We start from the raw sequence: 72,089 nt of genomic DNA, 5'->3' as shown, positions 1-72,089 counted from the left end.
TAAAATCCAGAACTATTGTCAACCTTACTCAAGATTTGTCTCCTGCTTTGCTTACTGATGAGTGGAATTGGAATCCCAAAGCACACTTAGAGTGAGAGCAGTAGTTTATAATGTTTGCAGCCCTAACCTGACTCCACTAAAGAAGAGCATACTGCGTTGACTCCAAGGGTTTACAATAAAACCCACTGAATCTCTAGGTCCCCTAAGCGCTGCCTTGTCACAAGCACAATAAATTGCCTCACAAAGAGGTAATACTTTGAATTACTGTCAGCACCAATTCTTATCTGCTAGAAACTGATAAAACAATCAATAGGGAGGTTTTTGTGTATTGTTTCAAGGAAATAACGATGTACTCAGGGTTACTGGGAAGGCTTCTTGGTCTCCAGGGAAGAATAAGGACTGCAAGACAAAAGCCTTGAGAACAACCACCACCTGTGCTTGGTGACCTTGGATAAATTCTTTACTTTTTGTCTACAAGCCTCCCATCTATAAAATGGGAGGGAAATAGTTGATTCAATCCCCCCAAATAGGAATAGGTCAAATATAAACTACTAAAGTTATAGAGGACAGGACGGCCCTAATCATTAGACACCATTACTTTGTGCACACCAAACTTCCACTCTATGTTATAGCTATCCACTTAACCTGTCTCACTCCTATTAAAATAGAACTGTCTGAAGATTTGGGACAATGTCTTAATCATCTTTGTTTCCACAGCACCAACACAGTATTTGCATATTCTAGAGACTAATTTCCTCATTTACTAAATGAATGAAAGAAGGAAACAAATGAATGGATTAATAAATAAAGGTTTTAAATCATTTAAAGTTCTACTCCCAAATCAAGAATCCTTTATAAACTATCCACAAGAAGATTCCTACACCTAGAAACCTACGTAGCAAGGAAGTAATCATGATGACTAGGGAGATGTCAACAAGTATAATATTCCATTATTAAAGGAGCAAAAATTGCACACACTTATTACCAGTAGTCATGCCATATTATCATACCAATCATTAAATTAACCAGAGCTCTCAAATATTTTCCACATGCTATGGATTCAAAACAGCTGAACTCTTGGCACTTTGTGAGTCTAGAATCAGAAGTGTCCATAAATCTCTAATAAGTATTCACATGACAATTTGGGCCCATCATTAGCCTTATAATGATGTACAATATGCATACAAAAAATGAAAAAATCAAGTGTCCAGCTTGATGAATTTTCAAAAACAGGACCCATGTAACTAGCCCCCAGATAAAATAATAGAACATTACCAATAGCCTCAGAAGTTCCCCTTTGTGCCCTCTCCCTCACCAACCCCAGCAAGAGTAACCACTGACCTGGACTTGTAATACTGTACATTATTTGAGCAAATCCTCTAGCTTTGCATACACAGAATAATACTGAATGAAGTCTGGTAAGCTTTTTCTTTCCCTTAATATTGCTGGTATATGTACATATACATATGTATACGAAAGTATAGTATTCCATTATGTGAATGCCCTACAATGAATGTATTTAGCCATGCTACTGTTGCTGAACATTTGGGTAGTTTCTCATTTGGGAATATTAGTAATAGTGCTGCTATGAAATCTTGTACATGTCTTTGTGACTGTGTGTTTAGCTTTCTGTTACAATCAGTAAAAGCTTTCTGAATCATGAATCTATTTCAGTCTTGTCAGTTCCACGTTTGAACATTTCTCCATCTGGCCACCTCTGTTTTCCCTGCTCCCAACTTGGTCTAAGCCACCTCACCTCCAGTGTGGAAGACTGTAATGACTCCTAACCAGACTCTGCTTTTTTTTTTTTTTTTTTTTTAATTTTTAAAATTTATTTTCAGCGTAACAGTATTCATTGTTTTTGCACCATACCCAGTGCTCCATGCAATCCGTGCCCTCTCTAATACCCACCACCTGGTTCCCCCAACCTCCCACCCCCCCACCCCTTCAAGCCCCTCAGATTGTTTTTCAGAGTCCATAGTCTCTCATGGTTCACCTCCCCTTCTAATTTCCCTCAGACTCTGCTTTTATAACACATGGTCTACACTGTAGAAGTGGTGTCTCCTTAAAAACATAAATAAGATCATGGACCATCACTGCTTAAAACTCACCAGTGGTTCCCCCTTAAAATAAAATACTGTGTCACATTCTACAAGGCTGTATCAAAACTAGCCTCTGCCTACATCTCTGAATTGATTTTGAATCATTCTCTCCCCCTGCTCATCTCCTCCAGCCACACTGGCCTTCTTGCAGGCTTCAAATACACTAAGCATGTTCCTTCTTTCTAAAATGTACCTCTTCCAGAACCTTCACAGAATAGGACCCTTTTCTTCGTTTAGTTTTCAAATCAATGGCTTCTCAGAGAGGCCTTCCCTGACCCCCTAATCTAAAACTGCACCACCTTTTAAGTCATTTTCCATTTGGTTAAATGGAGCTCATTATACTACCTAATGTTTCTGTTACCTATTTCCTTGCTTACTAAGTATCTTATTGTTTACAACATTTTTATTGAGATATAATTCACATACCATAAAATTCACCCTTTTAAAGTGTACAACCCAGTGGTTTTTAGTATATTCACAAAGTTGTGCAAGCATCATCACCACCTGATTTCAGACCATCCCTCCTCCAAAAGAGTCCCATGAGCAGTCATATCCCATTCCTCCTTCCCACAACCCCTGGCAACCACTAACGTAGTTTCACCCCAATCACAGATTTGTGGATTTAACTATCCATATAATCATATAATATGTGCTTTTTGCATCTGAATTTCCTCACTTAGGACAATGTTTTCAAGTTTCATCATGTTGTAGCATGTATCACTATGTAATTTCTTTTCTTTGCCTAATAGTATTCTATTATATGGCTATATCACATTTTGTTTATCCCTTCATCAGTGGATAGATATGTAGGTGTTTCCTTTTATGGAGGAGTGCTAGTCTACATACATTGCTATGAACACTTGTGTATGGATGTATATTTTCATTTCTCTTGGGTACAGACCTAGGAATGTATGACTCTCTTTTGATATTAGAGTGTCATCTCCTGTCTATGAGAATAGTCACTAACAATATCAGCACCTGGTAGATACCCAACCCACTTGGGAGTTGAATTAATTAACCTAGGATCTCAAAGCAAACTTAACCAAAAACTTACTAACTTTTATGATTTGTCTTAAAAATGTGATGGCATTTAGGCCTCAACTGCCTAACAAAAACCATTCACTAAGAAGTGGGTTTTCCATACTAGTTTTCATATGAAGCAGCACATACTGAAAATCATGTATTGATAGAGATATTTAAACTTAAATACACAGTAACAATTTGGAGGAGAGAGCAGAGTCAAGAATACAATAAGCCTCCAAAAGAAGAAAATTCACCTATGGCTGCTTCTACAGATGAATCAGCTTGCTGAAGCCCCAGTGAAGATTCTCTGAGGACCAAGTGGAGATGATTCTAGGCAGGGCAACTGTGTCCTTTAGCACATGTGGAGACAGTTGAGAAAATAAATGAAGCAAATGACTTTAAATATTTGAGGCTGCTGCTTACATCAAAACTGGAGTCAAATGTTTTTATCTTCATAGCTGTGGGTATTTATCTCAAAATCCTCTTAGAATCCCATTTATCTCTCAGCAAGGTTGTTTAAGACCATCAAAGCACAGGAACTGCCCCAGTGGAGCCAGACCAATGGTCCATCCAGCCCAGGATCTCGCCTCTGAGAATAGCCAGTGTGGAATGGTATGAAAAAAAGGCAAAAGTCCTTACTGAAATGCACTTAATTGTGCAATGTCAGGGCAGGGGGTTTGGAGCAATCTCTTCTGAGCCCAGCTGGTGACCAACTTCTGCCCTAAAGCAGGAGGCCTGACGGCCCTTGTAACTCTTAGCCTGGCAAGTGTAACTGCGGGCTCCATTTCAGAGCATGATTTCCTTCCCCCGGTGTTTTTAGAAACGAAGGTTGGATATTTACCACCCAACAAGCTTGCTGCTATCGCATTATGGCGGGCCATTAGAGTTAATCCATTAGCAAAGGGAAAAGGATCTTCAGGGAACTGGGGAGTTTAAGTTGAAAATCTAGATAATTTGCTGCCATTTTCTCCAAAATAATTATTTGATTCTCAGGCTGACTTTTTTTTTTCTTTTTTTTAAGAGACCCTTTGCTTTCTGCCTTGCTTGGATGTGTTCCCTTAAACAAAGTGATATTCTCAGCTAACTGTCCTTGTGCATCATAAACAGGCTAGCAAGAAGCACAAGCAAAGCAGTTAAAATTTGCCAGCAGAATGGTGCCTCTGTACCTTCCCAACTGATACAGTGCTTATATTTCCAGGGTGTTAATAAAAGAAAAGCAGATTATTCATTCATTTATTCTTTCATTAAAAACTGAGCACTAATTGCCAGGCTAGACCCTGGGGATACAATGGTGAATAAGACAGATCCTATACTTGCAGTCATAGAGCTTCTATACCAGTGTGAACAGGAGAAAGAAAGAAAGAAAGAAAGGAAGAAAGAAAGAAAGAAAAAAAGAAAAAAAGAAAGAAATACATGTACATTTACAAAGTAGGGTACAATCTGCCTAATGGAAAAAAGGAAGATGTTGAAAGAGAATGATGTGACAGAGGCAAATGAGGGGTTTAATGTACTTTAGAGACTTTTTTAGAGACCGAAGATGTGATAGAGAGATAGAAGGGAGAGGTACAAAGGCTCTGGGGCAGCAATGGAGTTGGTGTGCTCCAGAACTGCACAGTGACTCACCCTACCAGAGGACAGTCTGTGAAAAAAGAGGATGACATGAGATTAGCAAGCACCATCTTGCAGAGCCTTTTACATTATAAGACATAGTTCAAATTATATTTTCATTCAACAAAAATGTGTAACTTTTGAGGCCATTATCTGAGCAGCAGTCATTGACCAAGTCTACAACATAAGAAGGTTTCTCTGGAACCAGCTGACATGGCTGGGTGGAACCCAACAGCAAACCATGCATCTGATCCCGTTGGGACTCTCCAGGGATTAGATGAAAGATGGTCCTTCCATCTGGAACCCTGACCTATGACACGATGTGATACACATTTCTCTTCAGTTTGACCTGACTTCCCAATGTGACCAGTGTCTTTGTTGGATTTTGTGTTTCATTCCCTTGACCTGATGTTTTAACAAGGGCATGTCTTCCCTGAGGCTTTCCCTCTGATTATTAGCCACTTGTCTCAGAGCATCTAATTATGGTGGTAAGTCCTTCTGACTCCTGAAATCTGGCTCTCTCTCTAGGGGTAAACAGTTACCATGTGGAATTGGCAGGGAAGGCAAAGCATTGCATTGAAATGGAACACAGGGTAGAGTGGAGATGATCATAAAGAAAGGGGAAAACCTCAGGGGCTGGGAGTTTGGCTAGCACACAGCCTGGTAAAATCATAACAATACTAACTGGGTGCTTACTACATGCCAGACCCTGTGCCACATATTTTAATGTGCATCCACTCATTGATCTTCCCTGAAATTCTACAAGAATATTTTCAATCAATGCTTTACAGAAAAGGGAACTGAGGCACAGAGAAGATATGTAATATGTTTGAGGTAGGAGGAGCCATCTGACACTAGAGCCAGTGTTTTTACCGCCAGCCTTAGGGAGAGAACATGGAAAGGGAAGTTGGGAGATCTCATTTCTAACAGCAGTGCTGCTGCTGACTCACTGTGCGATGGTGGCATCATCGATCTTATACCTCTGAATAAAGAACACCGAAAATTCTATCCATGTCCACTTCCCAATGGCCCAAGGGCATCTATTCACAGCTCCTAATGAGCACCTATGAGAAACCATGGGCTATCTCTACATGTTTGGAAGGGAAGACAAAATCATATGGAAACATCCACCAAATGAGTGTCTGCAGAGTGCAGAACACTTTGTTAGGGACAGATTGAGAGACAGAGAGAGAGAGGGCGAGCCCAGTGATTTATAAGACATTCTATGTGCTCCAGATGACTTGAAAAGTAGTTGGCATAACAAATGATATATATAGTGGGATGAGGGATAAAAACCATGTGAACTATAGAAAACCAAAGGAGAGAGATATTAATGTTATCTGTAACAGACAGCAGGCTTGTGAAGTTGCCCTTCACCTCATCAGAGGTGCATCAAAATCACCAGGAGATTTTTTCCAAGATACACCTTCCTGTGCTCCTTCACAGCCCTGACAAGATGGAGCCTGCATGTGACATAGGTTTCTAGATGATTCCTGTGGCTACGGCTCTGTGGAAGTACTGCTATATGCAATAACAGTGGAAAAGGTATCATAAATACGCTGAAGAAATACAGGATAAGAAATCAGAAGTTGTACTCACAGGAATGTCTCTTAAAAAAGCAATGGTTGGCAACTAATAATGAAGGACTGGATTTCCAAAGTTAACTGAGGAAGAGAATGACAGAGGCTACAGAAAAATCATATTCTCCCTATCATTCTGTCCTTCAATATACCACACAAAGATCACTTAATAGCATACTCCAAGCATTTAATTGTGCAAGTCATTGTGATTTTCATTGTTTTGTTTTGTTTTAATAGAGAGCTAACCCTGGGTTCAATCCCAGAAAAGATATTCTAGGAAGTATGAAAGGAAAAGCGCATTTCCTGCATTAAAGAAACTTATAAATGAGAGAGAAAATTTGAATATATGAGATATTTGAATAACAATATAGTTGGTTTTGTGACAAAATGAATGGCTATAAGTAAAATTTGCTCTAGATCAAAGGTCACAAAATGGAAGCCCAAAGAGCTCACCCACAAGTATGCTTTGTTTGGCCTTCATGGTGTTAAAAATGAAAAATGAGCTACTAGTTAAACATTGGGAGACCTCATATAAGGATCAAGATTTTTTACTTCTCTTGAAAACAATGGAAGCTCTGGCCTCACACTGGCATCTGCTATTTTGCATCATTACAGTGGGGCTGACTGGTGATGGCAATTTATCAGCCAAGCCTGGAGTATCCTATTGTCCAAGTCCCCACTTCTCCCTCCTACTGTCTAATCCCACCTTCCTTCTTCATTCCTGTTTTTCACCTGGTTTCTATAGATATTCCTGTCTGTATGCTTGAGAGGAAAGAGAGGACATTTTGTGTTAGAATGCAGAATTCCCAGAAGAGAGGGACATGAGACATGAAAGGGGATAGGTATTGTGTATCAGCATTTTTGATCAATGTAAAGAAATAGACTTTAAAATTCCCATCCCCAAATGAGAAAATATATTCCTTTCACCTATCCTTATTTTCTACCGATACCATGTCAGCAGGATTCATTTATAGTCATTAAAGAATGCAACCGTCTCTTTTCAGAGTCTGTAACTTTCAGAATCCAGGAAAGAAGGAGAAATGCTTGGGGAAATATGTTCTGGGCTTTGCCATTCTCTAAGCACTTGCATAATAGTGAGGGACTCGGGCACATTTAAAAAGGAAATGGCATTCACCCATCCAGAGAGTAAGCAGTTACATAGAAAATGCTAATTCTGAGACCTGGTGCTCTGGAGATGTTTAAATTCACAGTGGGAAAAGTGGCCAGCGGGTGCAGGATCCTCTGTTGAGCCCCTAGAAGGGAACTGGGAAACAGGAAGCCCTCATAGGTTTTGAACTCTAGGACATAATTACTCTATTTGCTTTTGACAAAATGCAATCTAATTGTAATCTGATGACCTCAAAGGGGACTCTTCCATGATTAAATTCAGGAGTCAAGAACCATGTACCTACTTTTTCCTTTTCATTTCCAAACCATAAAACTTAATGAGGGAAATTCAAGGCCTTATGGAGGATTAGAGTACAAAAAGAAAAAAAAAAAAAAAAGCCTTAAAAATAAAGACGAAAAGCCCAGATGGTCTGATCTGGACTTTTTAAAGTTGGCTGCGGCCAGCATTGCCGAGGCCCCAGCCATTATTTTTTAATCTCTCATTGACAAGGCAACGCTTCCCTGCAGACTGGGATTTGGGACTTGTTATCTCCATTTTACTGGCCTCTTTGCCAAGAATAGCAGATCCGATAAATCGCAGACTTCAGTCAGCAGGTGGGGAGGGATGGACACTGAGGCCCTGGGGAAGGCAGAGAGGAGCTGCTCATACTCCCCTTGGAGTCAGAAGAGGTTGCTCTGTGGGAGCTGGCAGTAAAAAATAATAAAAGGAAGGAAGTGTTAGTGAGATGGGGGAGAAGGAAAGAAACCAGAGGGGGGTGGATAGGGAAGGAAGGGGACAGGAAGGGAAAGGAAGTAGAAGGGAAGGAAGGAATGGAGGGAGGGAAGAACAGAGGGAAGGGGAAGGGAAAGGCCAAGAAGAGAGAGAAGGATAGTTTTATAAATGGGTCAAAATTCTATTTGTTTTTTGAGCTGCCCTTCTTAAAAAGCAAGAGTATCGGGCTCCTGGGTGGCTCAGTGGGTTAAAGCCTCTGCCTTCGGCTCAGGTGGTGATCCCAGGGTCCTAGGATCAAGCCCTGCCTGCTTCCCCCTCTCTCTCTGCCTGCCTCTCTGCCTACTTGTGATCTTTGTATGTCGAATAAATAAATAAAAATCTTAAAAAAAAAAAAAAGGCAAGAGTATCAAACAACTCCTAAGATAATTATTTCTCACATCTCCCTGTGATGTTTATAGAAGAAATTAGAGGGGCTTCCTGTCAACCTTATAATGAAGTACAAAATCTTTGTAAGTTTTAAGAAGTCTTATAAAATTTGTCCCTAGTTAACCTCCTCAGACTAGTGCTGAACCTTTGTCATATACTTTCCACGTGAAACTCAACCTTCTGATTTTTTTTTTGTTTTTCACATGAAATATGCCCATTCTCATCTCTTTGTTTTATTCAGAATGTTCCTTCTACCCAGACCACACTCCCCTCCTTCTCTGATGTGACTAACTCAATTCAACCTTAATGTGTGTGTTGATTCTGAATGAGTGAAGAAAAAGATGAGGGCAGGATAATCAGATCCTCTTCTTAAAAATGTCTACAGATTCGATCTCTATCCTTTGATGTGGACAGCATGATTTGGGCACCAGATAATTAAAGGAAATGTCACTAAGTGGTGGTGGGAGAAGGGCTTTGGGCAGGGTATTTCTGGAACAATCTGTGAAACCCTATGCTAATAAATGCAGGGCCAGAAGCAGAGAACATTATGACTGTGCACAATCCTAATTGTCTCTACTCCTACACACTTCCCATATCCCCCCACTGATCAGAAATGCACCTGTGTGATAATCATTTGTATAACGGTGGAGGAAGGTAGCCATAAAAATTGATTTTCTGTTCTTGGACAGACTTTCTGCAAGACTATCCCTATTGCCGTGGACTATTTATCAGGTGCTCTTTGCATTTTCCCAAGACAGCGAGTCTGGGATAGTCTCCAAATCAGAGGACTCCTATCAATCATCCTTTGGAGATTGCACAGTGCATTGTAACTGGGCTTCTTGGAGGCTGTAAGAGTTGTCTTCCAAAATCCCAACTCCTGGCAGTGTCTGTAGAAGACAGTAGAAAAACAGGGTCATGGGACCTTAGCAAAAGTGTTTTACTATCCAACTACAACAGAATTCTGCATTGTAAGAAGTATTCCCTTGGCAGTAAAACCTCAATCATTAAGATTCATATGTCTGAAATACATAATATTTGTGATAAGGTATAGGGCTGAAGTTTATTTTTATATTAAAAACACTGCTGTTTAAAAAAAATTGCTGTTTTAGGGATAATATTGTCTTTTGTTCTCAAGTAATCCAAAAACAAGGGATGAGTAGGTCTAAAAATGAAAAATTTTGTCCATGTGTTGAAAATTGTTGAAGCTGAATGATGGGGACATGGTGTTCATTCCCGTTTTTATATTTTTGTATATGTTTGAAATTTTTGTAATAACAAGACTTATATATATATCATATTTTGTGTAAATGATCAAGTAGAATTACATAAATGCACTTCTGTATTTAAAATAAATAAGTCTTGGGGTGCCTGGGTGTCTCAGTGGGTTAAAGCCTCTGCCTTCAGCTCAGGTCACGATCCCAGGGTCCCGGAATCGAGGGCTGCATTGGGCTCTCTGCTCAGCGGGGAGTCTGCTTCCTCCTCTCTCTCTCTCTCTCTCTGCCTGCCTCTCTGCCTACTTGTGATCTCTATCTGTCAAATAAATAAATAAAATCTTTTAAAAAAATAATAAAATAAAATAAATAAGTCTTATCAAGCAAAAGCATTTATGCCATATTAGATCTTTTTTTACAACTTTTAAAAATGTGTTTAATTAAAAAAAATGTGTTTAATTCAAAATTTAAAAAAAAATGCTTAGTCATTTAGGTAGGTCCAAGGTTACTGTTGCCATTTGACAGATGAATGAACTAAAACCAAAGGAATCAGAACACTATGTAATGAACAGCAAGGACCAGAACATCCTTGACAACAGGGGATGTCAATGATGAAGAAGAAGAAGATGATGATGATGGTAATTAATATTTGCTGAGTATTTATAAGGGGCCAAACACTATTCTATATTTCATATATACATATTAAGTCACTTTAGACTGACAATAACCTTATGATAATAGGTTCTGAGGCTGAGAGAGTACAAGTACTTTCCCTAGATTTTTCAGACATTAAGTATCTGAGCTAGGATCCAAATTCAAACACAAATTAGTGCTCAGTGGCCACTAAGCTAACACATGGTGATAATCCTAACCAACACTGACTGGGCATCTACATACCATGGACTGGGTTAAATCATTTATACAGATGATTTCATTCAATGCACTGAGCAACATGATGAGGTAGCTATTTTTATCCCCATTTTGCAGATGAAAAGTTTGAAGCTCAAAAATCTAAAAGGATTTTGCTAAAGTCACTGGGCTTGTGAGTGGCAGAACTAGCCCTTCTAGCCTCTGTGCACCAGAGCGCCCCTCCCTAGAAAAGTCAACATGACTATAGGGAGAACATTACCTCCACCAAGAGTATAAGGTTTTGTTTAAGAATCTCAGGCTGGGGGCGCCTGGGTGGCTCAGTGGCTTAAGCCTCTGCCTTCTGCTCAGGTTATGATCTCAGGGTCCTGGGATTGAGCCCCGCATCCGGCTCTCTGCTCAGCCGTGAGCCTGCTTCCCCCTCTCTCTGCCTGCCTCTCTGCCTACTTGTAATTTATCTCTCTCTCTCTCTCTCTCTCTGTCAAATAAATAAATAAATAAATAAATAAATAAATAAATAAATAAAAAGAATCTCAGGCTGTTCAGGCATATTCTAAATTCTCATGGTAAATGGACATGGATGCCACACTGTTTAATCTCCTGTGTCAGGAGGCTAATATCAAGTAATGTTTATTCTTCTGATACAGAAAGTTCTTCCCACCTGTTACAAAGTTTTAAAATTTGCATTAAAAAAACAAATTCCAGAAATAAGAAAATAAATCAGGTATCTCATGAGGATCCACTGCAACTGAAGTTTCACTTCACTTATACTTAAATTTGCATTTTAAGTATAAATGCAGCATATATATCAGTCTTTTTGTCCCCTAAAATGGTGACTATAACAGTGACTTTACCAATGGCTTCAAATTTTTTTGTTTGCTTTAGGAGTGGAACTTTTTGCTCATAGTCGTCTATTGAATCTAAAAAGTAAAAAAACAGATTAAAAAGTGATGTATCAGAGACGCCTGGGTGACTCAGTTGGTTAGGCGGCTGCCTTCTGCTCAGGTCATGATCCCAGCGTCCTGGGATTGAGTCCCACATTGGCTCCTTGCTCAGCAGGGAGCCTGCTTCTCCCTCTGCCTCTGCTTGTCATTCTGTCTGCCTATGCTCGCTCACTCGCTCTCTCTCTCTCTGACAAATAAATAAATAAATAATCTTTTTAAAAAAAGTGATGTATCAGTATGATTTTTATTTTATAAATATAAATTTATAACATCTACTTAGGAGTCAGTTAATGAAAACAATGAAAAACTAATTTAATGTCACCCTTCCAGGGCAGTGTCCATTACTTTCTATCTGACTACACCAAACAGTACCTGGAGCCCATGATCCAGTTTGCCTTTTTTTCAACCACAGTGTACAGTCTACAAGATCACCTTACCAAGATCACTTCTAGTGCTTCTAGAAACCAAGGGATGCATACCTTATAATCTCCTCAGGAGAAACACGTTTATTCCCATATACCCCATATCTCACAGTCAGGAGGGCAGAGGTGTGAGGAATGAATTCCACTCGGTAATTACTGCTCCTCATTCTTATAATGCATTATAACATCCACTTGCACAGCCCCTTTGCTCCCGCATTATTGCTCCTACAGTCTTGTGGTCATTGCCCCTCGTTCCTGAATGACCTCAGAAACCAGACAATGTTCTTCCTCTCAATCACAAATCCTACCAGCATTCTCTAAAGTTGCAATACCCTCAGAGAAGACCCATTCAGTTTCTGCCATTAGATCCCTGACTCCTCATCTCCAGTGTCCTTTCTCTTCACTTCTCAGCCACATACTCTCCTGGTCTGCCCCTGGACTCTGTCATTAACAAAAATGGCAACAATCTTTTAACTTACTGAATGGAACTTCCCATCCTCCACCAGCTGTAATCTCTTGTCCAACTAGCTTACTTGCTAACATGTCCCTGAAAAACAACAAATCTGGTTTATTTAGTTGTCTAATCTCTTGGCTTGCTTTCTATTCATTCCCTCCTCCTATTTCTACTTACCTCCTAACTTTCATTGATTTCATGGTTCTTCATCATGCTTACCTCCTTGCAAACATCCCCAATTCTGTTACTCCTTTTCCCTCCTTCACATTTTCCTCCCAGCCCCAACCCTGAAGAACCCAATGGTCTTATTTACTCTCCTGGATCACATAACTTGGAGAACGAGTCACTATGAATTCATGATAGCCAACTTCAAACAGACTTCCAGCCTGACCTGACAACGCATTTCTCCCCAATGCTCATGCTTTCATTCTCATCAAAGTCTACTTTGTACTTCTTTTTCTATGTCTCCTCACCACTTTTAGTGGTTAAGCCAATCTTATCCTTTATTGAGCGAATCAGGAGCTACTAGTCTAGAGCTTCCACATGTGATCATATCTGAAGCCCTCAAATGACCTGTGTAAATATCCTTCTCCCCATTTTTCCTTCTGTCTCAAGTGATTAAGTATCTCTCCTTTCCAGGAGACTCTGCACATGTGCTTTGCTCACAAATACCCTCTCCTTCTCAAAGGCTTTATATTCTTGGTTATCCTCTTCTTTCCAATACCATCAAAACTCTTTCTTTTCACCAAATTGTCCACGTTAGCACATAAACATGATGCCTCCTAAACTTTAAAATAAAATAACAAATAAAGTAAAATAAAAACAGCCTCCTATGACCTGTGGTTTCCCACCAGCTACAATTCAATTTCTTTGCTTTCCTTCTCAGCCAGTCTGTTAACAGAATTATCTGGCATACTCACTCTACTTCCTCAGCTCCTCTTCATGAAACAACCCACTTCAGTCTGGCTGCCCTCCCCTCATCCCATTGGAACCGTTCTGGATTTCAGCAGTAATGAACCCAGCTCCTTCATCTTGTGTTCTTTCCCCTCTTGATCTCCAGGACACCATCCTCCCATGGTTTTCCTCTCTCCTTGGCTGCTCCATTCAATCTTTTTATAGGCTCATATTCCTTTCCCTAAGAAGTGAATGTTGGAGGTCCTTTTGGACTTCACCCTTCCTTCTCTTTTTTCTAGATTCTCTTCCTTTATTCTGATAGCATTAACTGACATTTATATTTTGATACTTCTTCAAATGTATATTCTCAGTATGGATGTCCCTGGTTTCACACTCATATATCCAGCTGCCTCCCTGAAATGTCCAAACCAGAATTCCAATTTTATCTTAAAACCCATTCTTTCCTCAGGCTCCCCCTCTCAGTAAATAGCATCACCATTCCCACATTTTTCTGAAATCAGAAACCTAAGAGTGACAGTTCTCTTTCCTCCTTCCTTTGAATCTGCATCAGATCCAACAGCAAGTGCTATCCCCTCTACCATCAAATTAATCCGAGCTACTCAAACTTGTCCCCATTCCTACAATCAACACCCTAATTCTAGACACTATTACTTCTCCCTTGACTATTTTAAGAACCTCCTCACAGGTCTCCCCAGTTCCTTTCTTGTCCTCCCAATCCACCTTTTCTCCACATAAAAGCCAAAGTCAAAGTGATGTTAAAAATAAACATATATGTGTGTTAAAAATATATATATGTTAAATATATAATATAAATACATATTTATATATTATAATACATATAATATATAAATATAAAATATATACATATATACATTAAAAATATACATAATTATATGGCTATATTCATATCACTTTTCAGCTCAAAAGCTTTCAATAACTCCCCATTGCAAATGTACGCTACCATGGCCCACAGTGGCTTAATTATTGTTCCAATTCCATTTCATGCTACTGTCCTCCTTCTTGCAGAGCTTTGTCCTTTGAGCCTTTCTTCCATTGTTCCAAACATTACATTTTTCCCCATGTAAGGTCTCCACATATGCCATGCCCTCACACAGATATAGCCTTCCATATGGCTGCCTCTTTTCATCCGTCAAGCTGAAACCATCACCTCCTTGGACACCTTCCCCCCAACCATACAAAAATATTAACATATTGTGTCTTGTGACACAGATACCCAGATAAATATTTTAAATGAATTATCTTATTTAATACTTTTAACAAACCTATAAATAATGCATTATATGAGCAAATTAAGCCACAGAGATGTGCAGAACTTACTCAAGGACAACATGGCTTATAAGCAGAGGCTCTAGAATTCAAAAATAAACAGTCTAAATCTAAAATCAAATCTTTAACCACTGTAGTGTATTGATTTGTGTTTCCTCCTCTGATTTCCTACACTTCAAAAAATGTGAAATTAAGTTTTGTTTGCTTCCTTTATTCATATAGCTACATTAAGGGCCTCCTGTGTATTAGGGCCCATGGTAGATAAAAAGGCCAGATCTTCCTCTTTGTGAGGTTTGTGTCTGAGTGGGGATAACTAACAAGAGCCAAGGAAACCAATCTCTGTGTTCCATGAGGACCTTGCCTTCAGACCCTTGTACTGCTATATCTCTGGCACACGGTAAGGGCTTAATGTTGTTTTTGATTGAAATGTGAATTCTGAGGAAGTCCCTATTTAAGTAGCAGGAGTTTTGTATTGGTTTCAAGTGGCTGCTATAACAAAGTACTACAAACTGGATGGCTTAAAACAACAGAAATTTATTCTCAGCATTCTGGAGGCCAAGTTCTGGAGTCTGAAATCAAAGTGTTGGCAGAGGTGACTTCCACTGGAGGCTCTGGGGAAGAAGCCTTTTCTTGGCTCTTCAGGCTTCTGGTAGCTACTGATATTCTTTGCCTTATTATGGCCACATCTCTCTCTGCTCTGTCTTCACATCAGTTTCTTCTCTGTGTGTCTGTGTTACTTCCTTTTGTCTTGCTCTCTAAGGACATGTGTGATGGCTTTTAGGGCCCACCTGGATAATCTAAACACTGCTGTCATCTCAAGATCCTTAACTTCATTATGTGCTTGGCCATATGAGATATTATTCACATGTTACAGGGGTTACGACATGAACATATTTTTTGTGGGGTCACTATTCACCCCACAAGAAGGAGTAGGTCCATCCACCTTATAAAGGATTGGCTCTCAATGAGATAATACATTTCTTTTCTTAAACTGTGCACATCGTTGGAAATATCTGTAGACCCTACTAAGGCCCAGATTCATTTTTTTGAAGCTACTGGAGAAGTAATTCTCAAGCTCCAGTGTATTTAAGTGTCGCCTAGGAGCTTATTTAAAGTCCCAGTTGGTGAATCTTACATCCAAAGATCCAAACTCCATAGTTACCTGTTTAGCATCAGATTTTATAACAACTTCCAAGTGGTCCTAATACAAGTGTCTAAAGACCACTCTTTGAGGATAGGTCCAAGAGAAAAATCCAAGTCAGAATCACAGAGAGATTTCTAGAAATAATGCCCAGTCTATTGTTCTAGAATCAATACTGCCTTAAAATTCTAGCTTACTCTTCAATAAGCAAAGATGGATACTAAGCAGAATCTGAAAAGACTCCCATACTCAGGTACCTACAGCACTTTATTTCTTTGGAGACACTGAAGGCTTGTTCAGTTTCTTCTAGAGAATAACAATTAAGAAGGCCTCAGGATCTTTTAAATAAATACTCACACATAAGATACAGGGGCATAGCTTCCAAAAACTGTAATGACAAATTTCGTGCTATCGGATAAAGAGGACACTACCTGAAACATTAATTTAAATACACATTCTTCTATTTGTTTATGTAAGTGGACACAGCCTGAAATGTCTTTTCAAGTGTCTGTCTGTGAGAAACACACTAGTCCACTTAAGCTGTGGGACATATTGTCCTAATATCTTTTTTCCTGAAAAATATTTCTACTTGTTCTTTCCCTGAAAAATAAAATGAAGGCATAATCTTTTCTAATGCAAGGTACTAAACTAGCATCTTTAAAACATATTGCATGTCTACTTTCAAAAACAAAAAAGGGATACTTGAAAAATTAAAAACAAAATGAGGCTACCATTTGCCTTATGTCCAATTTTTTCTCTCTATTTTTTCTTTTCTTTTCTTTTTAAGAGTTACAGACAAATTAGGGACTAACTAGATTGGAGGAACGACTCTTCAAGTTTGTTAAATCTTCCCCAAAGTGTCAGAATTCAATTCAGCCTAAAGATTCTGTATTCCTAATTGTTACAGTCTATTTTTCTAGCCCTTCCAATGGTTCTGGTGCTTATAGGCCTGCAATTCAAACAATTACAGAGAGTCAGCAATAAATTGGGATAGCTACATATTTCTGTTGCTTCACAGAGCTCAGGTGAAGTTATCCCTACAGAGACCCAGATATGGTTCCCTACATGGTACAGCAAATCAATGCATCACATAGGCTATTTTGGAAGTGTTCCATAACCCAGATTCCTCTATGGCGGCTCAGGTTTGCACTCAGCTGGGTAAGCAATTCTCTAAATGGTATTCAAAGAGATTTGATGGTAATTCCCCCCACACCCCTGGCAAAGACATGGAGTAGCTTCCTCCGTTTCCCTCTCTACCTCCCTCAAAGAGAGTCCTGCCTATACATGATCACATTCTGTAAACTGTTTCTCTCTCAAAATTCTAAATATTCATTTTGACTTGATTCTTCCAGGTACAAATAGAGCAAGGGGCAAACTGAATTTACTTTGGTGTCATGCCCTTCTAAAATTATGTTCATTCATTTATCTAACCAATACTTATTGAACATCTAGCATCTGTCAGGCACACAATTGCATCATGATTTACTTTCAAATAAACTGAAAGCCAAAGAGATTATTTTTTCTTGGCTGCACCTTTATGCATTTATATTTGTATCATGTGGATGGAAGAGATGACTTTCAAACCTAGTGTTAACTATGAAATGTACGAATGAAGTATAGGTTCTCAGTATTATTCAAAGGCCTAAACACCGGCATCTTTAGTTAAGAGTGCCTTGACAATGGACATCAGAAAAAAAAAAAAAAAGTGTGTTTGTATGGCCACTTATGCCTGAATTCATACCCTCATGATTTGTGTTTCACCAGAAAAACCAACTTAGCAAATGCTGCCATGTGTTAACAGCACTATTTCAGCATGACCACAGACGTTAGTTAAATATTTAAATTTCACCACAGAGGTATAGATGGCCATTTTTTCATTCTGTAGATAGTAGCTGTATTTGGTGATTTACTGCAAATCTCCCTCTCTCTTTCCCTCTTCCTGCCCCCCTCTCTCTCCCTCTCTCTCATACACAATTTGCTTATTATTTTCCCACAGATAACCAAAGGACGGATATTTGCCGTCAAGATAGCTCAGGCCTTCAGTAGCTCAGCAAAGCAGTTTGTGTGATGCCTGTGATTCCATTTGTCACAGGAGCCTTTATGAGGGAACAGAAGATATAACTTCGCCTCATTTTTCATTTCCTGTTATCTCTCAGATTTCGTTCTTCAGCTGTTCTGTTTTCCTGTACCTCAACTGGAGCCGACATTATCAGAGCACCACCTGCTACCACCATTGCAGCTGAGGCCCTGTCAGCAGTTCCAGGAGGAAAGAGCTTCCTTCCAGAGCAGCCAGAAAACTCCCTCTGGGGCCAGAGCAAACCAAGTCCACAGTTAGGACTACATATGCAGAACAAAGGCCTTCGATGATTAACTAAGTAATTCCAAGGGAGGAACATTCCAGGAATTGTGAAGCACTGTCAGTTTTACGGATCTTTCCCACCTGTATTTCACTGGATCTTCAGAGCAGCCTGTAAGATGACAGAGCTGGTACAATAACGCCCATTTGCACTCCTATGAAGATCATGCTTTCCACATCCCCTGATGTTAGAAATGGCCAGGCTATGAGGTGCAACTAAGGAAAAGTAACAGGGTCAGTGAGTCAGTGCTGGGGTACTCATACCAAAGGGGTACAAAGAAAGGTGAATGTTTCAATGTGAAGCAGGAAGAATAGTGAACGGTTACAACTTAGCTATAATATGACTCTCAGAATGGAGAAAGGACAGAACAGAAGGAGAAAGTGGTAATAACAGAAAGGAAGACACAAACACATCACTGGGGACTCCTCTGAGCCATGCATTGTAGGGAAGGAGGCAAGTTGTTGGCAGTGTACTTGCTCAGCCTATTCTTTCATGCTGCCTGTTCTTAGAGTTTACTCATCCAGACTGGACCCCAACTAATCTACCATCAGCTTACACATGCTGTTCTCCCTTCCCCTCCTCCTTTAGAAGAATACCTCCCTCTTGGTCATAGTTCTCTTATAGGTTCTCACTACTCCCAAGACCATAGTAACATATCCATGTTAACACAGGAGTGGGAGGGGGTGGTGTGGGGTCATGTCTAATCTCAGTGTTGACACTCTCTTCTCTTCTTTTCCCCATTACTACCCCTCCCCCATAGACACATCCTGCTCTATAACTAGTGATAATTCTAATCTTGTTTGATTTTTGCTATCAAATCTTATATGTCAATTCCAGTCTTGATCATATATCCATTCCTCTGAATCCTTTAAGACCACAGCTTCTCGGGGCGCCTGGGTGGCTCAGTGGGTTGAGGCCTCTGCCTTCGGCTCAGGTCATGATCTCAGGGTCCTGGGATCAAGGCCCACATCGGGCTCTCTGCTCAGCAGGGAGCTTGCTTCCTCCTCTCTTCCTCTCTGTCTACCTCTCTGCCTACTTTTGATCTCTGTCTGTCAAATAAATAAATAAAATCTTTAAAAAAAAAAAAAAAGACCACAGCTTTTGGATATCCCTCATATTCACAGGAGTGGCCATACAAACCTTTTAGTCCAAGGGCTTGGGATCTGGTAACTGCTGAGAAGTACTTTCTCATGTAGTCTCCCTGCCAATCAGCCTATCTACATTTCATCTCTTTGTCCCTTTCCAAAGTTGTGTTTCTCCAAATTTAGGGAGAGATTTTCATTTGCTTTAAATCTCTCCAAAGTGAATGTCATACTTGAATTATAACCTGTTGTCATATTCCTTTGGTATCTAGTTTCCTCCCCAAACTTACAGGAGAGTCCATTCTTATTAGCACTTATTCAACCTAAATGAGACCTGGGGACCCATTTTCAGGTCCCATGTCTTCTAGTCCTCACAGCCTCTTGAAGTCAAGCTTTGTCACATGGTATGGAAAGTAGAAGCCATCACCAGAATGACTGGAAGAAAATTACCATTTCACTTGTACCTTGAGAACCGTGTCCCATAGAACGGGTTAGGCCATGACAGAGAAACAATTAAGACCTGACGAAAGAACCACCTGTGTATACGGAGGCTTAGGAAGCTCACCCTGCAGGGTCAGACGGGTAAGACTGGCACAGAGTCCTGCACGGGCCTCACTGGGAGCAAGCATGTCCACACTGCTTCTGTATGCTTTAAACATTTCCCTTCTTCAAAATACACTGGCTCTGTTATCACACACGCTCTCATCTAGTTGTATATGATAAAACTTACAACTAATTGTGATTTGATACACTACTCATACTGAAAGATATTGGAGTAACTTTTCACAGAAAAGGCCTGAAAAGAATGAGCTTTAAATGGAACATCATGCAAGGCTCTGAAAGCTGAGGGTTGATGATAAAGGAGAGATTATGTGTGTGGTGCTGTACCTCTGATGGGGTGAGTGGTCAGGGAGAAAGAAAACAAAGCACAGAAGGGCTGCACTGATGCGTCCATAGGCATGACTGCAGCCATCAGAAGCTCCAGCCCACAACATCCCTGCCTGGTATGTTCTCTGCAACAGGGGGAACTACTGGTTTCCGAAGTGTCCTATTGATCCTTGCAGATTACTCCATCCCAAATCATTCTTGCACTTTCATTAGAACTTCGGATAAGTTTATAGCAGAACTCCAGTGACTTAGAGCAGTAGTTTCCCAAGTGTGAAAAGCTATAGATAATTTTAGTGGTGCACAAGTTTGGCAAATAAAATTGAAAGGCATAGTGAGAATGTTATTCCCTTTTCAATTCTCTTTTTATCCTTACGATGACACCAAGGATAAATTCTCAGTCTGGAATTGTACATCTTTAACACCTCTCTAATATGTGCTTTTCTCCTTTTTAGCAAAGGAAGTGATCTGAAGCTTGAAGGCTCAGAGCCTTTGACAGGTAAGAGTATATTCCCATAAATTAATAATGTGTGTAGTTATGTTATATTTATTTTCATAATTATTGCCTTCTTTTTTTTTTAAGATTTTATTTATTTATTTGACAGAGAGATCACAAGCAGGCAGAGAGGCAGGCAGAGAGAGAGGAGGAAGCAGGCTCCCCGCTGAGCAGAGAGCCCGACGTGGGGCTCGATCCCAGGACTCTGAGATCATGACCTGAGCCGAAGGCAGCGGCCTAACCCACTGAGCCACCCAGGTGCCCCTACTTATTGCCTTCTTATGGAAAGTAATACCAGTCATGTATCTGGGATAGTGAAGTCAAGTTCTCTTTTAAAAATCAGCTTCTAATTTAAAAAGAATAGATAGGTTTGAAGAAAAATTAAGTAAATGATAATTGGTATGTGGCCATAGGCACAAGAAGAATGTCAACAGTGATACGCAAACGACTAACTGGTAGCAAACACTCGTTAGGTCTGATTCCCAGCATTTCCACTGTGCCACAGTAATCCTCTCTTACCTTTCCTGCCCTTTTTGCATTCCTTTTGCCCAAAATAAGATTTCAATTGAAGTAAACATCGCTTGACTTGACAGTGGGTACACAAACCCTTAGCATTCCTGCATTTCATGGCAGTGCTACAAATCTCACTAAAAGCTCAGATATACACAAGGGAACGAGAGATTTCGCTAGGGGAAAGCCAGCGGCCTTTGCCTTTAGCACCGGGGAAGGCAGAATGGGAGTGGGGGATAAAACATGTCAACACACGATGGGTAATATATAACCCTTCCACCTCTGCCTTGCCCTTAATACCCCCGGTTGTTCAGAGGGCAAGGGGAGGGGAAAGGGAGACCACAGCCCATGTATTTGGGTAACTGCTTTCTCAAAATGAAATGGCATCTTCTTTTTACTTCCCTTACTCTCACCTAATGACACCAGCATATTGTATTCCCCACACTGAAATCTGAGTGTATAAATCTTTTCGGGCACAGTGAGGCCTTGTTGGGTTTGGCTGTTGTTTCTGAAAAGAGTATAAGGGGACATAAAATGTAAGTGAATCAAGCCCTCAGCTAGCATTTAATTGATAAGAACCAAAGCTAATATTAGATAACAAATAAATGGTCTGTTGCACAGGCATTTAATTAAACACCAAATTAATGCAGTAATGACCTACTGGAACTAACAGCCAGGAATGCTTTACTGCGCGCCAGCATCTGGACGCTTTCACCTTCCAATCCCCCCTCCTCCTTCCCCCGCCTCCACGGACAGATACATTATAAAGAAATATATTCACTCAGATCCTACGTTCTCATGTTTTCATGTCCCAACTCATCATGCATAATAATCTACTCTGCCCAAGGAAGCTTGACCATTTAGGTAACTCTCTACCAAGTCTTCCCTATCATAGGTCCCAAACCTCAGCATTTGGGACTGTTTGAAACCCTAGTCTTGTAGCCTTTGGCTGATTACATGCTGCCTTGAAGATTAATTGCAGACAGTGTTTTAGATAATGGTCTCAGGGAAGAGCACGCAAAATCATGAAGGGGCACAGAGGAATCAATAACGTGGCTTTGTCTGGGCCTACCCAGGAGCTCTCAGTCATACAATAAAACACATAATAGGTATAGGAGATGAACTCCACTCAGATTTACTCAGCTCATCCCTGTTAGCTTTCCTGTGGCTCATGTGGGCTGCGCTCACACTGTCTGCATGTTAACTCATGCCCATAAGTTAGAAATAGGCACTAGGGGCACTGGGAACACCTTCCACATGCACAAACCACACATACTCATGTGCATGCCGCATTCTCCTCTTACTCCATGAGATGTGGAATTCCCATGCTGGACACAGGGACAGAGTCTTTTCAGCCTCCAAAGTTCTCTGTTCTCCTAGGCACAAATTCACTTCCATAAAGAAGGAATCTCTAGGAGCCAACAGCCTTACATCAGAGCATCACTCCAATTATGAACCTAAAACTGGATGTAGGTGACTTCGCTGGAATAGTCCCACAGGATTCCTGGGTCCCAAATTATCTAATTTCCCACTCTGAGAGCAGAGAAAGAGAACTTTTAGGATCTGGAGTATGTATGTACTTTCTAATGTGGGGTCTCCACCTATATACAATCCTTGAGTTAAGGATTCCTACATAGGAAGAGGTTTTAATGAGCATAAAGCAATTTGTTCCCCAAACCACCACCTTCCATCTCTCAGACATTTTACACCAAACTGATTTTGACAAGCTGACCTAACCCCCATTGACTCTAGCAAGAACAGTATACAGTGAAAGATGCATCCATCCATCTATCCATCTATCTATCTATCGTCACAGATTTTAATGTAGAATTGACTTTTCCCTGCAGGTCTCTCCTATGTTGTATATAACATACTCTATTCTTTTTATATCACATTATCTGTCCTGATCCTACCCTACCTCTATCTCCCCTTTGGGCTCTTCATTCTCTCATCCTTCCCCAGAATTTTCTATATAGATCTTCACACATTCCAGAGCATCCTGTCTCTTGGAGTTAAGAGTCTGAAAGTCAATAATAACTTTGATGGACTTTTTTTTAGGATTAATTTTCCTTTGTGAGGAGACAGAAAGGGGTAAACCTCTAATGATGGAATTTCCTGAAAAATTCAAGGTAAACAGGAGAGATATTAGAGGTCTGGAAAGGATTCTCAGCATCTTTCAACAACATTGAATATGTTGCTCTTTCCATATAGAGTTAGTGCTGTGTGAGCAGTGGAGGCAGTTTCAAAGCAATGTGCCTTACAACTTACAGTATCGATAGATCTAATGGCATATATGGAATCCTCTGGGTAACCTAGAAACAATAATAACAGGTAGTTTTTACTGTGGACTTACATATGTTGGGCACTGTGCTCTTAGGGAAATATTTAAAATATACACTTTTTTTGCGCGTGCGTGCGTGCACGCGCGTGTGTGCATGTAGACATACACATGTTGTATAAAACACATGACATATACCCAACTTCTGTTTTCTCATTAATGCATTAGTCTTAGGGCTCATCTTGCTATAAAATGGCTGATTAAAAGTACTTCTACGGGTCTCTTAGTTTCCTAAATATTTCTTCACATAAGCTATTGCATGCAAAACTCTTTCCCATCTCTGTAAGATAAATTGGGCAGGTGTTACTATCCCTTTTGAAGTAAGTGTCTAAAGCTCAGCGAAACCTGAATATCACACAGCAATTTAGGGCTGGAACTAGAGAAGAAACCTGACTTCTACAAGGTGTTTTCTCATGTTATCACATTATCCCTTACCTTGAGCAGCTGCTATGCACACTATTGAAATAAACTGCTGGGGAAAAGGCAATCATGTAATAAATTTTAAAAATATATAAAGAGATGTTAAATTGTCTCCTCTTTTTTTGTTCTTCAGTCATATGTTTTATCCCAGGATAACAAATTGTTTACAAGCAATTACAGTAATTAAGCATAAATACACCCCAGCGAGGCAAATATTATTATCCACTTTTTAACAGATGGGAAAGCAGAAGTAGAGAGAACTGAAATGACCTGCACAAGGCCAAAGAGGGTGTCTGCCGCAGACACAGGAAGGGCCTGAAACCTCGGACACCCTGGATTTGTCCTTGAACTTCTAGATAGTCCACACTCTTTAAAGATTAAAAGTTTTACTTCTTAAAAAATGGGGGGAAAAAAAAAAGAAAGGATGAAGGTGGTTGGTGACAATGCCAGGAAGAGAGATGCTGAAAATAACAATGCCAAAAGGGACATGGTTTGAGAGATGCAAAGCGACACAGCCTGCTACCTCAGAGGCATCTCAGGCAAGGTCCAGGCTCATTTTGGAAATCCCTGGGTTTAACAGCAAAGGTCATAAATGGAATATGAGTGAGTCTCCTCCAGGAAATAAGGGGGCCAAGATTTTTTCCAGTTCTACATCTTCAGAATGAGCCTAAGCCCATAAAAAAGATTATTACTGGAATCACAGAATAAGATGATCTGCTCGCGATGAAGATACAATTTCCCTTTCTGGAGGGCTTTGGAATTTGTGAGTGAAATGTACAGTTGCATTAATATTAGGAAAGTTACATCCAGGGAAAATGCTGAAAGACAAGAAGGCTAACTTCTCATGCTGTGTCTTTCTGCCCCATTATCACATTTGACAAACCGTCTGAATTCAAGCAGAAAGCGTATGGCCAAATAGAGTAAGACAGAAATAAAACAATGGTGTTAAGAGTTAACAAAAACAAATCTGAAATGAAAAGTCGACAGGCAAGGTTCATGTCACATTCCAGATATCAAAAACAGTGAAGCCAAGACAAATAATTGTTTGATTTTTCTGTTGAAACATTTGGGAGATTTTTTATCCTATTTGTCATCACTTATCGATGTAAGATGGATGCAGCGTGCAATAAAACACGAGGCATCTGAAAGCCTCCCTCAGACAGCATTATGAAGTTGTATGGCTAGGACAGAAAAGTATCCAGACACCCATTTCCACAGCGAAGCAGTTATTTACGGCACTTGTCAGTTGTATGAAAATTTATATAGGCACCACATACCAACCACAGGAGGGGGGAGAGCGGGGAAGAGAGAAATGAGGAGAAGGCAAGAGAGACAGAGATAGGAAGTGAAGTTAGCTGGGTTGCACCCATCTCAGGGACGCAACTGAGAACAGGATGTGTTTCTGTGCCACCTCTGATTTTCTCAGAAGAAACAGGAAGATATTAAGAAGTGTATGTACCCTCTTGAGGACTTCTTGAAACAAATGTTCTGGCCAAAACTGGAACATGTGTGGATTGTCACTACTTGCAACAGAATAACCTTAATTGGTTCCAACAGATTCTGAAAAATTACTGAGAAAAAAAAAACCCACAATGTAAATGTCAGCTGAAATACACAATTCTAAGTCTTTGGTATTATGACACACTAAACACTCAAAAATTATGTTTCTGTGTCAGTGGTACAGGTAACAATCTTTCCTCTTTGACTGCCACTACCCCCTTAGATGTTTCTACATGCCACCAAAAGAATCAGCTGTTTGTGAAATAAGAAAAAGAATGACAAGACAAAGAAAGTAGTGAAGTTGTGTAATCTTGCACCAATTAAAAAACATTCCCACTCCACAATAAATCTCTAGATGTTAAGTAGAAATGATCTGAAAGACCCAAGTGTGAGTAAATAGGGAAGAAAAGAATGACTAGAATAAGAGACGCTGACTGTCAGTTCTTTAATTCTATTATTTTGTTGACTTATAATCATGGCTTCTTAAGTTCAGTAGTATGAATTCCAGTGAAACAAAGCCACTGGCCTAAATGAAGAAGTGAATGAATGAATAAATGAATACATCACAAGTAGCTTTATCTTTGATGTTATTTACAACAGGTAGTCAATTTAGGAAACTGCATGTTTAAAACCTACAATTCCCTGGGGCGCCTGGGTGGCTCAGTGGGTTAAGCCGCTGCCTTCGGCTCAGGTCATGATCCCAGGTCCTGGGTTCGAGCCCCACATTGGGCTTACTGCTCAGCAGGGAGCCTGCTTCCTCCTCTCTCTCTGCCTGCCTCTCTGCTTACTTGTGATTTCTCTCTGTCAAATAAATAAATAAAATCTTTAAAAAAAACAAACAAACAAAAAAAAACCCTACAATTCCCTGATCCCTGCTTCTTGGATTGTTCAGCCATCACCCCTCATATGTAATGTATTGGTTGACATTTGGTAGTCTCCAGGCTGAGATATTATGCAATGCTATAAAATATCCGGCAAGTAGTACTATAACACTAAAATGGCCCTTTAGGCTATTAGCATTCAGGAGTCTGGGTTTGGGGTAGCTTTCATCTCCACCTTGTATCCTACCCACCAAATCATTTCCACATAAGAGGGTTCATCTGTCATCAAAACATTGGACACTTGTCTGGATAGCTTGGTTTCTCTCACCTTTGAACACAAGTGGTTTATGAGTAATGGTATTGCTGCCTTCCAACTCACTGGAGAAGAACAGACCTCTCTGGAAGCAATTACCAATCCTGGTGGTCAGTAGGTAAGCTATAGCTCCTGTCCCCAGGCCTGTATTTCAGCAATATGACCAAATGTCTCTATTCTGTAAAGCTGGTCATCTAGTGCATGCCGAAAAGAGAACAGTCCAATAAAGGGAGAATCTAATGACCTCCCCAGTTGATGAATCTCCAAACTTTCAACATGACATTTGAACAAAGTCACATTTGTACTCTGCAGACTTTCCCAAGTCTAGATTCCAGTTCATGGGTCAGGGAATCAGGTTTACTGGGTCTCAAATCTCTCTTGTACTTACCTGTTTTTTCAAGTACTTTATAATCATTAATTTCACATAGTGACACTATTTTTGGGGCAACCAATGAAAGAAAACTATAACAAGTTGCTACAACTATTTCTCCCAATTTTCCACTTTGACATCCAGAGTACGATTAAGGTATCTTAGGACAAGTGCCAATGCCTAGGTAATTCTGAAGCTTTAATTGATTTATTTCCAAGCCAGCTGCCACACCTTCCTTTGTTGATCAATATCTTAAATTTCCTTCATACACCTTGTGCCCCAAGAAGCAATGATAGGGATTTATAGAAATCAAAATTAGCCTTTGATTAGAAAAACAATGGGGAACTATCTTTCTATCTACCTACTGATTTGTCCATCCATTTTACTTATTTATTTATTTATTTATTTATTAGTGGATATTAAAAGCAGGGGACTTTTTTGTCCCTTTCCTTGTTGTATAATCCATTATCTCTCCACTTTTAAAATATAAGCATCAAATGCACTTGGGATACTAGTTCCTTTCCAGTTTTAGCAGTTCTCCCACCTAGACAGATCTCCTTTTCTCCGAACTGTGATGGAGAAAATATCAAGATAATCTTCAGTAATTAGTCAACCTATTTGGATGATTTGAGAATAAACCACTCTTTTCTTGAATATAATAATAATTCTTTCCAAGACATATAATGCTAATCACAAGTCCCAACAGCCTAGGTGGATAGACTTTGTACCTCTGTAAATTCATGGCTAACAGTGTCATGACCCTACACCTCAATTGAGAAAATGAGCTCAAAATCTCCATCACAGAGAATGTAGTCTTAATATAATATGTATCTGAGCCTGTCCTCCACCACTGTAGGCTATCATGGATTTGTTGCCGAACAGGACATCCAGGCTTCCTGTTCACCAGTCTCAAAATTCAGGGTTCCCTGACACTACCTTTCTGTGGCAGTCACACCAAACTGCACATAACACACCGCTCCTCCAACACCTCTAAGCACCCTACAGCACCTTCTACACTTACCATCCTACCTGTCACATTTTTGACATGTTGAACTCACCCTTCATTCTGAAATGCTCTAAGCTTGTTCCAGATCACTAGTGATAGTGTACAATGTGTTGTATTTTATGATTTATGGTTCCTTATTAAACAAAACTGAAACATAACACTATGAGCTTTTCATTAAGCAACATTGAAAGCTTGTTTTTTGTATAAGTTTGAAGTTTCTGTATCATATGGATCTGTAATTCACAAAGTAAACCCTTAGTAAAAGGTTTCCTGAATATAAAACTCAGAATGTTTTCTCAGATTACAGCTTTTAAAAAAGTTAAGAGCCAAAAAAATACCTGGATCAAAGATCATTAAACAATTATTTCTTCTGTCTAAACAACATCCTTTAGTAAGAAAACCACAGAACCCAGAAAAAAATGTATATGTGCCCTCAAAAATCTGACAGATTGAGATGAAACCCTCATTTATTATCACATTACAAAAAGGCATATATGAAGTGCCAAGCGAGATAAATACACAAAACAATGAATTAAATAAACAATGTATACAACTAGAAAACGTAGAAAAGAATTTGGACATTACAGGATGGAAGACTGGACTCCATCACATGGTCAGAAGCACTCCCTGGCAGCCTTTTTGAGGGAAGATGTGGCTGCAGGAGATGAATTTAGGATATCAATCTAACTAAACAGAGGACTTATACTGGAAAATGATGAGGGTAAGCTGGAAATCAGAAACATGGTTGCTACTGCTCATGCACGGACTCCTCACATTTTCATACAAATAAGGAACTCAACTAGAGATGATCTGTGATCCACTTTTGTCCAACTTAGATGTTAAAGCTCACTTTCCCACCTGTGTGAGATTGTTTAGACATGTAGCAACTTCATGTTCATTAGTTAATGACTCTGCTTCATCTGACCATCCATCAGGGTGAAGTTCATTATGACTAAGCAATATGAAGGCTTTAGCCATCAACAGCATAACAACTCAGGAAGGAGAAAATGCCAACAGCCTCTGACCTTTGCATTTTTTCTTCTCCACTCCAAGGTTAACTTACTTTGCCATTAGTTTCCCAAAATTAATACACCTTCAAAATGTAGAGTGCTATCAGCTACTTATTTCAATTCTACTTCTTTTGCTGGCTACCACATTTCATTTCTCTGCTTTCCAAACTTCCAGGTTAAGATAAAAACAAATATGCATTGGAAACATATACATTCAACTATGCCTATTTAGAGGAAAAAGAAAATCTGTGAAAACTTAGGATCAGAAGTCCTTTATGATCTAAATACAATCAAAACCTGAGTCAATAATACATGCTTTTGTTTTCTGCGAATACTGGCATCTAGTAATCTTTAGCTACCTTAAAATATAGATTTAATATAGAGCCAGTAAAAGTCAGTAACCATGAAATGGTATTCACATTCTGAACTATGGCTTAAATTAATAACTTCATATTCTATGATTAGACTAAGAATAGGAAACGGGAATCCATAAGGTCCTACTATCTATAAGGTACAAATTTCACAGAAACAGTCTCAATTTCAATATTACTGTTTCATTGCTCTGACATCCTTTAAAAATAAAGTATTATATTTAAAACTATCTTCTTAAAGTTTATAAAAGTTGAGCAAAGAGATACAACTCTTGGAACAGTCTCCTCATTACCCCCACTTTCCATTTTCCAGGCTATTTCATATTTCTGCTCCTTAAGATTCCTTTTCAAACTATTTTCAAACCATATATCTGGTAAGAGGGTAACATGTAAAATATGTAAAGAACTCATAACTCAGTAACAAAAAAACAAATAACCTGGGGTACCTGGGTGGCACAATCAGTTAAGCATCCAACTTGATTTCGTATCAGGTCATAATCTCAGGGTCCTGGGATAGAGCCCAGAATCCGGCTCTGCCCTTAGAGCAGAATCTACTTATCCCTCTTCCTCTGCTGTTCCTTCCTCGACTTTTGTTGCCCTTCTCTCTCTAAAATAAGTAAACAGGGACTCCTGGGTGGCTCAGTCAGTTAAACATCTGCCTTTGGCTCTGGTCATGATCCCAGGGTCTTGGGATCAAGTCCCACACTGGGTTCCTTGTGCTCAGCAGGGAGCCCGCTACTCCCTCTGCCTGTGCCCTCTCTCTCTCTCTCTCACAGGTAAAACAAAACAAAACAGAACAAAAAACAAACAAAAAAAACCTTTTAAAAATAAATAAATAAGATAAAATAAATCTTAAAACAACAACAAAAAATAACCTAAGAAATGGGCAAAGAACTTCAACAGACATTTCTCCAACAAAGATACACAGAGGCCAACAGGTACATAAGAGGACACTCAACATCAGTAGTCATTAGGAAATGCAAATTAAAATCACAATGAGAGATGACCTCATGCTTGTTAAAATGGCTATTATCAAAAAGACAAAAGATAAAAAATGCTGGCAGGGATATGAAAAAAAGGAAAAACGTGCACTCTTGGCATGTAAACTGGTACAGCTGCCACAGAAAACAATATGGAGGACTCTCAAGAAATTATAAATGATATGGACTACCATTTGATCCAGTAATTACACTTTTGGGAATATAAGCAAAAATAATGAAAACACTAACTTAGAAAGATATCTGTAACCCCATGTTCATAGCAGCATCATTTACAATCACAAAAACAACAACCTAAGTGTCCATCAATGTATGAATGGATAAAGAAGTTGTGATATACACATTTACATAATGGACTATTATTCAGTCATTAAAAACAATTCTACCATTTATGAGGACATGGATGGACCCTGAAGACATTTGCTAAATAAGTCTGAAATAGAAAGATAAATACTGTATGATCTCGCTTGCATGTGAAATCTATAAAACAAATCAATAAACAAATTTATAGAAGAAGAGATCACACCTGTAGATACCAGAGGCAGGAGGTTGAGGGAGGGGAGATTGGAGGAAAGTGGTCAAAAGGTATAAATTTCCAGTTATAAAATAAAGAAATACTAGGGACATAATATACAACATAATGACTATAGCTAACACTGCTGTATGATATGGAAAAATTGTTGTTAGGAGAATAAATCCTAAGAGTTCTCATCACAAGGAGAGATTTTTTTCCCCTTTATTTTCTTTTTTCTTTTCTTTTTATTGTGTCTATATGAAAAGATAGATGTTAGCTGAACATACTGTGGTAGTCATTTTACAATATATGTAAATCATACCATCAGGCTGTATTCCTTAAACTTATACAGTGATGCATGTCAATTATTTCTCAATAAAACTGGGGAAAAAAGCTTCCTTTTCTGTATATACTAGAAAGACATTCTTGAACTTGTCCACAGCTATTTCTAATTTGTCTGATCTTCATCAGTCAGTTTAAAGGAGCATAAAATGTCATCTGCCTCATCCGTCACTGTGTGTATGTGTTAATGTATTTATCTGATTCACTTCCTCTGACTCGTCTAAGCTTGATGGAGCTCTGAATCTCTTCCATCTCCTAATTTATTTCAGTCACTCCTCGGGTGTACTGGAGCTGAATTTCTCAGGTGGACTTGTCTGAAAAGATGCTATGCTCTAGCAATTCTATAAGCAATTATCATCCTAATAGCCTGGAAGTCCTGCTTTGTATATTCACTGTTGGTCTAGTGCCAGACAGAGGTCCATTTCCCCCTAAGCCCCTGACTTGGTACTTTCAGGAGACTTCTCAAAGGAGAAATGCTTTTTTGACTCCTTTGGAACGTATGGAGATGGCTAATGATGTTGTGTCAGCTTGCAGGACTGGTATGGACACTAATACTGACATTTAATGGCAGGATGGCCACAGCTGCTGCAACTAAAAACGTCAGGTCAGCCTCCTGTTGCAGCTGACATGGTGAGATGGAGTAGGCCTGCTCTGTTCTCAGTAGCTCAGGGCAGTGTCAGGAGACCTTTCTTTTTTGTTATCACCACCACCATTCTAATTATGATGCTTCATTTACATATGCTTATTATGTTAGGCTTTTTTATGCATATTGAGAGACAGAATGATAAAAGATAAATATCAACACAGACAGCAGATGCTGTTTCTCAGGTGAATGACACAGGTAATAAGTGTCACAGGATTCCAGAACAGGAATGGGGTAGTCAGTAGACACACCAGGATAGGAGGCAGCAGGTAGAACATTAACTAGGCCATAAAGGAGAGGCATAGGTATGTGTAGAGGAAGTTGGAGAATGACCTGGGCAATGATCTGGTGGTGATTCTGTGTTGGGAATAACCTATAAGCAAACCACTGATGTGAAAGGCTCAGTAATAAGAACACTAAATAAGTTCTAACTAACACAGAATAAGTGAGAATTCGAATCATGGAGTGGGGAGGTTGGACTGGAGAGTGTGAGCTTTGGCTTTATGCCAGAAGAAAATAAGAGACCTAAGCACTCCAAACAGGCCCCTTGACCTGGACTAATATGCCCTTGGTATGAAAGACTTTCTAGCAGATGCCTCATTTAGTCTTTTATTTACTTATTAAGTGGAGGGTTTCTGAGTGCTTATTGGGTGCCAGGAAGTTTTCTAGGTGTCACACATACCGCCAGAAACAGGACAAACAAGGTCTTTCTCATTCAGGACTGTACAAATTTGCCTGGGCTGACATAACAAAGTACAACAGCCTGGTTGGGTTGTTTTTTTTTTAAAGATTTTTGTTTATTTATTAGACAGAGATCACAAGCAGGCAGAGAGGCAGGCAGAGAGAGAGGAGGAAGCAGGCTCCCTGCTGAATAGAGAGCCTGATGCGGGGCTCGATCCCAGGACGCTGAGATCATGACCTGAACTGAAGGCAGAGGCTTTAACCCACTGAGCCACCCAGGTGCCCCAGCCTGGTTGGTTTTAAAACAGAAATGTACTCTTCCCCAGTTCTGCAGGTTAGAAGGCCAAGATTAAAGTGCTAGTAGGGATAATTTCCCCTGAGGTTTCCCTCTTAGTCTTGCAGATGATTGCTCTGTTCTGCCTTATCACATGACTATCCCTCTGCCCCATGCACACCCCTTCATGTCTCTTCCACTTCTGGTAAGGACACCAGTGATATTGGATTAGAACCCCACCCTAAGTGGGGGAGAGCTCATTTTAATTTCATCACATTTGTAAAGAGCTTATGTCCAAATATGGTTATAGTCTGAGGTACTAGGGCTTAGGACTTCAACATACGAATGTGAGAAAAGACATAATTCAGCCCATAACATTTTTTCAGCGTACATTAGAAATGCATTTCAAATTTTTTTAAAAAACAACTTAAATCTTTTGACAAATGATTTTAGTATATAAATTTGATTTTGCTTTTATAAAGAATATAAAGATATTTGTCGTTGATCTTCCATGTCAAGGGTATTACAATCCTGAAGGGAGATACTTTCTGCACCCAAGTCCACATCTTACATGTAGGGTAACATGGAGTAACATTCTATTGGTGGAAAGATCGATTCCTGCAGGGTTGCTCCATCACAGCAAACATGCCTGAACCCAGGAATGTATACAACTGAGCTCCCCCTTACCTACCCACTATGACCCTTCTCCCCCATTAGCAGCACCATCTGAGCAAAGTGAGGGGAAGAGTAAGCACCCATCTCTTCTGTAATATGCCCGTTTATAACTTTTATTCTCCTCAACGATTCTCTTGATCCACCATAACCTGATGTCTCTTGAGAGTAATAGGGATAAAGGACTAATATAGTGAGAGTTGGCCTTGGATCCATATACTCAAGGGATGTCCCTGATCACAAGGTTCACATAAGAATATATTAAGAGACTAAAATGCTTTGAAAATAAATATACTATGTGTAACCTGAATTTCCTAGTCTCAGCAGTCTGTGGGTAAAATGAGGTCACATTAATATTAATAATAACAATTTCCTGGCCTACAGCCACACCTGAAGAACTGCAGATTCTCATTCTTCATTCCCCTGGCCTATACCCCAAAGTCTTTGATCATCTCTCAGTTATTTCTGGGAGGCCCTAGGGTGATTCTCAGCTCATGTTTGTTCAGGAATAAATGCACATTTGTCCTTTTTCTCAGCTGCCTAAAGGAGACCACTGACCAGGGCAGCACCTCTCTACCACCACAACTGACAGTGTCTTCTGAGAGAGCACTGTCTCCCTGCCACACTGCCTCACCACCCCCCAGTTCCTGACAAACATGGACACGCCATCGCTTGAAAATCTGGAAAGAATATCCCTCTCTCCAACTCATCTTGCTCTTCCTCACCAAGGCACCCAGGCAGCACAGCTGGTGTCCCAAGTTTCACACACCTTTTGCTAGCATCCCCTGGAAATGGAGTGGAGCATGCTTCCCACTCCAGCCTCCTCTTCAATGCCCAAATACAAGCCCTCAAGCACACCAAATCATGAAAGAGATGGCTGCAGAGAGGAGTGTGGGGTCAGGCATAACCTGCGCTTACACACCCCATTTCACTTTGGCCTACCTGATTTTAACCACATCGCTATATATAGGAAAATATATTTTCACCATTTGTGAAGATGTGACAATTTTCATATCATCTATTTAGACACTGGTTACCTAATTTCTGTCAGATATTCTCTGTCAGGATAAAGAAAACAATACTTATTCTGATATTTTGCTATAGACAAATTAGACTATCTCAATCATTAAATACTTTTTGAGCACTGACTGTATGCAAAGTATTTTTCTAGCAGAGCTCATTGGTCATGTGCTCTGGATAAGACAACCCTCCTTCTTTTAAAATTATTAATTTTTTTCTCTTTTTCCTGAAGATTTAGTGGTAACTGACTCTACTTTCTTAAACGGAAGGAATAACTCTCTTTCTTTGCCTCAAAGTCAGTAGAATCAAGGATAAATGAAGTACCTAAACCTTATAGAAGACTCAATAAGTCACATGTCTTGATGAAAAGGTGAAATGACAGACATCCAGCCTGTATCACTACACCCTAGATCTCTATTAGCAACCACCGAAGTGGGCCAGTTAACTTTACAAACCAATCGACTAGCTCTTTGCTTTTTTCTCTTGTCTGAACATATCTGAGATAAAGCATCTACTCAATCTACCTCAAATAGGGAGTACAGTAAAAATAAATTATCAAACCAGTAGTATCAGGTAGATGATTGACTGAACATTCTATTTCCCACTGTTTGCTATTTATGGCACAGGCAAAATCTGATTTTCTGTAATGTTTCCCACACATGGAATAGTAGGCTGATTTCTACATAAACCTATATTTGAAAGACATTTCAAAAATCTATCTTTTTTGTCTTCCAAAATAAATTCTTCCAAAAAAAGGAAAAGATTCAAACAAATAACCCTAATGTCTTCCATTTATAACAAAGATTCTAATATTTCCCTAGGGATCTGCTAGACAATTTCCAGTCCTCTAATAATCCATATAGTAGTGATCGCTATCTGAAATCAATGGAAAAAGCAATAAGTGTGTGACTTCTTCAAAGACTATTGATAATAGTAAGAATTATTTTTGCACAGCTTCAGAATTTACACTATGTTCTACATTCCCTACACCTCACTTGAATCTTCTATAATCCTTAAGAACGTGTATGTATTACTATATCCATCTGTTAGCTGTGCAAGAATGAGAGACAAGACTCAGAGAGGTCACTTGCCCTGCCAGAATTATGAGATCAGCAGAGAGCACAGGCCAGGTTTCCTGACTCTCGTTTTCTTTCTGCACTGTCACTATTGTCTTGTCACTAAAAGCCATAATTGTACATCTCACCATACCCCTGATTTTTCCACCTTCTCTCCCTTTTAGAATTTTATAGCCATACAGTCATGAATACTTAAAATCGAATTACATGTAACATTTTTACATCAGCAGCCATCCTTAAACAATAGTCTTAATTCTATGCAAGGACATTCCTACAATAAACCATTTCTCCTTATATTCCTCCCCACTCCCCACCAAAATCCTCAAATATCATTTATTACAGCACTTTTTCTAGCCTTTGACTAAATTTACCTTAATGATGAAAGTATGCCTACCATAAACAACTATTAAACTGGCCAAAATATGTAACACCATTGTTTTCAAGGAATGTATAAAAGAAAAAGCAATACCTAAATGTTCTCACCAAAAAAAAAAAAAAAAAAAAAAAAAACGTAAATGTGTGAGGTGATGGATGTGTTAATTAGATGGGAGAGGGAATACACACACACACACACACAAACAGTGCTATGATTTTATATATATATATATAAAATCATATGTACCCCTTAAATAATTTACAATTTTGTCAATTATACCTCAACAAAGGTATACATATTCAAGGAATTAAAAAATGGTCATCCTGGAGCCCCTGGGTGGCTCAGTGGGTTAAGGCCTCTGCCTTTGGCTCAGGTCATGATCTCAGGGTCCTAGGATCAAGCCCCACATCGGGTTCTCTGCTCAGCAGAGAGCCTGCTTCCCCCGTCTTTCTCTCTGCCTACCTCTCTGCCTACTTGTGATCTCTCTTTCTGTGTCAAATAAATTTAAAAAAATAAAAATCTTAAAACAAACAAACAAACAAACAAAAAAGTCATCCTGAGTGACTCTTCAGGGAATGGAAATAAAACAGATGGTAATTTTGAAACTGGTAAACACAAATTGTAAAATGATAACATCACTGAATGGGTTTAACAGTGTATTGGAGACAGTAAAAGAAAAAGTTAGAAAACTTGAAGATAGATCAATAGAAATGACTAAACCTAAAAATCAGTGACAAAAATATTTTGAAATAAATGAACAGAGTCTTTGAAATCTGTAAGACAATATCAAGAGAGCCAACTTATATGTAACTGAAGTCACTAAAAAAGAAATACAGAAAATAGGGCAGAGAAATATCTGAAGAAATAATGTCAAAACTGGTGAAAAGCATCAACTTACAGATCTAAGGATCTATGGGAATCCCAAACAGGACAAATGTAAAAAGAACCATACCTGGGCACATCAGAGTCAAATTTCTGGAAACAGAAAATAATCATAAAAGCAGCCAATGAAAAAAGACACATTACATACAGAAGGGCCGCAAAACAAAATGACAGCTAACTTATCATCAAAAATAAAGAAACCTAGAAGACAATGAAATGACATTTTTAAAGTGCTTTACAAACACGAAAGAGTCAATCTAGAATTGTATATTTGTGGAAAATATCTATTAAAAATAAGAATAAATTTAAAACATCTTCAGATTTATAAAAGATGAAAGAGTCTGTTGTCGGCACACTTACACAACAAACAATGCCAAAGAATTATTCATCCTGAGGCAAATGACAACAGATGGAAACACAGATTTATAGAAATACAGGAGGAATGGTAAATATGTGGGTAAATATAAAATTGTGCCATTTTTCCCCTCAATTTTTTTTGAAAGACAACTGACCGTTTACAGTAAAAGTAGTAGTGTTTTATTGTGAGGTTTACAATTCATGTATATAATATTTGACAGTAACAACACAGAGCAGGGAATATAGACCGGATAAATGAAATAATACTCGGGTGCCTGGCTGACTCAGTAGGTGGAGCATACGGCTCAAGATTTCACTGTTGTGAGTTCAAGCCCCATATTGGGCATAGAGCTTACTTTAAAAAGAATTTTAAAAAGGGAAGAAATAATATAGATTCAAGTTTCCTACACATTACTTGAAACAATATAATATTAATTCTAAGTAGGTTGTGACAAATTAAAGAAACATATTATAAACCCCATCACTTCTAATACAAAGAGATATCTCTAAGAAGCTGATAAATAAAAAAAGAGAAATGCTAAAATTATATTGTATGCCTTAAAAGAAGGCAGAAAAGGCAGGAAAGAAAGTACCAAAGGACACCAACAGATTGGACAAATAGAAAACAGTCTAACGATAGCAATAATCACATACAGTGACGTGCATTAGAGTCTCACATTTATGGTTAACTGTTTTTTTGACAGTCTCAGAGGCATTTCAGCAGCATCCTCTCAACAAATGGTATTAAAATGATGATATTCATGGACCCCTTCCATGCCCCAAAGAACATTGCATCACATTCAAAAATTAACCAAAAATAAATCACAAACCTAAATGTTAAATGTAATAAAACTATAAAATTTCTACAAGAAAATCTTTGTGACCTCAGTTTAAACAAAGATTTCTTTGCTTGCAACACAAAATAAACTACCTGTTAAAAAAAAAAGAAATGGATTAATTTGGTTTCATCAAAATTCAAAACTTCTCTTTTTGAAAGACACCTTTAAGAAAACGAAAAGACAATCCACAAACTAAGAGGAGTATCTGCAAATCCCATATCTGATAAAAGATTTGAATCCAGAATTTATATTTTAAAAACTCTCAAAATTCAATAATCAGAAATAAGACAACCCAATAAAAAGATGTTGTGTGATTTTTTACCTGTGTTTTTCTTGTATTGTTATTGTTTGTACTGTGGACATGTTTCATAGATATCCCTTTTTATTTACTCAGTATTTGATAAAATATATTACCAAGTCTTAGAACTTAAACATTCAATTTAAAAGGTAGAGACTGTCAGACTGGAGAAACAAAACATGACCACCATACATAATCTAGAAAAGATGTAATTAAAATAAAAAGACTGGAGAGGTTGAAAGTACAAGGATGGAACAGATAAACCATGAAAACAATAAACATAAAAGAGAAAGTGCTATTATGTTAGTATTAGTCAAAGTACACTTCCAGATGGCAGTGCCATCAGCAATAAAGAGGAACATTTCATAATGATCAAAGGGTCAATTCAACAAAGTAATGGGGAAGGAGTGAAATAATTATCTGCAAACAGCAGGGCAAACTAATTGAATAATGAGAGTTCATAGAGTACTTCTTGGTCTCTCTGGAGAGCAGAGTTGTGACCTGGAAGGACTCTGGCTCTGTCAACTTCACTGACCCACTATTCTGAACTGTCTTCCTCAAGATTTCTTTTATGTCATACTCATAAACCTCTATCCTTTCCCCAAAGTGGGGGGGGGGGGGGCGGAGAGTAGTAAACCGACAACACCAACACCAACAAAAAAAGAGTGAAAGAATGCAGGGGTATTCATAAAAAACTCCATATTACAACTATTAACATTCGGTAACTCATTATAATGCCTGAATATTAGCTCAAATTCTAAAGATAAGTTGTTTAGACTCCGAACTTTTTGATTCTACCTCTATTTGCAACTTGCTCCTTTGCTTGAATATTTTTTTCTCTCTTTGATTTTATGTTTGCACTTATATCAGGAATGCAAATATCGAACTTAAAAATAAATTGATATGTAGTTGAGCCCATGTGTAATCAGGAAAATCGAAATCATTTTTCTTTTCAGACAAAAGTATTAAAATGAATTGCTATCCTGGCTAAGTGGAGACATCACAGTGATATGAGTAATATTCCAAGTTGCTGCAAAAAGCATTATTTGCTGATTGCTCTATGGTAACTGTGTCAGAAACAGGGCTTGGGGACAGATTTCATCTTCTAAAATTATTTCCACCAAGGAGGAGAACCTGGCACCTTGATGACTATTGGAGAATAAACAAAACAAAATAACTCAGGTAACTGACATAGGCTGGGGACCAGTACAAACTACCCACTTCATTGGCCCCTGTCCATCTAGTCTTCTCTCTTAATTGTTGATTTATACCATAGATAGATTTACCCTCTTCTTTTCCCTGGTTTACACTTCAGATTTTCAGAGTTGGATTATTTTTCCTCATTCCAGCTCTCCAGAGAAGGAGGTACAGACCCATATAACCTGGGGTTCAAATACAGAGGGGTGTCTGTATCTGCAGAAATCTTTCCTCCAGCTGTCACAACCTTTACAATCTGAATGGCTTTAAGCAACTAGAGGGCGGTCAGAGCTGAAGACATTAGCAACACATTAACATTATTTCTAATATGAAAACATAGTTATGCAGGCAGTATGTAACCATCGATCAAGTCTATTCTGTCAATTGAAATGTAGGCGTATACACTTGCGTGATTTGTACAAACCATATGCAAAAACCCATCATATGATTGTTAGTACACATCCGTGCTCACATACAGAGAGAGAGTTTAGTAATACAAATATTTTCACCATTCATCATATTAACAATCACTTACTCATTAAGTATTTTTTGAGCATCTATGGTGTACCAGGTCATGAAGTAGATGCTGTGGGAGCTACAAAGAAGAATTAGTCATCAACTCTCCCTTAAGTATCTTATAACCCAAGGGCAGGGATAAACCAAAAACTCAAAAACCTTACTTCCAAGCAGAAAGTGATATGTACCACAATAAGGCAAAAAAAAGTACCAAGGGTGTCTGAAAAGTGGAGAGACTAACTCTCAGGATGCAAACTATAGAGAAGAGACATCAAGGAATGCTTTATGGATGAAGTATTTTTTGAAATGGGCTAGACGGTCTGTTCAGATTTCAACAGGGGCAGCTGGTGGAGACATTCCCATCAAAGCAAACTACATGTACACAGCTGTAGAAAATAAGTGAGGTGCATTATCAAGTGTGTGGATTTGTCTAATTTGAGTAGAGCCTAAGTTTACAAGAGAGTCCTGGGAGATGAAGTGTGGGCCACAGGGGTTTAGAATCAATGTAATGGTCAGTGGGGAACTATTCAAAGAACCTGAGTATGGAGATGACATGCACTGAGATGTGAGCTTCTTCTTTCAGTTATTTCTATACCTCTCAAGATCCAGCAGAGATCCATGCATTTAGTGGATGTCTAATAAAAAAAAACAATGTTTACAGCTTACATTTATTGAGTACTTATTATGTGACTGGCCCTGTTTTAAAGACTTCACACATAGAAGCTCATTTAATCCTCACTGCAACCTCATGAGGTTTAGGGACATAATCTCACTTCCATAGATGAAATAACTGAGATGTTATGTTTAAGCTAAAAACTTAACCAAAGTAGATGTGCTTATAGGGCAAAATAAGCACCTCATTTTTGGGAGGGGGGACAGTAATGTAATCAAAGTCACACAATTTGTGGTAACAGAACCAGGAGATAGGCCCAAGTCTTAACTAGTTTTCTGTATTACTTCTCAACAAATAAATATCTATTAAATAAACAAATGAAGGTTTCTGTTCTAAAGAACAAAAGACTTTTGTTTTAAAGAACAAAACATTATACTCTTTCATCTCATAATTAGATGATAGATAAAATTAGACCCAACCTATTGGACCAAGTCATAGCCTTAGCTATTAACTTCTCAATGACAGAAAATAAGAATTATTGGTTTGGGTCACATTCTTGATATCCTCAGGAGAATATGATGTGTTGTTGTTTTGTTTTGTCACTGACTCCTACAATATGTGCAAAAATAGTTCCCAGGTTCTACTGCCAGACAGTACCCATCAAGAGCTGACCACCCATTATGATGTGCTGCCATATGTGGCATCATATGCTTGGCACTGTGTGGTTATAAGAAAGATATGGAAGAATCCTCAAGTGGCCTGTGTGGAAAGGAGAGTAGAACAGAACCCTTGGGGGTCTTTGGGATGTGTGAAATTGCCTCCCCTTCCACAGAGGAATCAGAATGTTTCTCAAACTGAGATTAAAAAAATTTATTTTGCAGCTGGTTGACAAGGGGGGAAGGGAGAGGACTGGGCTGTACAGTTATCTGAAGTTGGTCTATGCAAGCCAAAGAAAGGGAAAGCAAACATCTGCTCTTCATAATTATAAAGACATCATAGTTGGAAAGCCATAGGTTCCAGAAGTCATCTTTTCCTTTGAGATTCCTTTTTGCTTTTTCCAAATAAAATACCTTAAATGTTTCTAGAAAGACATTGCCTTAGGGTTTCTGAAAAGGGGCATCAATCCAGGCTTGTGTGGAAGTACTCACTGAATGCTTATTATGAACCATTCAGGTCCACTGTGTTGGGAATTAGAAGACCCTGAGGCAGTTGTGTGGTGAAGGGAAGAGGGCATGGACTCTGACACCAAACCAGATTCCCCTCTAGCTCTTAGTTGCAGAGGCCCTGTTCAAGGCATTCCAATGTTCTAATCCCATTACTTCACCTCTAACTTGAAGACAATATGATAGGGTAGTGGCGGAGTTCAAATGAAATGACAGAGATGAAAAGGTTTTGTAATCATTAAGGTACTCCATGTATCTGTGTGTGTCTGCATGTCTGTGTGTGCATGTGTCTAAGAAGTGGTCAAAACATATTTCAAGTTCAGCAACTGCTGAAAAGTTCTCTCTCACATTCCTGAGACCACAGAGCCAGATTATCAGGACTCAATATACTTCCAGACATCACCACGTGTTGAAGCTTTATTGGTGGGATGAACTACCCTTTGTCAACTTTTAACGGAGTCAAAAGAATGTGTCAACCCTTCCTCTACTTCTGCTTCCTGTTTTTGGGTGCAATAGGGAGTAACCATAGGTTTTAGGGAGGTATTAACAAAGTTTTAGAATCAATTTAGATAAAATTATACAGTATGTTGGCAATGTAATGCCATAGTCCAGATACACTTTCCTTCCATAAGTGTGTATTAGTTTCCTATATCCATTCCTATATATAGTCTTAAATACAGAAATATAGTGGCTTAAACACTACAAACTTATTATTTTACAGTTCAGAAGGTCAGAAGTCTCACTGGGCCAAAGTCAAGATGTAGGCAGAGCCTCCAGTGTTTCTTCTAGAGCCTCTCTGGGAGAGAATCCATTACTTGCCTTTCCCATCTTCTAGAGCCCACCTGTGTTCCTTGGCAGATAGTCCTCTTCCATCTTCAAAGACAGCAATCACATCAATCCAACCTCTACTTCTGTCATCACATTATCTGATTTTCCTGTTTCCCTCTTACCCTTATAAGGATTTGTGTGATTACACTGTATCTTCATCTCAACCTCTCCTCATCTCAAAAATCCTTAACTAAATCACATCTACAAAGTGCAAAATCCATTTTGTAACATAATATAATGTAATTTCATTCTAATGTAATAGATCCACACATCCCAGGGATTAACTAGTTTTCTCTACTGCATCTTAACACATAAATTTTTATTAAAGAACAAGATATATAACCATCTTTGAGGACCACTAATCTGCCTACCATATAGTTTTGTTTACTGTTTCTTTCTTGCTCCCCAGACCAGCATTGTCACTGGATGGACCTCAGAGATATCACAGCGGTCTTTGAAAAAACTCTCACCTTGGGGCAGAGCTGCTTACCTACTGAGAGAAATACTCTGAGGACATTTGAAAGCAGACTTTGGTAGCATTGATCTAGGCATACATTCTTGCAGAGCTTTTCCCCTCTTTAGACCCCCGCTTGGCAGTACTTCACATTGGCTCTTTGAAAACAGCCCAAATTCAGGTAAACACATTCTTAATTATTTGGTTTGAAAGTGTCACCTCCCCAAAGGGCAGTGACCTTCTGTCCTTCCAGCATCAGGCCTTGTGTTCAATGCTTGGATTTAGCACAAATGACATGAGAATACTTCTGTTTCTGTCACACATGTTCGTATAATGACCGTCAAAGAAAAATGGTGCTGAAGAAAAGATTTTTTATTATATTTTATTTTACCCACTTAAAATCTAATTCAGAGCATGGAAAAAAATGCCCACACAAAGCCAAATTTCATGTTCATTAATGTAATTGGACATTAGTGCCAAAGATACCTCCTTCCATTCCACAGTGAAAACCACCCTCTTCCTGTATTATCATCAGTAATGGCACAGTGATGGCCTGGCTGGAACTGACCAGACTATAACTGAGCTCTGGGTCCCTTGGGCAACTGGGTGATTTTTATTTACAGTGACAAGATGATCTTTACACTTGTTTCTCTTTGGACTGTACACACACAGCTCTATCCATAAGCCAGAATATAGCCAGGCTGGCTCTTTCCGCTCTGCACTTTACTTAGCTGACTAGGTGTCAGCATTAATTTCTTGACTGTGGGGAAGTTTCATCTCTCTTGCCCTAGGGATGTTTTCTTGACCTCTCCAGTCCTGTGATTGGGAGCAGTTTGGTCTTTTCTCATAAGCTCCAAACATTTTCTTTCTTTTCCATTGCAATTATTATCTCCTGTGACATTTACAAGGACCCATTCTGCTGTAGCCAGAGCTATAAACATGCAAGGAGCCTCAGCGACCCAGAATTCTTTTCTGCTTCAACATGCCAGTTAGTAACTACAGGGGCTCTCAGCATGAATTTGTGATTTGAGCACCCTGAATAAGTGTTCAGCTTCAAAAGCAACATACCAACAGTGTCTTTCTAAGTTGGACTCTTCAAAAATATATTTGAAAAAGTTACAGCTAAGCATAATTACATAAATGAAACATAGAACTGTTCAACTCTACAAAAACTATTTTTTTAATTGTAAGTAAATAAGGTTCACACATGGCTAGAAAAAAAGTTTGCATTAGGGTTGAATTCGAAATCAAGGCAATAGTGAGAATACCATTGGGACAGATACAAACTAAACTCAAACCACTAATCAGCTGTACCATCTTTGACAAGTCATTCATTCCCTATTTTCCTAATTTGCAAAAGAAAGCAATTAGCCTAGTGCTCCTCTAAGATCTCTTTTAGTTCTGATATTCTGGAAATAAATAAGCACCCGTATAGAACTATTTTGAATTAATATGTTGCACACCTGAAACTAATATAACATTGTATGTCAATTATATTTCAACAATAAAAATAAATAAGCATCCAGAAGCTTAAAATCTTTATGAATATTTACTGTGAGAGTGTTGCTTCCCTATTACAGTTGAAGATGTAAACAACAGACTACCCATTCTGTGTCTAGTGCCATTGACCTCGATGCTCACATATTTTCACTCCTAACTGTAGGCAAGAAGAACAAACTAGAACCAGCAGGTGTTTGCCCTTAACCATGTAGAGATGCATTTAAAGGCCCAGAGATTGAAGTGACAAGAACACCCAGTTGGTCTCCATTTGCTGAGGTGCGTTTTCCAAGATTCAATGACTTCGGTTAACCATTAAATGATTGTAAAATGTATCCTAAAGACATTTTGATTAAACAATTTTATTTTTGGAGAGTGAAACTTTGCTTTAGAGCAAAATAAACACTATTTGTCAAGGGCAATATAGTTATCCATTTTCAAAAAGTCTACTGAATTTTCCTGTCACTGCTTTTTCTCTTCTAGATTCTCTTGAAGTAAAAGTCGTAATTTGCCCTTATCCTCTACAGAGAGTTGGTATTCAAAGGAAGTTTGCTGTGTTTTGGGCCCCTGCTTCTGAGTCCTAATACTCATTTTGTCTCTCACTCCTCAGGTAATATATGTCCTGTCCATCATGCAAAGCACAAGGAGTACCTGGCCTGCCTCTACTCTGACTCCAGGCCTCTGAGAACTCTGTGCCTTCACTTAAGAGGATATGAACCATGCAATTTAACTTCTGATTTTTTAAAATTTCACATTTTTAATCAAATAATTAAATAATGAGAACACTGAGAACAGTAAACAGGCTATACTTCTACTTTGAAAATAGTAAATAATCAATGAATATTTTTAATGAATGCTACATAACTTCTGTCATGTAAGATGATAACCACAGATAAATATTGGTTTCAAAGTGAAGTCCTTGAAACAAAAACATCAGCATCATCTGGGACCTTAGAAATGCAAATTCTTGGGCCCTCTCTCAGACTTCCGAAATCGAAGATTCCATAAGTGCGATCCAGAAGTGCGACCCAGCTGTTTTCAAGGAGACTCCCAGGTAATTCTAATGCATGTTAATGTTTGAGGACCACAGAACAACTTCTGAATACCTGAAGGTATAGGAAGTCTCTCATCACTAACCCAAACATAGCAAAACTTTGTTACTTATTTTGTAGCGGAAATATGCAATGAATTAAGTTGAGGCTCCATTTATTCATTCATTCACTCATTCATTGTGGTGGTTTATTCATAAGTATAAAATGTTTGTCACCCAGGCCCTCACCTGACAGTACAGTGTATAGAGCAGGCATCAGTAAGTGTTTTCAAAGTGTTCATTTATTTTTATCAGTGAAAAACATCACATATATTATTATCTTACTATAAATTAATTGTTAGTTACTTCTATTAAATGTGATTAAAACACCAGGATATGAAGCTATTTGTGAATCACTGACTATATGGACAATGGATCTGGTTTGACTGACTTAGCTGTTAGGAATAGATGTTCTCTCTTCTCCTTTTAATCCTCAGCTTTCGTTCAAACTGTCTTCTGGAGGAAAGACATTAAGTGTACTAATCTGTGAAAAGTCCACATATAGGATCAAAATCCACTATAATAGAACAGTAGATGTTCTAGATCCAACCCAATGAGGGGCTGTATGTAACCTATATTGCTTTTTATAATTTATTTATTTTTGCTTTTATTGTTTTAAAGAACAGACAATCTGGTTTCTGTCAGTCAATCTTCGCATATATGTTCTTTCAGTCAATGACCCTGAATAATGAATATATTATAAACAAGAGGCCCAGAAAAGGTGTTGGTTTGCGTTAGTGTGTATGTTTATGCATGGACAACATTATTATGAGAGAGAGTGAAAAGAAAGATTTATTCTCCTAAAACACATCACCGAGATCCCTCAGAGTTAATTACTTCTTTTGAGAATTTAGCCCTGATCGGTCACTGGCTTACTGATAGTGATTTCCTCTGATAAACACCTGGAAGCAACTGCCTTCAGCTGCTTACCTGTGAATCAGGTATATATAGGAGCACACACTGTAGGAGTAGAAATTTTTACTTAAAGTTATGCAAAGGCATGGACAGGGTGAGACACAGAATGCCCAAGAGATATGAGAGATTCCTAAGAAAAATCAATTCAGTAAATCAATACAAAATGTTTAAGGACCTTTTCTCCACTCATCCCATGTTAGGCAGATAACAGACACCTTCTTTCCTGTTGCTTTGGGAGTATACCCTCTAAACTGGGAGTTCAGACACATGAGGGGAAGGAAGGAGGGGAGGAGGAGAGGGGAAATACAGACAGGGCGGAGAAAAAAGAATTTAAAAGCAGTAACTGATCATATGGAAAGGACGACATATAACGTAGGAATTCAAAGAAAAAAGAATGCATGAAGTAAAGGCTTCCAGAGAAGTGAGACTTGAACAGGCAGGCCCTAAAGGAATAGAGTTTTCTTACCAAACAGTGACTTCTCCAAGAATTAATTCTCCTCTGATTAGGCCAGGAAATGAGGAAAGCAGATGCAGGCCTCCTTTGGTTAAAGCATTTTGACTATTTAGCTCCTGTCAGGAAACAGATAAATTATACTGCCACTTGCCCCCTCCACAGTGGCCTTTAATACTGCAGAAAGGACATTTTTACCACAGGCAAATTAATCCATTCCTTTAAAAAAAAAAAAAAGATTTCTATTGATATATTTAAGTATCTGTCAATCCCTGTGCAAACTGCCAAATCATGTGTTAAATTTAAAAATAGAGCTGAGCACTTAAAACTCATCAGACTGTAATAATTGAGCTTAGATTTGAAGAAAGAAAGAAATATGAATGAATGGGAGGCATAGGAACTAAGTTAACTAGATCTCTCCAATTTTGTGGAATCCAGACATATTCCAGACATTTTATGGAACAGAAACCAAATACTGCTTTTCATTGGGGATGCCATGACTGGTACGATATACAGTCAACAGGAAAATCATATTCCATTAATACTTCTGAAATAGGTAGAAATTTCAAATAAGAAGTCAAATGAAATTTTCCTTCTATAGTGGTAGGGAATCGTGATAATCTACTTCAAAGAAACTGATGTTTCAATGTTTCCAAGATCCTTTGGAATATAATTTAGTAAATGAGACTTCAGGACCATCCACTGGAGAATTTTAACTTGAAGCTCAGAAGTTGGTCAATATTATAAATCTTTCCTCTGTCCTAGTTTGTTTTGAAGTCACTTCTTCCTCATTATTTGGTTAATAAGGTTTAAAAAAAATGCAAAGTTTTTTGATTTAGAGTCTTGTTTCTTCAAGAAACAATAACCTGTATTTATGTTACTAGTATCCATTTATTTATAAGATCAACTAACATAGTCCTTAGGTGTCTACTTTTGCGCAAATCAGATAATTATTAGACATAATCTCCATCAACACAGAACTTAAAATCTCATGATGGAAAGATGGGGAATACCTATGAGATCTATTACAAATGAAAACAAAATTCAGTAATAATTTATGAATTGTAAGTTAAATTATACCATAAATTAAGAAGTTCAGTGACAATACAAGCATTTTTTTTTAAGCACCTTGTATAAGGCTTTGACACAGCATGCACCCATTAAACATGGGCTGAATGATAAATACCAACAAAGACAACAGTACAGAGGATGTCAATTTTCCAAGTAAGCTAATATGGTCAAAAGGAGATCTCATCAAGGAAAAATTATTCAGATTTAACAAGAGTTTTTAATGGGGTAAATTTAGAAAAGACAAAAAGGAGTAAGAATAAGTATCATTGGTTAAAGAGGATAAGAAAAATCTTAGACATGTATTGTTCAGTATCATAGCCACTAGACACATGTGGCTAATTTTCTAGCTATAATTCAAGTGCTCAATAGCCATCTGTGGCTGGCAGTGACCATACTGGACTGAGCAAATACAGAACATACCCATCATCATAAAAGTTTTCATTGGACAGCACTAACTTAGACTCTCAAATATACACTGAGTATGTCTGTGTGTGTGTGTGTGTGTGTGTGTGTGTGTGTGTGTGTGTATACATGCATGTACACTGACTGGGTAGAAAGTCTGACCAACTTTATTTCTCCATCTATAAAATTATATATTCAAATATGAACTGTGTCTCTCCCAGCTTTAAAATTCTGTCTGTATCTACATAGAAGTCAGTAGAGCAACTGGTTTGTATATGGGAGAGTAGAAAAGAAATTTTAGAAAGAAAAATGGAAAGAAATAATAAAGGGAACTTGATGGGACTTGTACCTATGCTGTGGGCAATGGTGAGCCACTGGCAGTCTTTGAAGAAGAAACTGATATGGTCAATATTGGTATCATTTGCACATTGAAATGTCCCTTTTTATGTAACACTTTTCTTCCATTTCTCAGCTATCATTGGGAAATCACATCCTTCCTTTTGAACAATAATATGTTCCTAATGTTTAAATGTGTCAAACTGGGTCTTCTAGGAAGCAGCTACTTAGATGGAATTAGGGGTGCAAATGATTGACTGGGAACTAACTCAATAAAAGACAAGAGTGATGGAAATAAAAATTAAGCAGGGGAAGCTTCAGACTATGCAGAATTGACCCAATAAAGAAAAATAGTATAGGAAACAGGACTGGGCAGGGACAGCCTCAGATCATAATGCAAATCTAATAAGTTCTCAGCTAACCCAATGGGGAGTTCAGAGAAAGATGGCCCATGAGAGGAGTCCTTCATTGGATAGAAATAGCTAGGCCCTTGAAGAGTATATAGCCTTGGTGCAAATGCTGAGGCAGTTCCTCAAGCTTCTGCCTCACTATCAGCCGAATAATGTCTGATAACTGCATTCCTTGCACCTAAGTAGTGAGATCTACCTTAAAGTGAGATCTAAGCAGCACACATCTATGGCTAAGACTCCAGCTTGCAACTCCAACACTCCTACCACCATCTCTCCAGGTTAAAACCTCTCATTTGGTTTTGGTTTTGGCTCATCCCTCTTCCCCCAGAACAGCAGGGAGCAAACAAGACTGAAAATAAACCTGTCATTAATAAGAGAATGGGACATCAAAGAAGAAAAGAATCTCATGGACAAGTTTCCTTACCTCTGGCCCTAAAGTCATTCTTGCTGAAATGTGGCAAGTCAAAATTCTGTACCTACAGCCTTGGCTCTGCTATAGGCAAGTCCTGAGCTAGATTGTCATAAGAAGCAAAAAGGATAGTACAGGAGAAAAAGGCTTTCAGTTTAGTTATATAAAGGCAGTGGTCTTCCGTTCTCACATCTATGTTAATAAGCTGTTCCATGTCCAGAAAAACCAGAGCTGCCAAATATCCACCCCATGTGGGCTGCTTCTTAGGTAATAGCAAATGTCTCTTCCAATTGTAAAGGAAAGAAAAATGTCACAAATGTACATATCTAATATTAAGGAAAGAGTTGAACCTGGGCAATTATGCCATGCTGACTTTGGGCATTTTAAGACATTGCCCCAAAGGGGATTTATTCATTTCCCCTTGAAAAGAGTTACACTAAAAACATGAAATTTCACCAAATGTCAAATTTTTACCATATGGATAAAGGCATTAGGCCTAAATAGGTCAATAGTAGGTTGAAAATCTAAAGTTGGTTCCGGATGTAAACACAGATGTAAACTGAGGCTGGGTATGGGATGGATTCTATCATTAGTGCTCAAGGCCAGTGATTATTAAACTAAGATACTCAAATCAATAGCATCAGCATCACCTGAAACTTAACAAGCTCACAAACCCCTCAACTAGATACATAGACTGAATCAAAAACTCTGGAGATGAGGCCAGTAATCAATCTGTAGTTTAACAAGCCCTCATGGTGATCGTGATGCTGAAGACGGAGAGCCAGTGGTCTAGTTCACGGTGCCATTGATTGAAATGTATTATTAGTTACTATAAGTAAGTTCAGGCGTCCTGGCTGGATGGTTAGAGAGGAAAGCTGGAATGGGGTCATATGCCATAAATAGAGTTAGATTGAGAAAGTTGAAGGCACAATAATAAAGAACAGGTTTTACTTAAATGAAGGGGTTGGCCAGGAAGAGACCAACAGACAATTCAGTGTGTACAATATATAAAGAGGAGTGGTTCAGAGTGGTGATGACGTCTGTGAACTCAACAAAAAAAGCAGGAATGTGATTAGGCTTCCTAAGGCCATATGTAAACATTTTCTATGCATTTACATATGCGAGAGCATACCATACAATGATCTGGTCCTTGCTTGTCTCACTTAGTTTTTATGTTGGAAGCTTTTCTTATAATTTTATTTAGAACATCATTCATTTAATTAGTTATATAATATTTGCATTTTTTAAATAATGGATATAATCAGTTGCAATGGTCATCTTGAGAGAACTGTGTGATTCTGGTAGGAAGGAGAGAAAGTATATCGAGTATGTTATCTCATACTTTTAAAAGTTTGTACCATGTACATGTATTAGCCTATGTTAATAATAGCATGGAATTATATTTCTGAAGCATCATCATTTTCATAACTTGTACCATAAGAAGAGTGGTGGGTTAATTTAAGGAATAATGTTAGCACATTTGCATTTTAATCTTCTGCTATTAGGACTATGTTGTAAAAAAATATATCCTTGCACATATATCATTTAGCATATGTATCTGCAGGATAAACACCTAGAAATCCTGTTTTTGCTTAAGTGAAACTATTGAATAATAGTCTCCAAATGTCTTCCATACAGGCCCTAATTCCAATAAAAATGGAATGAGAGTGCTTTTTCCTCACAATCATTAATACGCTGGGTTATATATCTTTTTAAGTTTTTTTCATTTATTAGACAGAAAATGGTAAACATTTAACTTTACTTAGTACTTCCCTTATTTAGGGGACATTAAACATAACCGTTAAAGAGCTATTTCTTTCTTTATGAATGGTGTATCAGTTTCTTTCTATTGGGTTGTCTTTTTTTTTCTTATTGATCTGCAGAAATTCTTTATATATTAAATAATATACCTTTCCATCTACCACATAAATATTTTATGCTTTAATGTATTGTCCCATTCTGTTATATTACATTGACTAGATCAATGTTTTCATGAAAAAATATTTGGGGGTGACGGTTATGGTCATTATCTTGATTGTGATGGTTTTATGCATGTATACTATGTCAGACTTATCAAATTATACACTTTATATATGTGTGGTTTACTGTATGTCAACCACACCTCAATAAAATTGCTTAAAATTACTATTATATAGCTTTCCACTATATATTCTAATTTTATGTTTATATGTGTAATTTTTTTGAACAAGTATATAAAAACTGTTCATTCTTATATATTATTTTATATACATATATATTATTTTAGTATTTATACTAAATACTAATATTTAGTATATTATTTTAGTATTCAGCCATTTTATTCTCTTACCTTTTAACATCAATTTTAAGTTGATTTTCTTTAGTTTTCCAGGTAAAAGGAATTTTTCCCTTTTCTCAATTTCAATTTTTCCTGAATTTCTCACCCCATTCTATTTACCGTCTTATCTTCCCATCCTCTAGCTTCCTTAATGCTCCAATATTCAACACTAAGAGCTGGATTTATAAAACACACACAGAGGATGGTTGCCCACTCAGATACAGAGTGGGCCAGGTTCTCTAGTGGCTCAGTGGCAACTAACTGAGGGAAGGCCTACATTAATTATGATCTCACATGAGTGGGAGAATGTCCCTGGATCAGGTTGAGAATAAAAGTACCTGAAGTAAAAGCAACAAGAAGAGATCGAAAAACACTATGAAAGGTAAGGAGTCAGAATGTTAGTCCCAGAAGGGATGGAAGAATCCAAAACTTTAAGCTCAACTAGTCAGATAATGCTAAATGCATGAAGAGGGTAGCAGAGAACTGAAAAGCTCATGTCCAACCTAAAAACATTCCAACACGCAGGTTTAAAGCAACCACCTAGGGCAAGAAAACACCTCAAATGGCTTGCAGCTAAGGTTAAAACTGAAAACAAATGGGCAATGAATCTGGTCAGATTCTTCTACCATTCATTTATTCAATCAGCAGCTATTTGTACAGCAAGAAGTATATAAAGGACTGGGGATACAATGTTAAATAAGACCCAACCCCTAATTATAAATAGTTTGTAATCTACTGGGAGGACAAAACATCTGCTGAGAAAGTAGAGTGAGACTCCTAGATGAGACACCACTTGATAAGGTTTTATGTAACTGGGATTTGGCCAAACAGAACATGGAATTAAAGAACAGGTAGGTATGAGACCCACTTCACAGACAAGGGCTATGGTGACACTGTCTCATTCCTAATGGATGTCCCTATACTGTTTGTTTTGCTACCGAAATGTGTTCAATAGTAAACATTTGACTCCACTAAATAACTAGATTCAATTAAAAATGTAAATGGGGGGGGGGCGCCTGGGTGGCTCAGTGGGTTAAAGCCTCTGCCTTCGGCTCGGGACATGATCCTGGGGTCCTGGGATCAAGCCCCGAATCGAATCGGGCTCTCTGCTCGGCGGGGAACCTGCTTCCTCTTCTCTCTCTGCCTGCCTCTCTGCCAACTTGTGATCTCTGTCTGTCAAATAAATAAAACCTTTTTTTAAAAAAATGTATCTTTTTAAAAAAATGTAAACAAGGGATACCAAACTTTGTATTTTTCATAATTTCACTTAGAGTTAACCCTACGTCTGCTTAAAAATATGAATATCAAGAATGCAAGATGTTTTTCCCTTGACACTCTCCAGAATCCAAGCATGACAAGGATTTGTTCATACACTGGATACTGATATTTATTATTCCGTGCAGAATCAAAATCAGTATGATTCGAAAGAAGTTAGATTAATTTGGATCTGGCTTTCTCTGTTTCTTTTCATCCCTCTCTGTAGTTCTCCCACACCATGAGAAATGCTCCTGGAATCACCCCACTGAGAAGAGAGACAGAGAAGTGTGAGCGGACCCCAGTGTTTGTTAGTGAGATGTCACTGCCTTTCTACTCAATATTGGAATAGAGAAGGGTAGACTCACTTACAGACTTATTTTGTCACTGGACTAGCCCAACACGCGCGCGCGCGCACACACGAATCAGTGGTCTCCTCAGCAATCTCAGAAGGAATTGAGAACATACAACCCTCATTCCCCTCTTCTGCCTCATGTCCTCATGGATTTAAAGCAAACTTTTTACTCTTGCCTTCCACTCTGGGAAAGCCTTGGCAACCCTGCTGCCCTCTGCCAACTCTTCACTATGATTTGGGGCCAGGGAGCAGACATTATAAGGACGGGTAAAAACAGAGAATGGCACATTAGCATTTCCAGTCTACCACATTGGGAATCTTGGCGTTTTCAATATATATTTAAAATAACGGAGCAAGACAAGGTGCTGCCTTCCCTCAAAATTGCCAACGTATGCTCCAAGATCTCCTGCATTTTGCATTGTGTCAGTCTGTGTCAGAGGTTTCAGGAAAGGTAATATAGAAGATGAATGAAAGTCTATCATTGCAGTGCCAAGATGAAAAAGTGACAGCTCATAATGAAAAGAAAAATAGTTTCCATTTTGGGCCTCTGTAAGTAAGAAAGTGACAGAGTCTTGGGAACTGTGAGCCTGAAAAATGGTCCCTTTGACAGACATGCCTGTAAGTGAGAAGGCCCCGGATATAATACCACCTATAATAGAGGGAATAAAGATTATTTTAGGCATTGCATGATTTTGAATAAATCCTTGACTATTCCCTAGAAAATGGAGTTGAAAGGAATCTAGGAAGAGTGGTGGGTTAATTTAAGGAATAAATGACCACATTTTTTTAGTCTTTTAAGTCAAAGTTGGTTAAATTTATTCCTGTCAGAAATGACCAAAAGCCAATAGTATTAATAAAAAAAAATTTTTGCCTCAGCAATGATAAGAAAAAATGTCACTCTAGAATTTTCCTTCAGGATTTTGTTCTTTTGGTGGCCAAATCTTTTGGAATTAAGTTCTAGATTGGCTATAATAATTCAGTGTTTTAAACTAATTAAAATTTAAATTCAAGCTGACACAACAGTATAAAATACTGATGTTTTTAAATTAAAGACCACATTTCAAGATGTTTGGGATTATCTGAGAAACTAATATTACTTTTCTTTAATAGATAATATTGCTTAGATGCAGCCTCAGATGTTAGGCCATTTTCAGTGTGTAAAATCTCTTACCTGCATAATTTCTTTATCCACCTTGATGCACACACAATCAGAAAGACACCACCAAATCATTAACAAATGCTAGGTCAGTGGTGCTTTCCTTGTGTGTTTGCTTTACTGAGAACACATGCTAGTGCACTGATTTTCTTAAACGAGGCTACACAAAATCCATCTAGGAATTGGGGCTTGTGAAGATTCTACTATCTCTGTTCTAACCATAGCTACAAGAAATAAATGATCACTAAAAGGAGTGATTGCTACCCATTGAGAGCTGAATTGTGGAGTCTGAGGGAGAATCCAAAATTGCTTATCACAGAGGCATAGGGCTAGAAGGGACATACATGACTTGGCTCTGCTGGCAGGGAGCTGGATGCTTCTCACATGCCAATTCCATTTAAAGCAGATCGAATTATGAACTTCCTGATTCTGAGTCAATACCAACTTTCTTCTGACAGGCATTCTTTGGTCCCATCCAGACCTGGAAATGTAGGGAAAGGACCTGTACCCTTCCTTTAAGTAGGTTAAGGTTGTAACCAGCTACTCTGTCACCTTTGGACAGAACCTTCTTCCCAATCTTTTCCCCAAAGGAAAGTTGAGTTACAAAGACCATCGAGAAGAGCCATGAAGGAAAAAGGCCTCAGAAGAATCCACAGTTCATCTCCTTCCTCAGTGTTCTCTCATGGCGCTGTTGCCTACAGCATTCATCTTCCGGTGCGACGACTACGTGATTATCCTTGTGTGGGCTCTGAATACAGAAGAGTCAAAAACTCAGGCTTTGGGAGGACCTGCATTTGAATGTGGCTCAGCCTTTTCCAGCTTTTGTCATCACAGGCCAATCATTTCATTTTCCCAGTTTCATCTGCAGAATGGGGGTAATTCTTGTTGGCCCAATTGTTGTGAAAATTGACTGAACATGTATAAAGCTACTAGAAAATAATAGGTATTTAATAAATAATAGTCCCTGTTTCCCCAAGGCTTATGGCTGATTTTTAGCTACCTTTATTTCTTGGATAAATGTCATATAATAGGTACTCTGAAAATATATGGGGAGATAAGAGAAGAGGAAGAGATGGGGAAGGGGGTATTTCAATTCACTTGACAACAGGGATTGGAGAGACAGGGAAAAAGTAGAACTGTATGAATGGGTTCTTTTCTTTTTTTTTTTTTCCTTTCATTTTTGAACGCACTATGTCTCTAAGCTATAGCAGGGTTGGGTGCTAGAACATGGCACCGGAGGCGATCACTGACATCCACCTTTCCAGAGAATATTCCTGAGCAAAAACCAAAATAGGAGTGATAATGAATAATAGTGGAGAAAGTACATTTTGGTATAACCAGTCTCAAAAAAATAAAGACGAAAATTCTGGGTGAGTACAAAGAAGCAGGCCCTGATGTTGAGATTTATTAGTCAAGGACAATCTCTCCAACTAAGTGCAGGCAGCTTCCGCTCTCAAAATAAAAAACGGTAATGGACAAAAGGCGGGGAAAAGATTGTATTGTACTAGGAACAATGCAGCTCTGAAAAGATGGTGAAGAGATGCCCTGATAGAGTTTCCATCTCTCACACTTGCTCAGCAAGGACAAACAGAACTAAGAGAACCAGCACTTTCTCAGAATCCTGGGAATAAGAAAACAATTTCCTGAATGGAGTTTACTGCTAATCAAATGGGGATGCTGTAAGCACCCCTGAATTCATCAATATGTGAAGGCACTGGATCAGGATTTTGAGATGGAAGCTGGGATGAGAATATTTATCTCGTGTTTGCTCTCTTGCTCAGACCCTCCTGCCTGCTTCCTCTCTGTTTGCCCAGTGTTTAGTGTATATGCTCTCCATCATGGAGTCTGCTTCCACTGTTTAGAAAAGAAACCCATCCCACCATAGCCAACACACATACACACAGTCCTACTGTCCTTCACATGCATGCATTCTCACATACACAAACTCCTTTCCATTTATCAAAACTCAAACTACCTGTAAGGTATGTGTCAGGCCTACGTATCACCCCTCTGCATAAACCTCTCTTGGATTCAGTAAATTCAAAAGGCCTGATTGCCTGTCTCAGTGAGCCTGAGTACTACTAGACAAGTTCCTTCCTTTCAGGGAACTCAAGGAATTGGCAATCTGACTGGTGAGACAAGGATTATTAAATATGCACACACTCATTCACTCTCATAAACACACACACAACTAGGTTTTTCAAATGAATGGTACTGAATAAAAGCACCATTTTAAAAAAATTATGTTGAAGGAGAAATGTCAGCTGAAGAGGGAGATGGGACTTAACTGAACATTAAAGCAAGGATCTGACTTAGATAAGCAAGGAGAAAATAGAAGCAATTTCCTAAGTTTTTACTATAGCATTCTGCCCACAGACAGGGGAATTTCCTCTTGTTGATTCAATCAAGATAGACTGCATATTTAGCTGCCTTTCAGTGTAATGAATCATACCTGGTGAAAGTTTTCAAGACACATACAGACAACCTGAAGCCACACTCGTGGCTGCCTATATATAGTTCCAGCCTTAATCAAATATAAGGATTTGAGTTTGTCTTGAAATTTACCCCTACTATCATTGCCCAAATGGTAAAACAGAAAGACAAACTTAGCCAAAGAAACTTCGTCCAGTGTGCCAGTTATTAACTTACTGCTTCTTAACTTGAACTATACTTTCTTTTGGTCCTTCTTCATGATATTCGAGCTGGGACACTACAGAGGACATTTGATTCTACGTCAGTTAGGCAATGGCGGCGGCCTGGATCCCAGCCTCAGTGGTCCTCCTTCAAGATTCCAAGTTTCATCTTGTTCACTTTTTCAGCCTTCAGGGTGATGGTTGCTCTCCCTAGTTGCTACCTTTATTACCCTCTATAGCTCCCACTTATCCCTTTTCGCAGGTAACCACATTCTACCTAATTATCAATTATTCATATTTAACTTACCCTTTTAATGGTACTATATTGTATATTTGAAAGCTTTTAAGAGAGTGGATTTTAAAAGTTCTCAGCACAATGATAACTACGTGGAGTGACAGATTTTAACTACATTAGTTGTGTAATCATTTTGCATTATATACATCTATAAAATCATGTGATACACCTCAATTTTTTTTTTAATATTTTATTTATTTATTTGACAGACAGAGATCACAAGTAGGCAGAAAGGCAGGTAGAGAGAGAGAGGAAGGGAAGCAGGCTTCCTGCTGAACAGAGAGCCCGATGCGGGGCTCGATCCCAGGACCCTAAGGCCATGACCTGAGTCGAAGTCAGAGGCTTTAACCCACTGAGCCACCCAGGCGCCCCAGTACACCTCAAATTTATATAATGCGGTATGTCAATTATATCTCAATAAAACTGGGGAGAAAATTTACCCAATTCAAAATAAATGATATAGCTTCTGTCTCCTGACTAGATCCTAACTAATAGGCAGGATTTGCTTTTCCTTAATAGGAGAGCACATTTCCTTTAATCTGTGAGATTCAGGTAGACAGAGACATAGAGGTGGACATGGAGATAGAGACAGAGACAGAGATGGAGACAGAGATGGAGAGATACCTTTACCCATTAGTCTAGCCCCCTAGACCCCTTGGGCATTTTATTGACTGCCATTATAGAAACTGTGTTAACAATTCTTCCTGTGCAATCAATTCACCCATTTGCTCTCAGATCTATTCCTTGCCCTTGCCCTTCTTTGCTTTGTATCACAAGGGCTGATTCGCATTTTTTTTCCCCCAAATGGTTTCTGGCTAAGTTCACCCAGTGATGGGAAATGAAAAGAGGAAAATGGGAGAAGTCTAAGCATGATTCCTCAATCTGTAGGTTGAACATCTTGAGCAGTGCTGTCCTCCTTGGTTGAGGCAATCAAAGTCGTTTCAATTCCTCCTAGGCAGCCCTGGCCCTTCAGTTCTAATAATACCACCATTTCCTTTCCTCCCTCCAGTCCTGTAGCATAGCCCCTTCCTGCCATGGCTGATATCTGGCTTTGCTGTTTTTTTCAAGATCTTTTTAACTAGTTGTCCAAAATAAATTCCTACAATTAAACAACCCAGTGGAGGCTCTTTTTTTCCTAATTAGACTTAGATATACCTGTAGAGATACCTCTTTCATAATCTTTACCAGTTCATTTATTTCAATGTTCTCTAATGCCATCAAATATATTCTATGTCTTATTTAGTTTTTTTAGACAGTATCATGGCTGCTTCAGAAGGAATGTCACTTGATTCCTCAATGAGCACAATTATCTGTGGGATTCCTTTCTCTTTCTTGGTTATTTTTAGCAAAAATCATGAAAATGAATAAATAATAAAGTCAACCAGGGTTTCTTTTTGCCATTTTACATCATTACAGAGCACCTCCACATCTCAAAGAAAGGAATAATGAATAAAAGTCTATTTAAAGCCACTTTTTCCCTAGAATATCTAGGTAATTGAGGAAAATATGTTTCTTCCCCTTTTGATTTATAAATCACTGGTCTGGATCTCCATCCAAGATAATAAGCTAGAGGAAAAGAAGGAAAATAATAAGAGGAAGAAGATAATAATAACAACTTTAATCAAGTATTATTAATGTGTGTTTTTCTATTAATTCTCACATTAGACCATGAGTTGGATAGAATTCTTATCTCTGTTTTACAGCCAAGATAATTGAGGCCCAGAGAAGTTGAATAAGTTCCCCAAAGTCATTCTACTGAGCAAGTTTGTTAGACCTGGGGTTTGAAAACAGGTCTCCCAAACTTCAGGCCCAACTGAAGTGTTTTGATAAAGGACCAGGGAGTGGGAAAAGCCTGGAGTTTGAGATAGAATGCCACGATGAAAACATTAGGGCCCACTGTGGGTCACCATGTAAGCCCAGAGAAAGCAAATGTGAAATTTGGAAGGGAGAGTCCTAAAGAAGAGTGGGAAAGGCTGAGAGCAAACGCAGTCCAATTCTGATTCTTGCTGGGTGGCAGGTAATAGGGAAAGAAGGGGCACAGTGGCAGCAATCGCACAGAAAATATTCTGAAGGGAGAAGTGGCCACATGTGAGAAATGAGCTTGAAATCCACAATGGCATCCACAAGGCCAAAGTGTCTTTTTAGCATATGTCATTCCCCTAATAGGCAGGTAATTGCTTTAGTACCATGGTGGAGAGGAGCCTTTGGTTTGGGGTATCTTATTAAGATGTTGACAGACCCTGGAGAGTTCAGAGGGAACAGGGAGATGATTACAGGGGCTGGAGGGGTTGATTTATGAGGCAAGAAGAAAGGCTGGTGCTGTTACCGCTTGGATAAATGATAGCTAAGGGAGGCATAATGATATCTATAAATATTTGTAGGGCGGAAGCAGTGAGAAGAGAAGGGATTCATGTGCTACTGATGGAATACAATACCCTCCGTTTCCCTTTGCTGAACTGCCAGGAAAAACTTTCTGACAGCAGTGTCATCAGAACTGCAGAAAAATCAGCCCCAGGGGAAAGGGTAAAAGTGACAGCCCAGGATCACTTAAGACCAAGCTCCAGGAAAAATCACAAAGTGTGTGGAAGGGCATCCTCTGTCTTCCTTGACTCAGGAATGGATTGGAGAGACCCTCATGGAGGCTGTGGGCACTGGGGGGCCCAGGGCTCTCCTTGCTCCTAGCCTTATCTTTCACCCTCCTCTCTGCACCAGCCAGCTTCATTCACTGTGTCTTTGTTCAGACTTTTCCCTTACCTTTAAATCCCCCCCCACAAGTGGTATCTACCCATTCTATACCCACAACAAATGAGAGCCTCCAGCAAGCCAAGAATTAGCTGACTAGGGATACAAAGGCAAGAAGACCATCACTGTCTTCAAGCTGATGGCTAACTGGAAAACCAGCCAAGTAAACACATCAGTGAATGCCGTGTAATGAGTGTGATGGTAGACACAGGTCCAGGGTATTCTGGGAATAAAGAGAAAAAGCCCTTAATCCAGATTGGGGGACGTGGAAGATAACTCCCAGTGTTGACCTTCACCAAGCCATGAAGAGAGTATGGTTAAGAGACCACCCCCCAACACACGCACATTTTTGTGTTCTGGGAAATGGCTTACCATAAGTTACAGCAGTAATGTCCACAACAGCTGAACAATGGAAAGAGCCTAGATGTCCATCAACAGATGAATGGATAAAGAAGATGTGTGTATATGTGTGTATGTGGATGTATATATATGTGGATGTATATACATATACATCCACACACACACCCCCTACACACACAACCACACAATGGAATACTATGCAGCCATCAAAAAAACAGAAAATTTTGCCATTTGCAAGGATGTGGTTAGAACTAGAGGGTATTACGCTAAGTGAAATAAGTTGAATCAGAGAAAGACAATTATCATATGATCTCACTGATCTGAGGAATTTGAGAAACAAGACAGAGGATCATAGAGGAAGGGAGGGGAAAATGAAATAAGATGAAACCAGAGAGGGAGATAAACCATAAGAGACTCTTAATCTCAGGAAACAAACTGAGGGTTGCTGGAGGGGAGGGGGGGTTAGAGGGATGGTGTGGTGGGGTGATGGATACTGGGGAGGGTCTGTGCTATGGTAAGTGCTGTGAATTGTGTAAGACTGATAATTCACAGACCTGTACCCCTGAAACAAATAGTACATTATACGTTAATTAAAAAAAAAAAAAAAAGAATCCCATTTCACTGTGACTTAGGTAAGACATGCTGGTCCACTCTTTCTCGCAACTTCCCAGAAGACTCATGGATGCCTCCTGTTTACCTGTGAGAGCCCAACACAGTCCTTGCCTTTTTTGCCTGAAACTTCTAAAAAGTCAGGCACAGACCCTCCAACTCCCCATTCTTCATCTCACGAATTAGTAACAGATTAGAAATTCTCCTTCCAGCGTGCCTGGGTGGCTCAGTCAGTTAGGCTCAGTCAGTTAGTCAGTGAGCCTTTGGCTCACGTCATGATTTCAGGGTCCTGGACTGAGCCCTGTGTCAGGTTCCCTGCTTAGCGGGGAGTCTATGTCTTCCTATCTCTCTGCCCAGCTCATCCTCACACATTTTCTCTCTTTCAAATAAACAAATAAAATCTTTAAAAAAAAAAGAAATTGTCCTCCTATGATTAACTATATCTAATCATATTCAGTTGACTGACTGAGACTTGTAATTTCAAAAACAATCCCAACTGTAAAATCACCCTACCTGTAATTTGTCCTCTCCTTTTTTTTTTAAGATTTTATTTATTTATTTGACACACAGAGAGAGAGATCACAAGTAGGCAGAGAGGCAGACAGAGAGAAAGAGGGGGAAGCAGGCTCCCTGCTGAGCAGAGAGCCCAATGCGGGGCTTGATCCTAGGACCCTGAGATCATGACCTGAGCTGAAGGCAGAGGCTTAACCCACCGAGCCATCCAGGTGCCCCTGTCCTCTCCTTTTTCCTGCTTAGACACCTGATTTTCAGATCTCCAGGATTCTCCCTATTGTAATAACCTGAATAAAGTAAGTTTCCTTACTTGCTCTGGGTTTCTCATAGGCAAAGTGATCTTGAGGAATGAACTACAGTTAAGGAAAGGGGCAAGGGTGCATATGGAAAGGAGTTGTATGGAAAGAAAGTACCTACTATGCAGACAGCCCTGGAGCTAAGAGAATATGTTAGTGGCACTGCCATAGTTTGAAGGGGCCATATCTAAGGTGGGAAGGAGGCAAGGAATTTGACTGGAAAGTCATCATCTATTAAAGGACCTGAACCTAACCTAAGTATCTTTTCTGACTCAGTTTCCCTACTATAAAAATGGAAGAAAAAATAATAACTACCTCATGGGTCAAGCTTCTGACCCATGGAAGATGCTTACTAACTGAGCAGTATCCCCAGAACAGAGCAATGCATATAGTAGGTAGACAAGAAATTAGGTCTTAAGTGATTGGTAGACACATGGTCCCATATTGCCTGCTACACTCAAGTGAGTTAGCATAGCCAAGTTTGTAGCCACATGGGTCGGTAGAGAGCACAGACTGACCCTAATGTCTCAGACTATGTGCTGAGAGAGGCTATGCTGGTTTCAGGTGCACTACTGTGACTCAAGCTTCTCAGAATGCAAACAAGGGCAGAACACATTTACCTTGTGAACACAAACCCACCTGAATTCCAGGAGCACGCTGGCCAGATCATGTACCTTAGAACTTGAGCAGGGACAGCCTGGTGTCAGATGCACATTGCTCACACTGGACATCTACTGTGTGGATCGTCAGCCTGACCCTGATTCAGATCCTAGCCCCTGCCCAATGTACTGCCACTTGTGGCAGCTGCAGTTAGTATGGACAATTGGTTAGGAGGTATAAAAACAGATTTCCCAAACCAACTGTATTCAATGCAACATATTTTTCATATGTTTAATGGAACAGAAATTTTTATTTTAACCGACATTTATGGGCATTACTAGTATTCTGTGGAGGGAGCAGAAACCTGGTGGGGAGAGATAGCAGGTATAGAAATCATATTATTTTTATCATAAGATTAGGGCACTCTGTGTTTTCCTCCCCCAAGGCTCCTCTCTCCTCCTCCCAGCCTAGAAAAACAAGAGATTATAGATGGAGGCTCAGCTGTACAAAACCCCAGCTCAGGTTAACCCTTCCTCCATTGCAGTATGGGTACCAGAGATCCCATTATTTAATGCTAATGTATTGTTTTTCCACTGCCTGGCTCTGGGAGATCCAGATTCTTGGCGCCACAGACTCAAACATCAGCCAAAGCAATAAAGAGGAGACAATTCTTCATTATCATCCCTGGAAGCTACTCTGTGACAATGAGGGAAATGTGGTTTGGGTTATTTGTGTTCCTGTATATATTCAGAAAGCGTGTCCTGAAGTTGTGGTTTTAGTGACAATCAGCTTTATCTACTTCAACCATCCTCCTCCCCTACTTTGCTTTAAAAAACTGCAGCTTCCATCAGATCAACAGAGATGACAAACTTGAGAAGGAAGTTCTTTGAACCAAGTATGTCCCCTGCTTTAGTTCTCTCCTCCCCTCTGATTCCCCCCACATCCTCGATAACCTATCATTTGGCTCCTCTTTCCCTCCATCTCCGTCTCAACTGTTCTATTTCTTCAGATATAAAGAAAACGCTGGCTGTGAATCAGCATTGTAATCCTCACTGTAACCTTACAAAGCTGTGTAAACATAGTTAAGTCAATCAAGCATGGCTGCAGTTTTGTCTCCTGTGGAAGTGGCTCTGAGGCCTTTCCAGCTCCACAGAACACAGAAATATGATTCCATAGGCTTGCTGGGTGCTCTCTGCTACCACAGTTTTAGAAACAAGTGAGACACTGAGTAGGAGCCTTCATTTCATTATTTTACCCCTGATGAAACAAGGCAAAGTAACATCCAAGCTTCTAGTAGTAGAATTATCTCTGTAAACTGCATCATCTAGTATAAACCTCAAAGTGCAATTTCTAAATGGTGTGTAGTATTTGCACAGCATCATTTGCTGGCCTTCTATGCAGCTGGCCAAACACACCTAGCTGACCATTTGCTTGGACACTGTGGATAAATGAACACTGTGGATCAAAGGCAATGTGGACCAGTACTAGAAAAGCCCAGGGCAACCCCAGGGGAGTAGTCTCATGTTTGCAGTGAAATCCAGATAAACTCTCCCTGCAGCAGCGTGAGCAAGGAGGCTTGTAGGATTAGGCTGACATACAAGGTGAAGTCCAGTGAATACTCCATCCTCCCATCTCTGCTCCCCATCATATTCTTCTCTTTGTGTGTGAGTTTTAATCAGGATTTGGAGTCATGAAATATACTCCTTGGCTCAGAAAACTGCAGTCAAGTGGCCTCAGTTCTTTTCAGCCTGGCTCTGATGCTGAAAACCATACCTCTTGGAACTTATGAGCATATCACAGATGCTGAGCAGGTGAGCTTTAAAAAATGGGGTTCCATCTGAATAATCTGTCAGGCTACAGATGACAAAAAGCTATTTCTGACTCTAGCCAGAATGAGTGATTACTTTGATAACAAATTAAAACAAGCTTGGAAATTGGAAATTACCAGAATTAAGCTATCTCCAAAGAATGACTAAGCTCCCCCCTTCAGTACATTTTCTTCTATATTAGCCATAAACATGAGCTCTTCATTAATAGAAATTGGTTCATTGCGACTGGCCACAAGGGGAATCTATTGGATGTGTGGCACTAACTTCCAACCTGATCAAAAAGACAACTTGTTCTTAATGTGAGTGCTTTCCTGGGAACTTAAAAATTCTTTATGTCCCTTTTGGCTTCTTGCATACAAAGCCAATTGTAATGTTCAACTTAAATGTTCGAATATTTTCTCTGTATGGGATGTTTATGGCACCAAATAATTTCTAGATGATTACTGTTTTTAATAACTAGCTAATTACCATATTAATCAGAAATATCCTTTTGGCTTATAGAAAGTACTAAGGGACAGAGGTAAGAAACAAAGATAGTCCTGTTGCAAGCCACTTGCACAAAATTTCTGAGCTTCCTATTCAGAAGTATTGCTAATGGCAAGGCTCAATCCTTAGTAAAGAGGAAACAATTCAGCTTCCCAGGTAAGTGTTCAAAGCATTCAAAATGAAATGAGCATCCTGTGACCTCCCAAATTCCCATGTATCCTGAACACACAATTGAATCATCCTTTTGTACTTTAACTTTGTGTTCTCGGGAATGTTGTCATTTGGTCTCAATTGTATTCAAACATTTTCTGTTATTGCTTTATCTCTTGATCCCTGATCTATAAGCAGTGACCTTATGCAATGATGAACCAGAGGGGTTAATATTCCAAAGACACTGTGATTTTTCTTCATATTTGTCCTAGCCTTACCAAGCTTCCATTTCATCAGGTGACCCTTGCCATCTATTTAGCTAGCAAGTTTTGTCTAAATCACAATGGCCACATTCCCTGCTGTTCCTCCTACCCCCATCTCCCTGTGGTGGTATTCGTGGATAGGTCAGATATGGAAGTGATAATGACATCTATTCTAGCTCTCTCCCATTTGTTCTTATGCCAAGAATGTGTGTGTGTGTGTGTGTGTGTGTGTGTGTGTGTGTGTGTGTATGTATCTAAAGAAATAATGAAAAATATCCAGTGAAAATTTTGCTAAGTACTGAGTATTTCATTAGTGGAACTGCATCAGTATTTTTCATGTTTGATGAGATGGTGATTTTCCTGCTTCTCTTTCATAGTGAGCTTGATGGACAAGCCCTTCTTTAATGTACAAATAATCTTTATGACCCTTGTAAGCAGGTCTGATGATACTCAGCTGAGTAACGTACCAGAACTGAAATCTCCATCTACTTGATATTTTGCACAGAGGTTTTGATGAAGTCACTGTCACCTGCTATTAACTTAATATCAGTTCTTAATAGGGTCCTTTTCTCACCATCTCCACACTGCTGGGGTCCAAATTAATTACTAAATAAAAATTCTACAACATAAATCTGTACTTCCCGGGGTGGGAGGGATTAATCTCATTGGAGAGCTCAGAGAATAGTCTGTAGAAGAAGATTCACCTTCAAGAGGTATCTAAGAAGTCAGTGAGAAAACCAGAGTTCCCTAGAAAGTAAGGCTCACTTCTTCATGCTTAAACTCTCTATCTTCTTTCTCACCATCTTTATATTTATTCTCAAAAATCACTAAACTCGGGGTGCCTCGGTGGCTCAGTTAGTTAGTTGACTGCCTACAGATCAGGTCATGATCCCAGGGCCCTGGGTCTGAGTCCTGCGTTGGGCTCCTGCTCCTCAGGGAGCCTGCTTCTTCCTGTCCCTCTGCCTGCTGCTTGTCTTCCTTGCGCTCTCTCTCTCTGTCTCTCTCTGTCAAATAAATAAATAAAATCATTTAAAAAAAGATCGCTAAACTCCTCATCTAGTGCTCTATGGTACTAAGGTATGCCTAGGGATAACAAAATGCTCCTTAAAAATAACATGTTCATAACAGGGCACCTGGATGGCTCAGTCGGTTAAGTGTCTGACTCTTGATTCTGGCTTAAGTCATGATCTCAGGGTCATGACCTCAGGGTTCTGAGCTCGAGCCCCACATTGGGATCTACAGTTATCATGGAGTCTGCTTGAGAGTCTCTCTCTCCTACTCCCTCTGCCCCACCCACACTCTTGCTCTCTAAATGAATAAATAAAATCTTGTTAAAAAATAACCTATTCATTAAAAAAAAAAGCTATTCATTAGGTATCAAGTGTATCAAAAATATCAAATAGGGTGTGTGATGAAAAAAGCTATATCTCTTAAAATTCTGATATTCTATAAAAAGCTGTGAACTAATAAAAATGTAAGAATTTTAATAATCTGCTCAATAGCCATTTGGTATTATTTAAAATTTAACTACCAGAAATAAGTTTGGGGGTACAGTGGCTCAGTTGGTTTAAGTGTCTGCCTTTGGCTCAGGTCATGATCCCAGGGTCCTGGGATCGAGTGCAGCATCAGGCTCCCTGCTCAGCTCCCTCTTCTCTCTCTCTCTTTCTGTCAAATACATATATAAAATATTAAAACAAAAGAAATAAGGTTGTTATTAAATGATAATAACCCTCAAGGGTCAGAGGAATGGAGGAAGAGAATAAGAGTTTGATAAAAAGAAGCTTAATCTCTATTAGGCACACACAACTTCCTATGAATTTGATTAGAATATCTCTGGTAGAGAAGACAGAGGGATCAGGGTGTTCAAGAGGATGCAGCCCAGTGGTATACCCTATAATAGTTGAGAAGATGGTAGAGGGTCTTTCCAAATATTTGGTAGAGTACTGAGAATAACTTTGCCTAAGTCACTGCAGACATCCAAGGATAAGAAAAGGAAACATAGAGAGCAACATTAGGGCCTGCAAATTAAAAAATTTTGCCAAGAGTGAGAATAATAAAAAGCTCAGAGATACCCCAAGACCCCACTAATATGTAGAAACCTTGGGGCACCTGGGTGGCTCAGTCATTAAGTGTTTGCCTTTGGCTCAGGTCAAGATCCCAGGGTCCTGGGATCTAGCCCCATACCAGCTTCCTGCTCAGCAGGAAGCCTGGCTCTCACTCTCCCACTCCCCTTGCTTGTGTTCCCTCTCTGCCTGTGTCTGTCAAATAAATAAATAAAATCTTAAAAAAAAAAAAAAAAAGGAAAAGAAAAGAAAAAAAAAAGAAACCTTGACTTTAACTGTTTATCAAATGCTAACAAAACAGATTTCTCATTTCACCCTTTCTCCTAAAATCAAAAACTGCCCTTCTGAAGCTTCTTCCAGATCCCAGTGGATCCCTTTTGCTCTCTCTATCTTCCATTTTCTTGGTTCTAACTGCCTACACTTGCAACTCTTCTTTAGCTGCATTTCTACCCCTAGCTCCTAATACCAATTTGCCAGATCAGGGAAAACATAGAAATGCAAGGAAATATTTTTCCAGGGAAAAAAAACAGAAGGGCCAGGCCCTTACCCAACAGCTAACCACTAAGGCCACAGGATTACGACAGCCTTGCTACAGCTAACCACTAAGGCCACAGGATTACGACAGCCTTGCTCCCTTGTTTCAGGGTGGATGAATCCTGAAGCAAGACTCACACTACAGCATCTTCCTGGGTCAGACTGATGTTACCCTCCTCAGGTACCTGCCTGAAATTTCAGTCTCACTTCGCTTCTTCCCTTTTCCTAAATTGCTTTACCCCCTTCCTTACTAGAATCTTTACAAATCACTTGCACACGGTTCATTATATTAGGACTACTTTCTGGGGAACCCAACTAAGATACACTGTTGTTGGATATATCCATCTGAAGATCTGGATGAAAATTCCAACTTATTGTGACCAAAGCCAATGTATCACCATCCCCCGCCTATCCCTTCTGCCTACCATTTCTGTTAGGCGCTCCAACATTCTCAGTTACCCAGGCACAAAACTTTGGAGCCATCATTAATTACTTCTTCTTTACTTAATGACTAACATTTTATTGTCTATAAAACATTATCATTTATTTAATATCATTTGGTTCTCAAAATACACTTTAGAAATCTATAGGCCAGATTTGGTCTAGGTCATTTCAGTCTCAGAGTGAGGCAACAATGGATAAAGGAAATTAAACAGCTGGTAAATTGAGTAATTAGAACCAGGACCTGTGCCTTTGACTTTGATTGACTACTTTTCTACAAAACCAGATGTTCTTCCTTCAGGATATCTCTCAGATACTTCCTTTTTTTCTTGTTTCTTCCATACAACCTTGATAATCTTTCTCAGGTTATAACAATTGTCTACTAAATGGTTACTCTGCCTCTATTTCTCCTTATTACATACCTATATGTCCCTGCCAGATTACAATCCCTACATCACCTCTGATTCTCTTCCCTGTGGTCTGGATCCTGCAGACATTTCTAGTTTTTGCTTGTTTGTTTGGTTTGTTTGTTTTTTAAAGTAGGCTCCACACCCAGCATGGAGTCCAATGCAGGGCTTGAACCCATGAGATCAAGACTTGACCTGAGATCAAGAGTCGCACATTGAACCAACCGAGCCACCTGGGCACCCGCCAGACTCTAGCTTTAACTCTTATTCTTCCCTTCAATCTAATTCTAGGGTTTATTTGTTACTGAATCACAGCATAACTATGCTTAATAGTACAGAAATGGGTGCTTTGCAGTGGGGTGCCACTGTAACAAACACCTAAAATGTATGCCACTGACATAGGAACCAAGCAACGAGAGGCCATAAAACTGAGTAAGAGGCTGAAAAGATTGCTGTGCATGTATGCACTGAAAGAAGTAAAGTTCTTAGTAGAATGGTTGCCTGCTATAGATCACATGCCTAAAGAGCTTACTGCACTAGAGGAAGAGGTTGGAAAACTTAAGAGTTAATACTATGTACCAGAAAGGGGATTTGTTTCTAGTCTAATGGGCTGGTCACACAAGTGATGAAGTCCCCTCTAGGTCTGCACATGCAATCCACCCCATGCAATCCTGCAGCTCACTCTCTCTCCACAGGGAACTTGGAAGCCTTATGTAGAAGATAGCAAGATCTTGAGATAGAAAGAGCCTAGACCCCAACAAGTGATAGAAGATTTGTCTCTAAGGAATACTGCCAGGACCTGAATTGGGCTCAAATGAAACGTAAATAACCTGTGACCGTGTTAAGCCCTGAGATGCTGTAGTTTGTCTTAATACCAAAGCATGTCCTAGGGCATCCTGTTTGAGAGCCCACAACACCTACATCTTCCATCCCAGTACCAAGCACAGTGCTATGCATAGAGCTAAATATTCAGTGTTTCTTAAATTAAATAGAAACAAAAGCCCCTATCATAAACTGATTTTAATGAATAAAAAGTATACAGCCATTAATGGATACTGCACAATAACTACATAATATAAGAAATAAACATTAAGGAAGAAAATGGTGATTATGTTTAATATCTCAAAATAATTATTCTTAAGAGCTATGAGTCAAATTATTCAATTATAACAAAGTGAACAGAAAATAATAATTAGTTGATACATTTTCAGAAAATACTCATCATAATCCCCAAATTGTTTATATTTATGTAAATCATTAAGTAAGTGGGTGAGATATATAAGCTGCACTCCTTTTAACATATTTATTATTTTCTTAGTTAACGCAATAAAAATATCCTAGTGGTGATTTATTCCTTAAAGGGGTAGAAATATTAGGAAACAATTTCAGCAAATAGTTCAGAGCAAGGGAAGTCAGGCTTGCTGGAGTGTGGTGACATCCACAGCACTCAAGACTTGTGTTTACAAAACCGTTCCCGCAATGACTCTGGTTTGCAGTGTCTGCTTCCAGTGGCCGTATCCTGCTGCATCAGTCAAGGTGAGTTCCCTAAACATGACGAAACCTGACACAGTGACATGTTACAAGCCAGCGGATACCATGGTTCACAAACTATTAGAGTGACTTTCAGAGACACAGCCTTCCCCACCCTACTGGCTTCCACAGCTGCCAGTTTGGTCTCAGAATGTACCAGCCTCCTTCTCTAAGTCTCACAGCTGAGAATTCAAGGATTTGTTATAGTAAACCCAACCTAATTTATTCCAAGTCACTATCATTTAACTTTCTTTTACTCACACCCTCTGGATGCCTTCTTCTCATTCTATCCATACTCCAATGCCTGGTTCATTAATACCTATGTAATGAGATCATAGCTTTTTGTCATTAGAGTTCTTTCTAGCTTCTCTTGAAGCTTTGCTGCTCCCCTTCTTACACTTCTTGCTAAAGTCTTCTCTCACCCTGCTTCCACTCATCCCAACTCTCCAATTTACCTTTTCTCCAATCAGTACTGCAGCTCCCCCTGCACTGAGTTGCCGGGTACCAGACTGCACTCCAGAATGCTGGCTCTTCCTCTGTCCAGATCTCCATTTCAACCCCAACATTAGACCTCTTCACAGGCACACACCTGCACCTCACACTAGCTTCTTCTGGATATAGTTAAAGCAAATCCTTAAAATGTGGACCAATGAAGCTAGTCAAGAGCATTAAAACTGACATGTACTCTTGGGCTGTTCTTTTCAGTGCCCCAAAGCAGGGTCACTGTGGTACAGAAGGGTCTTTCATACTCACCTAAGACACTGCCATATGTCCAAATGCAGGAAACCATAGCCTTAAAGTCTTTACAATATTTTCCCCTACATGGCCTCCAACCCCAACTCCTGCCCCACAAGTGACTTGGTAGATCTCACGTAAATGGCATCAAACAGGTCACAAGGCAGAAAATACCCCAAGACTGACTACTGGTAATATTAACATACACATGAATATCAGCAGAGAGAAAAAGAATGATAGTATGCCAAGTGCAATATGAAGCATTATTTATTTCAAGAACTATAGGAGATAAGGAAGTGACTGTTTTCCAGAATTTCTGGGAAAATATCTCCATGAACAGTGGGGCATCTTGTGTCTAGGCATTTGCCTAGGGAATTAGTGTCAATAGGAAAACATTCCTAAAACTCCAAGACAGTCTCAGATTTGTTTAATTGTGCTTCCCATCTATAAAAAGTCTGAAAGCATTTACCTCTTTTATATTTATAAATCATATCTATATGCAATTGTATGAATGCATTATATATATTATAAAGCATATCCAATACAAAATTTTTAAAAATGAGATGGGAGAGAGAAAAGAAAGAAAAAATAAATAAACTCTCTTATTTTCCCCACTCCCAGTGAACTGTTTTACATACTCCCTGACGAACATGAATATCATTTTTGGTAATGGTTAATCTAATAAAAGTACTACGGGCCATAGATGTGACATTAAAAGAGTCAGTGATATGACCAACATCATTCAGTAAGGAATAGACACAGGCAGACAGGACTTTAAAATCCTATTTCTAAATTCCTCCTCTACAGCTCAGAGTGGAAGCTGAAACATGCCTATTTGTCTCCCTTCTATTGATAGAAATTGTACTCCATGTGTTATGGATGCCATGGGTAAATCTCT

At 39.0% G+C, this 72,089-nt stretch overlaps 1 long non-coding RNA gene across 1 annotated transcript; it reads left to right on the top strand.

Moving 5' to 3' along the window:
- The first annotated feature begins 17,977 nt into the window (after window positions 1-17,977).
- Window positions 17,978-45,323, top strand: LOC125082587 (uncharacterized). Its single transcript, XR_007122017.1, has 3 exons — window positions 17,978-18,410; window positions 20,600-20,643; window positions 45,150-45,323. It is a non-coding gene; the product is annotated as an uncharacterized LOC125082587 (long non-coding RNA).
- The last annotated feature ends 26,766 nt before the right edge of the window (window positions 45,324-72,089 follow it).

The sequence above is a fragment of the Lutra lutra genome, chromosome 12, assembly GCF_902655055.1.
Source record: "Lutra lutra chromosome 12, mLutLut1.2, whole genome shotgun sequence".
Taxonomy (NCBI): Eukaryota; Metazoa; Chordata; class Mammalia; order Carnivora; family Mustelidae; genus Lutra; species Lutra lutra.
This window is presented reverse-complemented; position numbering and strand designations above follow the sequence as displayed.